The 70,345-nt window shown below is 36.3% G+C and overlaps 9 protein-coding genes and 1 pseudogene across 13 annotated transcripts in view; 4 read left to right on the top strand and 6 right to left on the bottom strand.

Annotated features, from left to right (window-relative positions):
* The window catches only part of LOC131357868 (uncharacterized), a 2,012-nt gene extending 1,037 nt beyond the window's left edge, over positions 1–975 (bottom strand). For all 4 annotated transcript variants that reach the window (XM_058397217.1, XM_058397220.1, XM_058397219.1 and 1 more), the window contains exons 1-3: positions 876–975; positions 336–716; positions 65–181 (exon numbers count right to left, since the gene is read on the bottom strand). In XM_058397217.1, the coding sequence (XP_058253200.1) occupies positions 65–181; positions 336–716; positions 876–930 (553 nt within the window). In that variant the 5' untranslated portion in view covers positions 931–975. The remainder of the gene's footprint in view (positions 1–64; positions 182–335; positions 717–875) is intronic.
* An 898-nt stretch (positions 976–1,873) lies between these two features.
* Positions 1,874–3,301, bottom strand: LOC131357881 (uncharacterized; annotated as a pseudogene).
* A 7,670-nt stretch (positions 3,302–10,971) lies between these two features.
* LOC131357883 (uncharacterized) lies at positions 10,972–13,538 on the top strand (the record flags this gene model as incomplete). Its single annotated transcript, XM_058397240.1, has 5 exons — positions 10,972–11,326; positions 12,018–12,353; positions 12,455–12,574; positions 12,803–12,843; positions 13,142–13,538. Coding segments are annotated over 5 exons (969 nt in total), but the record flags the coding sequence as incomplete, so codon positions are not given.
* Positions 13,539–20,051: 6,513 nt separating this feature from the next.
* Positions 20,052–24,907, top strand: LOC131357858 (uncharacterized). The gene is made up of 6 exons (XM_058397206.1): positions 20,052–20,142; positions 20,812–21,162; positions 21,854–22,204; positions 22,343–22,459; positions 22,706–22,755; positions 22,990–24,907. Exons 1-6 carry the CDS (start codon positions 20,100–20,102, stop codon positions 23,122–23,124), a joined length of 1,047 nt encoding a protein of 348 aa, XP_058253189.1. The 5' UTR covers positions 20,052–20,099; the 3' UTR covers positions 23,125–24,907.
* A 173-nt stretch (positions 24,908–25,080) lies between these two features.
* On the top strand, positions 25,081–28,491 carry LOC131358097 (uncharacterized). The gene is made up of 6 exons (XM_058397623.1): positions 25,081–25,335; positions 25,437–25,784; positions 26,748–27,083; positions 27,177–27,296; positions 27,518–27,558; positions 27,837–28,491. Exons 1-6 carry the CDS (start codon positions 25,293–25,295, stop codon positions 27,951–27,953), a joined length of 1,005 nt encoding a protein of 334 aa, XP_058253606.1. The 5' UTR covers positions 25,081–25,292; the 3' UTR covers positions 27,954–28,491.
* A 4,280-nt stretch (positions 28,492–32,771) lies between these two features.
* Positions 32,772–37,463, top strand: LOC131358091 (uncharacterized). Its single transcript, XM_058397616.1, has 6 exons — positions 32,772–33,056; positions 33,159–33,506; positions 34,456–34,800; positions 34,986–35,099; positions 36,740–36,783; positions 36,901–37,463. The coding sequence occupies exons 1-6, from the start codon at positions 32,936–32,938 to the stop codon at positions 37,024–37,026; spliced, it is 1,098 nt and encodes a 365-aa protein (XP_058253599.1). The 5' UTR covers positions 32,772–32,935; the 3' UTR covers positions 37,027–37,463.
* A 12,047-nt stretch (positions 37,464–49,510) lies between these two features.
* Positions 49,511–54,056, bottom strand: LOC131357950 (uncharacterized). Its single transcript, XM_058397373.1, has 7 exons — positions 54,015–54,056; positions 53,470–53,857; positions 53,198–53,311; positions 53,033–53,113; positions 52,903–52,937; positions 52,678–52,800; positions 49,511–49,621 (listed from the first exon to the last, which is right to left on the bottom strand). Exons 1-7 carry the CDS (start codon positions 54,054–54,056, stop codon positions 49,511–49,513), a joined length of 894 nt encoding a protein of 297 aa, XP_058253356.1.
* Positions 54,057–57,102: 3,046 nt separating this feature from the next.
* Positions 57,103–59,058, bottom strand: LOC131358345 (immunoglobulin kappa light chain-like). Of its 2 annotated transcripts, none has more exons than XM_058398052.1 (7): positions 58,947–59,058; positions 58,734–58,862; positions 58,237–58,581; positions 57,648–58,013; positions 57,443–57,556; positions 57,319–57,350; positions 57,103–57,229 (listed from the first exon to the last, which is right to left on the bottom strand). In XM_058398052.1, exons 2-7 carry the CDS (start codon positions 58,777–58,779, stop codon positions 57,188–57,190), a joined length of 945 nt encoding a protein of 314 aa, XP_058254035.1. In that variant the 5' UTR covers positions 58,780–58,862; positions 58,947–59,058; the 3' UTR covers positions 57,103–57,187. The 2 variants fall into 2 exon arrangements, with proteins under 2 accessions (XP_058254035.1, XP_058254036.1); XM_058398053.1 differs by having other exon boundaries at positions 58,734–58,795; positions 58,947–59,055.
* Positions 59,059–59,852: 794 nt separating this feature from the next.
* LOC131358344 (immunoglobulin kappa light chain-like) lies at positions 59,853–62,094 on the bottom strand. The gene is made up of 6 exons (XM_058398051.1): positions 61,799–62,094; positions 61,302–61,646; positions 60,676–61,041; positions 60,487–60,582; positions 60,221–60,252; positions 59,853–60,092 (listed from the first exon to the last, which is right to left on the bottom strand). The coding sequence occupies exons 1-6, from the start codon at positions 61,842–61,844 to the stop codon at positions 59,967–59,969; spliced, it is 1,011 nt and encodes a 336-aa protein (XP_058254034.1). The 5' UTR covers positions 61,845–62,094; the 3' UTR covers positions 59,853–59,966.
* A 7,287-nt stretch (positions 62,095–69,381) lies between these two features.
* The window catches only part of LOC131358351 (uncharacterized), a 2,526-nt gene continuing 1,562 nt past the window's right edge, over positions 69,382–70,345 (bottom strand). The window contains exons 5-6 of the mRNA XM_058398060.1: positions 70,132–70,166; positions 69,382–69,612 (exon numbers count right to left, since the gene is read on the bottom strand). Of these exons, the coding sequence (XP_058254043.1) occupies positions 69,502–69,612; positions 70,132–70,166 (146 nt within the window). The 3' untranslated portion in view covers positions 69,382–69,501. The remainder of the gene's footprint in view (positions 69,613–70,131; positions 70,167–70,345) is intronic.

Raw genomic sequence — 70,345 nt, 5'->3', positions numbered from 1 at the left:
TTATATTTATATTAGTACAAATGATTTTCTAGGCAAATTATGCATATAAATTAAGATATCTTACCTGTGTTCTCTTGTGTGTTCATGTTAGTGTTGTTTCCATGCAGTGTTGGTTCACACACCACTGAATTATCACTCAGAGTGGGTTTAGCTGTTTCTGATGTAATAGTAACATGCTCACCTATAAACATTTATCATGATTCACTTAGAAAAAGTCTGTATCTCAGTGTTGTTGAAGAAAACACAGTTCTATCATTTGTCTTCCAGGCTAAACATATTAATGGTAATAATAAAAATATCTCCAAAAGTTGAATCATTTTCAGTGGAAATCCTACCTTGGATTTTTAAATAAGTTCCATCCGCAAACACAACATAGGGCACTGTCACTGCACAGTAGTACATGGCTTCATCAGACTGAGTGATATTCAAAATGATTATATTGAAGCAGTTTGAAGATTTTTCTATTTGGACACCAGGAATTTGAAATTCAGTGGAAAATGTTCCTCTAGCACTTTTAAAGAGTTTGACTATTAGCTGAGGCCTTTGTCTGTTTGGTTGCTTAAACAAGGCAATCATGCCAACTACATTTTTAGCAACACAACACTGCAGACTAGCCGAGTCGCCGATATTCACTTTGAGCTCTTTTTCAGGCTGATCAATTGGTGGCTTTGTTGGGGATTGTGCAGTAACCCAGTGTCTACCTGGTTGGATTTTATCTAGAAAAACAAACAGATAATATAATCATTATTAAACATGACATTAAAGGAATAATATTGGACTTACTTCTGCACACAACTGCATACATGTTGTTTAACATAATAAGCTTTTTAAAGAAACATCAAACTAGATGGAAATTGTTTGCTCATATTACTTACACATGGTGCTGAAGATCAAAAGTAAAATCCAAAAGTAAAACTGGTCATTATTCATTTCTTAGAAATTCTACAGTGCTTGTATCTCATTTATCGACAGAATATGAAAGCACTTGAAGCATGGTTTGAATTTATATTTATACTACAGGCAGACTGTACTGAGCACGCCCAGAATATGGTATGTGATTGGTTAGGTATTAAAAAATGGTTTGATACACAAGCACGTGGTGTTCTGATCTGCCTACATCTACACCACAATTTTCCATATTTGTGTTTTGGTGTTGCACAGAGATATCATGATGTAGATGTTATGACAGAATGGAAAAATGTGGTTTACTCATACACGCACGTGTGTTTACACTAACATCTCACTGTTGTTAATGTTAACTGCTCTTTTAATTAAACTTGTATAAGTAAGTGCTTATAATGTTAATGTGTCTAAACAAATTTGGCCCTATACACAGTCAGTGTTGTGTTCTGATTGGACATGAAGCACAAATATAACCTAAACATTGTATTCTGTTGTACTGTGTGTTATTTTATACATTTAAGCACTATAGTTTTGTTGACTTATTATGACGTATATATCAGAAATATCAGAATTTTATTACTTTCTGAGCTGAATGTTATCAAAAGCAACTGTGTGTATGCAACTTTTATTTCATTCTAAAAACCCTTGATAATTTCATTAATAAAAAGGACCAAAGTATATTCAAGAAAGAACATTTATAATCTATCTAATTTCTATCTATCTATCTATCTATCTATCTATCTATCTATCTATCTATCTATCTATCTATCTATCTATCTATCTATCTATCTGTCTATCTATCTACAATATTAAATCATCACATAGACAAAGATTTTCTTTTCTTTTTTTTTTTATTTAATTGATTTGGAAGGTATAAGAACAACAAGTGAACACCACCAACAACAACAGTAATACTACTACTAATTATTATTATTATTATTATTATTAGTAGTAGTAGTAGTAGTAGTAGTAGTATAAGAAGTAGAAGAAGAAGAAGAAGAAGAAGAAGAAGAAGAAGAAGAAGAAGAAGAAATTATTTAATATATTACAGTTTCATATATATCACTTCAGAGTACATCAACTTGTCTGACAAGCAAACTTCACTTCCCTTCAAGGCTGCATAAGTGAAGGTGTCGAAGTGAGATTTCTGAGAAATTAAAAAATAAAAAGTTTCTTTAATAAAATAAAATGTATGTTTTAAATTGTACAGAGCAACAGATCATATAATGTGAGTTAATTTTAAGTATAGATTATAAGCATAACTGAAATTTCCTTATGACTATAATCCAAGACTTACCTTCCTCGTTTCTGGAGAATTCACTTTTAAGAAGTAAAAAAAAAAAAAAGGATTAGTCAATTTGATAGAACTGAATTGATGTAATAATTATCTGTGATCACAGGCACTTACTTGTATCACATTTTCTTCTCCTCAGTATGTAATAAGTGAGACAGAAAATCAGAAGTGCGCACAAACCCAAAGCCGTTCCCAAACCGATCACTGTCCAATGTAGAGATCTGATCATTTCTGATACTGTTATTTCACCACATTATATTTACATTATTACAAATTTATAGGGCAATTAATTAATACTGAATAATGAGACATCTTACTTGTTTGGTTTATTTCTTGTGTGTTCATGTTAGTGTTGTTTCCATGCAGTGTTGGTTCACACACCACTGAATTATCACTCACAACAGGTTTAGATGTTTCATTGTTAACACATTCACCTATAAACATTTATCACGATATGTGATTAAAACATAGAATAGAAGAATAAAACATTTCTACATTTAACCAGACACATCACTCATTTCAGTAGAAATCCTACCTTTAATTTTTAAAAGCGTTCCATCTGTAGACACGAGAGCGCAGTAATATGTGGCTTCATCAGACAGCGTGGTGTTAGAAATGGTCAAATTGAAGCAGTTTCCAAATTGTTTCATTTGAAAACGAGAATTCTGGAATTCGTTGTAAAACTTTTCTCCGTCAGTTTTAAAGAATCTGACCATAATATGGTTTTCCATACTGTTGCTTAAACCAGATAACTTCTCTGTCTTTTATTCCAAAATTACAACACTGCAGAGTAGCCGAGTCTCCGATATTCACACTGAGCTCTTTATCGGGTTGATAAACTTTTGGCACTGTGGGGGATTGTGCAGTAACCCAGCATCTACCAGGTTGAACTGTATCTAGAAAAGCAAATTCAATAATTAGGTGAAGAATGCAAATTAGGGGAAAAAAAAATAAACTTAAGATTGCTAAATTTTTTAAATCTATAGTTTGACAATCATCTTACAGAACCAATAAACAGAAGGAGAATTAAATTCTTACACATGGTGCTAAAGAGCAAAATTGAAATCCAGAATCCAGTCATTTTAAGTTTCCTTTAGATCCTTTATAATCAGATTATGAATCTACCTGATGCAAGCATTTCATTTATACTATAGCTGGTCTGTAGTAAACACGCCCCAAAATATACCATGTGATTTATTCTGTTGTTATTATAAATGGAAATAAAGCAGACACAAGAAACCACACAGAGGTTTCACAAAACCACATCTCATCACATTGGTTTATTTGTCTTCTCTCGTGTAACGGAAAACTTACTGAAGTTTATTTTAAGGCCCTGCCAATAACCTGGTTTCTAAAAAAATGAAAAAAAATAAATAAATAAATAAAAACATAGACCTGTCTATCTATCTATCTATCTATCTATCTATCTATCTATCTATCTATCTATCTATCTATCTATCTATCTATCTATCTATCTATCTATCTATCTATCTATCTATTATGCATGATGTTCAGTTTGGGTACTAATATGAGATGAATATAACAGGCAATGTTACAGGTAACAAAATGAATTTGTATGTGGTCAAAATGCAACATGTTTAAAACAATTAATTTGCTTTGTTACTGCACTTGAGTTTCAACACCATGGACAGTGACAATCTACTAACCAACTAATCTCAATTCTTTGCCCTAAAGGCTGTGATATAAAAGTCTAGACTCTGGGAGCCTAGTATATAAAGCAAACAAACAAACAAGCATGTAAATAAATAAATAAATAAATAAATAAATAAATAAATAAACAAATGCTACAACTACAACTATTATTATAATTATTATTATTATTATTACTACTATTACTACTACTACTACTACTACTACTAATAATAATAATAATAATAATAATAATATTTAATATCTTGTGCTATTTCTAGGTCCCTGTTTAAATCTAAACACTAAATCTAAATCTAAATTTAAATCACTTAAATTGTAGTCCATAATGAAATATGTTGTTTTACATGAGAAAGCGATGCAAAGAAGCATTTACATTCATGGTCTCTACTCGGCTTCACTCAACTTCACCCCAGGCCTCTTCATCATCCTCAATGTCAGTGTCTGATCTCACTAGGCCTCTTGTAGCTGAATGAACACAAATCCTCACAATCACACTCCAACATCTAGTGGAAAACCTTCCCAGAAGACTGGACATGACAATAAACAAAGATTTATTTATTTATTTATTTATTTATTCATTTGTTTGTTTGTTTGTTTGTTGACTGATTGCATTTTTTTTTTTCAAAACTGAAAGAGGCAAAACGACAAATTCTGTGTCACTAGATGGAGCTAGTGCGGAGAGACAGGACTCATAGAGTAAAACTCTGAGAAGCAAAAGGGTTAAAGAGTGTGATAACTGAAGATGAGGAATAATGCACTTTGAGAACCAATACCTCATAAGAAGAAAAAAAGCAGGATAGCAAGAAATAAATCAGCGTGAGAGCTTTAACCCACATAGACCTCATGATAAGAAATTTGGGGGTTTGGTCTGTGGTTACAGGGCGGTGCTTTGAGTCACATCAAGACCGGCTCTTTTTATGGTATATATATATATACCAAAGGACAAGGATATTTATATATATATATATATATATATATATATAAAAAGAAGGACAAATAGGACAAGCACAGCTCAGAACAGTACACAGTGATAAAGCAGAGTAACTGTTACCACATTGAAGTTGATTATTTTCCTTTAACAGCGCATCCTAAAGTGTTATGAGGTCAGGAGAAATGAAGACTGATCTTTGCTCTCCACAGTTCTCGGCAGTTGATGAGAGAAAACGTGAAAAGGTTTCAATCTGATGAACTGTATGAAGCTCCGCCCACACGCCTCTTCTCAGGAAGTTCAGTGCAGGGTGTGTTGAGCTGCTGCTGGATCTCGGCCTGACACGTGGACGAGGGTGAAGACTTTTAGTAGCTGTTTATCACTTAAACATGAACAGACGTGTCGGAAATATTGGCAGTGTATTTAGTATTTATACAGACTCTCAGCAATACAGCTGATTATGGCTGCTGGCTGTTGGGTGGGAATTTGAAAATGAACGCATTGAGTGATAAATAAATAAATAAATAAATAAATAAATAAATAAATAAATAAATAAATAATTATCATTATTATTAATAATTATTATTATTATTAATAATAATAATCCTGGACATCAGTTCAGAATTTGCATTTCCTCTCTAAAATACCTGATATGACCACCTTTTTTTCTCTCTCTCTAGTTTTCAAGCCAATTTGCTGTGTTTTTTTTTTTTTTTTTGCTGGATAGTTGTTCTGGTGTAGACTGAACCCACACTTCATTTTACATTTTTTATTTAGAATTTTATTAGTTTAATTTTAAAACAGAGGTGCCCTTTTTTTTGATAGGATATATAGTCTTTTGTGCACCTCTGTATACAAAAGCTGCCTGTGTGATTATTTTTCACACCTCCACTTTTTTTTCACAGCTCTCGGCGTCGGTCTCATAAGAAGCTTGTTAAGTGTCACTGCTGCTCGTCAGATGCAGAATTCACACACAGGTCTGACCTGGAAAGTTAAAGCTGAGAGCGGTGTGGAACATTTCAGTGTGGTTTTAGCTCGCTGTACCTTCCTGTTTACCCGAGCAGAGCGCTTTACACTGCAGAGCAAACCGACACAATTAGCAATAACAAAAAAAAAAAAGAAAAAAGCATTTGTCTACAACACAAATGCACACAAACTTTTAATATTTTGATATAATATTTAAATGTACATAAATCAATTTTTAAGAAAAAATATGTCTATGTTGGGCATCGACCACACAAGATAAATATATATAGATATATAGAAATGATAATGTATTAAAACAAGCACATTAATATAAACCTGTCATTTAGAGCTGCACTGCTGTCAGAGCCTCTGTTACAGAAAATTAATGAATTCTAAACAAATCTAGAATTAATGCTGTCATATAAATGTACGAATGTATAAATATGCTTACTTAATTAATCACACACACACACACACAGATAACTGACTGTATAACATCATATCTGATGGCTCACATAATAAAGGAACCTGCAGTTGTGTGTTTTGAGTAAGATTAAAGTGCAGGGTGAAATCTGGTGCATTAGAAGATAACAGATACAATATCACAAATCTTTATGAAGTCTGTAAATGTTTACATAAATATGTCTTCTGTGTGAAAAAGAAAAAAAAGTATCAGTGTGGCCTGAGACGAACAAGAATAGCCTCACATCCTGTGGAAAGTTTCAGAGGTGAGAAACTTCTGAGTAAAAGCAACTCAGTGGTCAGAGCGGCCTGCAGAGATGAAACACTCAGAGCTGCAGTGTGTGAAGGGGCAAAGAAACAAACAGAGATAGAAAACCACAATACAGACACACACACACACACACGCACGCACATGCACACACCTACACACACACACACACACACACATTGAATGCACACCCTACAAACTGAATCAAAGTCCATTTTGCTAATAATTATAGGAAAATTAAAGAGAGAGAGAGAGAGAGAGAGAGAGAAAGAGAGACAGAGAGAAAGAGAGAGAGAGACAGAGAGAGAGAGAGAAAAAGAGAGAGAGAGAGAGAGAGAGAGAGAGAGAGAGAGAGAGAGATGTGATTGGTTAGTGTCACAGTGGTGAAGGAGGAGTCGCATTAAGGCCTGAATAAAACTCCACCCACATGACACAGATGAAATAGATTTTTATAAAGTTTAAGTCATTTATGTTTACTTTATTTGCATATGCAGTTTATGATTATAATAATATAAATGAATAAATGTTACAGGAAATCTATATTTAACTCTGTATATACAGGTACATGATTATTTTCAAAACTGGCTTAAAAGTACAAAATGAAAAATGTAAAGTTTAGAGGAGAGGCACTTCTGAGTAAAAGCGACTCAGGGGTCAGAGCGGCCTGCAGAGATGAAACACAGAGCTGCAGTGTGTGTAGGGGCAAAGAGACAAACAGAGATGCAAAACCACCAAACACACACACACACACACACACAGTGTGAATGCACATCTACAAACCGAAATAAAGGCTATTTTGCTAATAATTGTATGGGAATTAGAGAGAGAGAGAGACAGAGGGAGAGAGAGAGAAAGATAGAGAGAGAGAAAGAGAGAGAGAGAGAGAGAGAGAGAGAGAGATGTGATTGGTTAGTGTCACACAGTGGTGAAGTCACATCAAGGCCTGAATAAAACTCCACCCACATCCACACAGACATTTTATGAAGCTCATTTATGTTTACTTTATTTGTATATGCAGATTATGATTATATTAATACAAATGAATAGAGGTTATAGAAAATGTATACTTAACTCTGTATTTTCACACTGGCTTAAAACCACAGAATATTTGTTCTGTAATCTACAACTACACAGTTTTGGTTCTTAAAGCTGATACTGATTACGTGTAGGTGGATCTGATGTACATATGAGTGTCAGAAATCAACAGCTGGTCCTGAAAAATTGTGGAAAATTCCTCCTGAGTCATTCTGTGTTTGTTCTCCTGCTTCACTGACTCTTAACTGAAGTGTCAAATCACTGATTATTTTCTTTTTTTATCTTATAAGTGTTTTTCAGATCTCCACTCAGAGTCTGATCAGACACATGACTGTGTTTCCCTTTTCAGAGCTTTGTGCCTCTGTCTGTTTTCTATACTGTAGTGTTGGACTACTGATTGGAAAGTTGTGAGTTTAAATCCCAGATCCACCAAGCTGCTACTACTGGGCCCTTGAGCAAGGCTCTTAACCCTTAATTGCTCAGTTGTATTAAATGATAGAAAATGTAAGTCACTCTGGAGAAGGGCGTCTGCCAAATGCCAAAAATGTAAACATAAATGTATTATATATAGTAACTTTCACTCATGCACTTTGACTTGAGAATTTAATAACCATTAAGTGTGAACACCAGTCTGTCAAATTCCTGGAAATATTAAAGCTGTAAAGATGCTGTCAGGTTTTTATTATCAGCAAATACTCCATAAAACTCAATGGAAATCCTAAAACCCCAAGTTGTTTAGTATCTTTATTAATGCCCCATTGATATTCATAATGCTAACCAAACCAAACTGTGCATCTTTATGAAATACACATTGACATTTTGTAAAAGTTCTTGCCCACTCACTACTGCACTGGATTTCCATTCCATATTCCCATATTGATGGTTAAGATGAGAGACTGGTCATAGTCAGCAATCAGTCAAGGAAACAGGAGATTTGTAAGGGCTTAACTGGAATGTCTCTTATTTTCCTAAAAAGGGTGCTAATAGGAAGCCATTCTAACAGAGAAACACTCACAGAGAAACTACACAGGAAAGGAGCACAAGCTTGTCCATGGCAGCATGGCAATTGCAAGATTGTGATGGGTGCAGAAGTTTATGGGCCTGAAGGTAATACACAATAAGCCCAAATGTTTGTAGACACTTGACCTTCACAACCATATGTTGGCATTCCTCAAACTGTTGCCACAAATTTGAAAGAACACAATTGTATTGAATGGAACACTGTTCCAGCCTGACAATGAAACTCCATGAAGACATGATGTGGAGGTTAAGGTTGGAGTAGAAGAACTTGAGTGTCCTGCACAGAGACCTTACTCTGATCACTCCACAAAACAACTTTGCGATGAACTGGTACTGTAGCCTTCTCAACATCCTGACATCAGCGTCTGAACTCACTTCTCACAGCTCTTCTAGCTGAATGAATACAGTCATGCTCCAACATCAAGCTTCCCACAGGAGAAGTGTGGAACTGATTATAACAGCAAAGAAGGTAATGCATCTAGAATGGGATTTTCATGAAGTGCATATGAAGTGTCCATATATTTTTGGCTCTAAGTAATTAGTGCAATTACTAGGATGTCATTTTAATATTCACTTTATAGATCTCATCCATTATTTAGGCATTAAGTGATACAACATCCTAGATCTAACCTTCCAAAAATGATCTGGAAACAAGTGTAAGGCATCTAACAAAATAAACAATTTACAAATAAACCCATCAACAGAACAATACACACCTACAAACAACCTACTGATGCAAACACACACAGTCCGAGATTAAAATGAGGGTTGCTGAAAGTTCTAGTTCTCATTAGTTCGCACTCACTTGTTATGGAGAATCGATCAAAATTACAAATAAATTTGTTTTAAACCTCCTATTAATATTATTGTACCAATTTATAGTAAAATAATTAAATCCATGCATGATTTCTTGATAATTTCATGACCTCTAACCTAAGAGAAAATCTATATAATGATTCACCAATTAATAATGTGACCTGCTTATTCAAATCATTTTTACTAACACACACAGATTGGAGTCCAAACATATGAGAGTATGAGTAAAAATGTGGCTCTACAGTATTTGGCATCATTTTTCAGTTTTATTACACGTTATCATTACAAATGATATCAGCAATAACTTAAGTGATGGAATTTGCTCTTATTTGTTATGTCCTAACCTCTATCTATCTATCTATCTATCTATCTATCTATCTATCTATCTATCTATCTATCTATCTATCTATCTATCTATCTATCTATTGTGAGAAACATATGAGTGCAGATCTGTAATGTTTAGAGTGTACCTTAAGTAAGGATATTGATTAGGGGAAATGCAGAACTGGCCTGAGTTCTCAATGAGACATGTGACAAGATCATGTGAGGGACTATGCAGGGACTGATAGGTAATGTATTATAGAGATTATTTTGGCAAAACCATGACAGAACCCCCCTTTAAGCAGCAACACAATTTTCAGAACAGACAACGCTAACCTTTCCTCTGGACAATCTAAGCTAAGCTTAGCAACAGCACTTGTAATCCCTCTACGAGCTTTTCGAACACCACAGAAGGTGGTGGTAATTCAATTGCTGCTTGCTCCTTGTTGCCCATATCAAGCTCCTCAGAGTTTGATGCAGACTACATTATATCCTCATCTAAGTCAGAAGTAATCACAAAGCAAGCCCTTGGGGCTGAAGCAGAGGTATTAGAATCAGCTGAGAAGATGACAGAAAGGGATTCACGAAGCCATGAATCCATTACCAAACCTGGCCCATACATATCTACCATTATATGTACCTCATGCCCATCAGGTAACTATTTAAAAAATAAATAAAACTTACACAACAACAGAAGCTGGTGAAGTCACAAGAGTAAATCAAATAGATACTCTATATCTCTTTAATCTACAATCTTTCTTCAAACTTTTATACATATTTTTATTTAGTGCTGATTTTGTTATATCTCTTTGGGTCCCCAGACCTAACACATACTTTTTTTCCTGTGATGTAACTGGTGACTTCAAGCAGCCAATGAGATGAACGTCTGAGGAACAAATATTCAGTGCTTTCATCATTTGACCACTTTTCAGCAGCTCAACCTGATATCTGAGGATGGCTCCACTGTGGATAATTGGCGTAACTCTATACATGATGTGTAAGTTTGAATTTTTAAAACAAAAAATCCCTATTATTTATGACATATAGCAAAGAAAGAAGTAATGACATACAGTAGATGATATTATAATCAACTATTTTCAAGTTATTTTTTTATAGATAATTTTTTTTCGTTTACGTTATAGTGTTTCAAATATTACTAGTTATGTCCTGAGACTCAATGTTGTGCTAAGTTCTTAGGCAGGCCTTGCTTAAAAAAAGATTTGTATCTCATTGTTAATTATTACTGAGATTAAACAATAAAAATACCTTTTTTTTTTCCTAAATTGTCTAGGGCCAGCTCGATCGGTGGATCTTTTCCATCCACCATTTCTCTCAGTGAAGTCTGGAGATTGTATTAGCCTTAAATGCCAATTTGGATACAATCATAGGACTGAAAGTGTGATTTGGTACAAACAAAGCACTGGAGAGATGCCTCGAAAAATCGGAGAAAAAATAGTGTATAAAGAGGTCAAATTTTCCAAAGAGTTCCAGAATTCAGGCTATAATATGCAGACGACTGATAATGCCATTTTTCTGACAATTCCAAATATTAAAAAAGATCATGAAGGACTTTACTACTGTGCGAAATCATTTTCCATGGAGAATGTTACACTGTCTAATGGAACGTTCTTGGCTGTGACAGGTAACTCACTTACATTAAATTTATAACTGAAAAAACTATATTTTAAATTGATTCATTAAGTTCAAGTTATTTTTAATTAAAAAATGTCACATTGTGTTGATATTGTACTATTTTGCTATACGAAGTGTTCTATATGAAACTTTACTCAAACCCTTAATTTATAACTATGGGTCATTAATAAAAAGGCTATAATAACTTGGACCAAGGTTCAGTTAGAAATAAACATTAAGGGGTTGGATTAAAACAGCTATACTGGTACCTTCTTGATACATTGACACCTAAAATTTAGGAAACCATTAATTTATTTCAGCAAAAAAATAATTTTCTTTCTAATCTCACCTAGACTGTTCCTCTGTAAAGATCAATGTGTAATTCAGCAGTTTAAAAATCCCAGCACTAGAAAAATGTAAAATCTTCATTAAGTTTAAAATCTCGCTATATAAATGTTTTTTCTCATTTTATGATTTTCATAGTGTGTCATACATAGACATAAGCCTCAAGTATTCTGAAATCTTCTAATCAAATAACAGAGACAAAAGGTCAGTGAATGGAAAAATGTAATAAGTAAATAAATTAATTGAAAAAACTAAATGGATGAGTAAAAGGAAAATCAGTGTCAGTGTGATTTCATTTATTTCCAAAGTAAGTTTGAATACATGACCATATTTAATTTCTATATCACACTGACAAGATGACAGAGATGTAAAAGTATCGGTGTGGCAGCACGGCATGTCGGACTCGGTTCCTGCAGGAGCCTCAGTGACTCTGCAGTGCTCAGTTCTCTCTGAGAGCAGAGCAGCAGAACTCCAAGTGCTCTGGTTCAGAGCTGCTCCACCACAATCCCATCCTCAAATCATTTACACTCATCACAACAGCAGCCATCAGTGTGAGAGCGGCTCTTCTACACACACCTGTGTGTACACCTTCACCAAGAACATCCTCAGCCTCAACGATACTGGAACTTACTACTGCGCTGTGGCCCTGTGTGGGAAGATCGTATTTGGGAACGGGACACCAGTGCAGCTGGGTAAGAAAACAATAAATATATAACTGTTTAATATTCAGCACATTTTTGGTTTATTGTTATTAATTTATATCTACATGTTGATATTTACTGATTATTTTTAGGTTCAGTAAGATCTGAGGATCCTGTAGTGATCAGCCTCGCTGTAGCTTTGGGAGTGTGTGTGGTTGTGATCTTTGCTCATATTGCAAGCTGTACATGGAGAAACTGTGAATATCTCACTGGTCAGTCTTCAATATGGTTGTGTATCTGAATATTTTGTATTACAAACAGCTCTCATATGATCTCAATCCAATTCCAGTGAAATACACCAACCCTCTGACTGTCTACAAGCTTAATAATCATTTAGTTTATACTTAATTCAACACAGTAATGTGATTAATAAAACAGAAGTAATCATTATAAAAAATTCAATCTGGATCTAAACATTAAGATAATCTTTCTCTTTGCAGTAAAATCTGAAGAAATGATAATAAAGAAAGCAGCAAATCAGGTAACCAGTGTTGGGCCTACACACTATTATTAGCATCTACAGTAACAGTGTTTTATATATTTCAGTTTATTTAATGCAATTACTAACAATCTCACTGAATATATCAGAAGCTTCATCATTCTGTTAAACACAAAACTTAGTCAGTAATAGGAGTTCTGTTTTTTTTGTTTGTTTTTGTCACATAAACCTTCCGAATTGATATTATAAGAAATGTCTAATCCAGCTTAAATAATGTTAAATGGTGCATTCATTCAGATATCTCTCATTTGAAATGACTCTCTCTTATCTGTTCTCACAGAGCCGTGGCACCGTGGAGCTGAGTTTTGCTGCCTCACACATCACTAAAAGACAAAGAAAGACAGAGCGAGCTCAAGATAACGTGTATACTGATGTGATTTACTCTTCTGTTTCCTAGATCTTATGTTCTCTTCATGACCTCCTGGTTTTCCTTCTTACCTTTCAAAAACATGGTAGTAGGTGAACTGGTGAAGATAAATTGTCTGTAGGTGTGTGTGAATGTCTAAATGTGTGTGTTCATGGTGTCCTATGAAGGACTGGTAAAATATCCAGGGTGCATTCCCATCATGATGTCTAGTATTCCTGGGATTGACTATGAATCTTCTGCATACTGATTACAGATAAAACGGTAAAGGAAAGTAAGTGATAAATAAATAAAAGCAAAAGCAAATGATGTAATGAAAATGCAATGATTTTTGACAAAAACACCAACCCTGGATCACACAGCCCATGTTTTAAAGATCATCTTGTTGCATGAAGACATTAAAGTATTTTTATCTGATTTCTGTGATCTTTGTGTCGTATACACCCTATGGTCATGACTAAATGTAAATGTATCCTGGAAACATGTTTGCTACAGTATTTAGATCTGATTTGACATTTAACAACATATCCTTGTGACTATGAAGGAAACCAAGCTAAACATTTGTAAATCTGGTAGAAATGTTTAGTTCGGTTTGACCAGTGAAAATAATTATACACTTTACTCTCTCTGTTAAAAGATAAATGAGGACCACTGACTGTTTTGTGGTTTATTGTGATGCTGCATTACTGTGAATTGTCAGTGCTAGCATCTGGTGTCCAGTGTAACGCTGTTCTAGGAAACTAGAAGACACCAAAAATAGCCGCAAGTTAACCACAAGGTGTTGTGAAAATGCAGGTGTGTTGTGTGAAGTTATGAGTGCTGTGTAACTGCAAGGCCAGTGCAGTTAAACACACACACACACACACACACGTGACAGAGGGGAGGAGCCGTTCTTCAATCCGCAGACCACGGCGTCGCAGAGCGAGGATCAGAGGACAAGTGTGTTTGTGTGTGTGTGTGTGTGTGAGATCAGGAAGAGTCGTATTTGGCTTGTTCAGTACTCAAATGTTTACCATCCTACCCTGTTAGTCAAACCTTTATTTTAATTAATTAATTAATTTATTTTTACTATTTACCCTCATTGGGGGCTGAGCCCCCCTTAAATGAAAATCCTAGAATCGCCCCTGGCAAAGAGTTAAATGGCTTCGACTTGGGGCGTAAATATATTCTAATGTAGCGGGCGTCAGTATTTAGGAACACATATCATCTGAAATATATGATCGATATGGAACAGAATAATACACGAGACCATTCAGCAACGGGTTAATGTTTATAATTGCACTACCACCGGTCAGTGACGTCATGTTCCGGGAAAACTGAAGTTGTGTGGTCGGTGTCGGTCACAGCGGCGAGAGACTGCTGGTTTTGTTCCGGAAATTATTCATTTACAAATTAAGCACTGTTTGGGGTCAATAGGGCCGATTGCAATATTTGAAGGGATAATGGACCGGTCTTTCTTCGAGGAAGCTATCATAAAAGTAATCACTCAATAAAAACCTTAAACTAATAAAAACGTGGTCTGATTGATAGCATTAAATAAAAAAATAAACATTATGCAGACTCTTCAGCTTGCTCATCATTTTGGTTAGAAAGTATTAAACCGATTAAACTAACTAAAGACTACGTTGTGACATACAAAGGTGAGTTATTGTACAGTTTTATCCCCGAATTCGGCACCGTGTTCTGACAATCTAACTCAAGAGTAAACCCTCCCCAACCCTAAAAGTCAGTATGGGGGAAGCATCGTGGGGGAAGATCTCTCAGATCATCTGAACACCGCTCGAACCGGGTTTTACATGGGAATTACATTTAGCACCTCTTTGGGGAAAAAAGGCGAAGAGATCGCTTCAAAAACATCCTAAAACTTCCCCTATTTTAATCCACTAACAAACAGCTGTCTGGGTTAGTCTATGTATATTAATGTATATTTAAGCTGGGAAACAATTAACGAACAATATTAAATCAGATAGTATATCAAAACTACTGTAGTAGGCGGAGGCTCATGTAAAGCTTTTTTATATGCCATTTAATGTCAAAGAAATGCGCTTCATAAACTCGGGTGAATGTGGGAAGGAAGATTCAGAGCGCACGAGTTTACAGTACTGTACATAGCAGGGAGATGCCACAGTGATTATTAAGCAGAGACCATGGTCAGATAGATAGATATATTTCATATTTAGAAGTGTTTTAGAGAATATATAAACGTTACATAAGATAATATATAAGTGCTACAATAACGATCAAACGCGTATGATGTAAAAACTATTAATAACTGAGCCATAAAAATGTTAGAGCCATTTGACCAGTCCATAAACAAATTTTTACATATTGCTATAATATTATAACAGTGGCTTAAAATAGCTTTTAGGCACAATATGTTTTATCCATTACACTCAAAACAAGTGCGTAAGTAGAAGAAGGGCGCATTTGTAGAATCTTAAGATTTTTCTTAAACGTATCCTGATGGATGCTCGCGCTCCGTGTTCAGCAACGCGCTCTTCCCGCTTCCATCACACGCAATAAAACCTCACACCATGAAGTTATGACATTGAAAACTCACAGCTGAAAATGTTAAATATGAATTCCACACGTTTACTTTCTTTGTTGCTTGCTTTAATCTGCTTCTGAGAGAAATTCCGTGGCCAAGCACATCATTTAATGTGTTTGACTTCATGCAGCGCTTCGCAGACCGATCGGTTTATGACATCAGAGTAGCTACTGCAAGAACAGACTGCTCCGTAAGCTTTTAAATAGCTTTTGTGCTACTTTGATATCATACGACAATTGCTCTCCGCAGCGCCACGTTATGTTGATCGATTTCAATGTACATGAAACACGACTGCCGCCTACTGGTCTCATCTTTCCTGCGCGAGAGCGTCACTCGCAATGCCGCACAATGCCGCACAATGCCGCGAGTCATCGCGGGGTACCTGTCCCTCTGACGCGCATTCTTAAATGGCACATCTGTACATACGTAACCTGGTGTAGTCTAAAGACTAGACTAAACTAAACATAGACTAAAGACTTATCTCTTTAGCCTGGCATACATTTAACACATCCCATAACCTTGTGCTCCAGTACATCTGATTAAATGCACATTATCATCTAGTGCTGCTAATATTATGAACAGCAGCTACGCTAATTCTGTTCCACTGTTTCCCTTCTTCTACCCATCCCGAGGCATACAGAGACTGTGCCGGCTCCAGTGGCACCCAGAGATGGACCAGCTCCAGCCGGGTTCTGCTTTGTGAGGACTGGGATATTCAAAGTAATGCTGTCAACCTCATGTGGTTGACAACAACCTCCTTATTAATTTACACAACATTCTACACATGCTGTATCGGCACCACACAATTGACTACACATGAATGCACAGTATAATCACACTCTCTGCTCTCACCCAAATGAGGATGGGTTCCCTTTTGAGTCTGGTTCCTCTCAAGGTTTCTTCTTCATACCATCTAAGAGAGTTTTTCCTTGCCACAGTCACCTCAGTCACCTCAGGCTTGATCACTTGGGATAACATCTAGAATTGTTTGTCTGTTTATATGTTTATATGTTTACATGGTCACTCACTCGCCACTCTGAACAATAACAAACAACTTCACTTTCCTGTTGTTACGTTAACGCCCACAGCTCGGACTGATATACTACACATTACTACCTCATACTGTGAACATTTGCACTGGTTCACTCTGTATATCCTACACTATTGTACAGTTATTGTCCCAATTTCACGGTATGTAGCATTTGCACTGGTCTTTTTGCACATCCTGCACTAATATACTGTTAGTGTTGTTATTCTTTTTTTTAATTTTCTTGTTTTCTAAACTGTTGCTATATCTCGATGTTTATACATAGTCTTATAGCTTCTAGTCTGTGTGTAAAATTATGCTTCTTCTTCCTTATTACTTATTTATTTACTATGCACCAGCACACTAAGACAAATTCCTTGTATATGTAAATCCTACAGTACTTGGCAATAAAATGTGATTCTGATTCTGATTGTTGTTTTCTTATGTTGTTTCTTATGTAAAGCTACTTTGAGACAATGCTCTATGTTAAAAGCGCTATACAAATAAAATTGAATTGAATTGAATTGAAATTGAATTGAGGGAACTCAATGCTACATCATGGCTGATGCTATGGGAATGCCAATATCAATATAGTTGTTGCGGAGGTCATAAAAGGACATGAACGAGTCTGGAGCACAGCACCATTAGCCCTGTGAGACCCTGGAACCAGGAGTTGTAGTTAAAGAACCTGATAAGGGTGTGCAGAGAGGATCAGCCTGCCACAGCAGAAATATCCTGGAGGGGAATGACCCTAGACAGAGTGCTGGACAAGTTGATACATCTAGAGCACGCCTCAAAGGCCTAGGACATAGCCACCACTACCCAGCACAAGGTGATGTTTTGAAACTGGACTGGTTTTATTGCAGACATCAAAGCAGATGGAAAGGAAGAGATACTTACACCACATGCTCAAGTAATGAGCGTAAGTGCTCTGATCCTGAACTCGTGGGGCGGAGGGCAGAAGGTCTGCAATAAGACCGGACGACCAGCTAATAGCAGAGCCATATCCAGGGTCATAAACTCCCTAGACGCTGACTTTATTAGCTCAAAGGGGGACCACTGAGAGGTCCCAGGAGGGGAGGCACAGTCTACAGGTAAGCCTCAGCCACCTGGCACCAGAGAAGAAAGCAAGAAACCAGAATGCCATATACATTCCACCACCGAAGAAATGCAGCTGAAGAAATGCCATTCCCCAGGCCTCAGCCAGAAGCCTGCTTCCCAATCATGAGCTCTGGTGTGTAATTTGTTTAATTTTAGTAAATCATGTGGGCTGACCCCCAAAGCACAGGAGGTGGCAAGGTAGGCAGCAGTGGAGAAGGCAATAAAGGAACATCCCTATAAATACTAGCCTTCGTGAGTTAGGATTCCTTTCTGGTCCACCTGGTTCACCTGAGATGATCGCCTAGCATGTTGGCCCGCAAGCACTGACCGGCCACCCAAATTTTAAGCAGTGTGGCTCAGGCTGCAGTGCTAGCCTTTTTTTTTCAGGTCTCAGCAGGCTTGACTGGGGCCGATGGCTACTGGTTGCTAGCCCTAACTCCTTGCTGTAGCGAGGTAGGAACAGGCCTTTTGGAGAAATCAGTGCATCTAAAAGGAAGGTTTTGTCCTTTTCTTTAACTTTCATTAGATTGCATCTTTATGGCAACCAATACAGCCATGGAATGGCTGATGTTGTGGGCCATCTGCTTTGTGGCATGGAGTGCTAAATCTGTGGCTTGGTAGAGTTCAGACCTTATTGGTGACCCCCTTACCACAGATGAGCTCCTTTAGCAGGCCACCTGCAAAACCATCATTGTGTGCATCAGCACACCCATGTAGGCCTTCCCTATAAGGACCTTGGCCTGACGGGGTTTCCATGGGACTGAAGATTTTCTCCATGCAGCCAATGAAACAGAGAGATTGTTGCAAGCGTCTCTTCAACCCTAGGCATCACCACATACCCATGTCCATCTAGGCCCACAATGGCTGAATCCTCAACACCTCAGTGTGGAGGTCTGGGAAACCATGGGAGACAACTGCAGGTGGAAGGCAGTGTGACGTAGCAGTCATCAAGCTCAGAGCGGACAAGCCTAACCTTTCGGCAGGAAATAAAGGCCAAGCGAGTGCAGAATGAGCTTAGCAACAGCGTGCAAAACAGCCTTCAACAGCACAAACACCTCTGTTTTTTTTTCCTGTTTTTTCTCAGGAAGCAATTCAGTGTCATACCCCTCATCATCATCCGCATCCAGCTCCACAGAGTCTGATGAAGACAATAATAATTCCCCGTTCGGGTCGGGAGAAACCACAATGTGAGTTCCCGGAGTTGAAGTGGGGAAATCTGAGTCGAGAGAGAGTACAAGTAAAAGGGGATCACCTGCCTCTTGTTTTGCCTCCACTTAACTTGACATTCAAGACCCATGATCTAAGTTGCCGCACTGTGTCAGCCATGAGTCGCAGGTCCTTGGCTGGAGAAAACATAACGTTTACATAAAGCATACATAGAGAAAAAGCCGGCATGCACAGTTTCTATTTTTAATAAATTTGCAAAGATTTTAAACAAACCTCTTTCATGTTATCATTATGGGGTATTGTTTGTAGACTTTTGAGGAAAACAATGAATCTAATCCATTTAGGAATAAGGCTGTAACATAGCAAAATGTGGAAAAAGTGAAGCGCTGTGAATGCTTTCCGGATGCACTGTAGTATAGTATAGTACAGTATAATATAGCATAGCATAGACAAGTCTTCAGGAGACTTGGCTTAGACATTCTATCAGTCAGTTTAATTAATGTCATAACCTGAGGATACATTAATGTCAAGCTTCAACTGCATCCAAATTATTCTCATCCCCATGGGGTAACTTCCCAGTCTGACACAGTACCCTTCCTAGAAAATGATTTCTGTGGTTTTCATGTGTGTGGATGAGCTTGGAGAAATGCATCCATGAGTGTGGGGGGCTTGAAGAATAGAGACAAAATAATGTTGTATAAAGAAACACAACATTTTTAGACTGGCAAATAAAATAACATCTGATTAATCATAGACTGCAATAGCAGAAGCTGGTAAGGTCATGTGAGCAATATGAACAGATGCTGTATATGTATTTAACCTACAATCTTTCTTCAAACTTATACATATTTTTATTTAGTCCTGAATTTCTTTGGGCTCCCAGATCTAATACCTACTTTTTTTTTCCTGTAATGTAACTGGTGACTTCAAGCAGCCAATAAGATGAAAGTCTGAGGAACAAAACACTCAGTGCTTTCATCATTTGACCACGTTTCAGCAGCACAACCTGAGTGTTCACTTCATTTCTGAAGATGGCTTCACTGTGGATAATTGCCATAACTCTCTACATGATGTGTAAGTTTAAATTTTTTAAAATCACTCTTATTTGGGAAATAAATATGTAGTATATTTTATACAAAAATACTCTTACTAATATTGTTTCTTTTTGCATTAGTTTAATGTTTAATTAATTTAGATTGGTTGTGTTTTAGACAATGAGTTCATTCCTCTTCATCTCTCAAATTGAGCAAATAACAAAACATTAGATTTAATTGTTTTGCCCACCATTAAAAAAAGGCATAAAATAAAAAAAATATTATAAAAAGTAAAATATAAAATAGTAAATAATTACTGAATTTCTTCATAAACTTCCTTTCATCACTACAGTTGCAAAGGAAGAAAAAATTACATATAGCCAATGCTATTACATTCATATTTATTTTAAAGTTCTACTTTTATAAATTAATTTTTCAGTTTGATTAAGTTATAGCTCTCCATCATCTTGGAATAACTTGTAGAATTTTCTAAAAACAGTGCAAATAATTCCTTACTGAGAAGTTTATAAAATTTATAAAAGAATTGCTTCCATATAAGTTTTTCAATGTTTTAAAATGTTTTAAATGTCCTGAGACTGAATGTTAATTTCTAAGTCAGGCCTTGCTTAAAAAAGATTTGTATCTCAATGTGATTTATTACTGAGATTAAACAATAAAAATACCTTTTTTTTTTCCCTAAATTGTCTAGGGCCAGCTCGATCGGTGGATCTTTTCCATCCACCATTTCTCTCAGTGAAGTCTGGAGATTGTATTAGCCTTAAATGCCAATTTGGATACAATCATAGGACTGAAAGTGTGATTTGGTACAAACAAAGCACTGGAGAGATGCCTCGAAAAATCGGAGAAAAAATAGTGTATAAAGAGGTCAAATTTTCCAAAGAGTTCCAGAATTCAGGCTATAATATGCAGACGACTGATAATGCCATTTTTCTGACAATTCCAAATATTAAAAAAGATCATGAAGGACTTTACTACTGTGCGAAATCATTTTCCATGGAGAATGTTACACTGTCTAATGGAACGTTCTTGGCTGTGACAGGTAACTCACTTACATTAAATTTATAACTGAAAAAACTATATTTTAAATTGATTCATTAAGTTCAAGTTATTTTTAATTAAAAAATGTCACATTGTGTTGATATTGTACTATTTTGCTATATGAAGTGTTCTATATGAAACTTTACTCAAACCCTTAATTTATAACTATGGGTCATTAATAAAAAGGCTATAATAACTTGGACCAAGGTTCAGTTAGAAATAAACATTAAGGGGTTGGATTAAAACAGCTATACTGGTACCTTCTTGATACATTGACACCTAAAATTTAGGAAACCATTAATTTATTTCAGCAAAAAAATAATTTTCTTTCTAATCTCACCTAGACTGTTCCTCTGTAAAGATCAATGTGTAATTCAGCAGTTTAAAAATCCCAGCACTAGAAAAATGTAAAATCTGCATTAAGTTTAAAATCTCGCTATATAAATGTTTTTTCTCATTTTATGATTTTCATAGTGTGTCATACATAGACATAAGCCTCAAGTATTCTGAAATCTTCTAATCAAATAACAGAGACAAAAGATCAGTGAATGGAAAAATGTAATAAGTAAATAAATTAATTGAAAAAACTAAATGGATGAGTAAAAGGAAAATCAGTGTCAGTGTGATTTCATTTATTTCCAAAGTAAGTTTGAATACATGACCATATTTAATTTCTATATCACACTGACCAGATGACAGAGATGTAAAAGTATCGGTGTGGCAGCACGGGATGTCGGACTCGGTTCCTGCAGGAGCCTCAGTGACTCTGCAGTGCTCGGTTCTCTCTGAGAGCAGAGCAGCAGAACTCCAAGTGCTCTGGTTCAGAGCTGCTCCACCACAATCCCATCCTCAAATCATTTACACTCATCACAACAGCAGCCATCAGTGTGAGAGCGGCTCTTCTACACACACCTGTGTGTACAACTTCACCAAGAACATCCTCAGCCTCAGTGATACTGGAACTTACTACTGCGCTGTGGTCCTGTGTGGGAAGATCATATTTGGGAATGGAACACAAATACAGCTGGAGAACTCTGGTTCTGGTGAACAATTTGTTTATATATATATATATATGGGGGGTTTACAGGTAGAGAAAACCTAAAAAATATAGATTTGTTATTGTTATTTGTTATTACATGTTCATATGCAGACAGTAACTTGGTTCTTTTTGTCTCTTAAAGCAACGTCTTATAATCCTGTAGTGGTCAGTTTGGCAACAGCATTGGTAATGTGCGGGATTCTGACTTCTGTTCAAACTGTTTTACTCTGTAAAAGGAAAAACTGTCAACAATGCAAAGGTGAGTGTTTAATATGGTAATTAGAATGTATATTCAATGCACAAAAATGTCCTCAGCAATTATTCAGATTCAGTTAATATTATTATATGTTTTGGGTCTAACATGTTAAATAATAAGGGTAATGAAAAATAATAATAATGAAGGATCGTAAGGAAAATGCTAGCAGTGTCAGATCTTTGAGCAAAATGAATCAGACTCTTTAAAGAAAAAATATTCATTATGTTTTGTTTTGTTTTTTCTTTCCAGAGAGAAGTTTGCATGGTGCTGTGATAAACACTGAGAAGACGAACACTCAGGTACTTGTTCACTTCCTACAGGAAATGATTCAGTGTCTCAATGTCTCTTTAAAGTTTTTGTTTTGTTTTGTTTTTTTTACATTTTGTTAAATACATGCATTATAATTAAACATAGTTTGTTTATTCAGCAATTTCAACAATGTATCTTATCATAGTTCATATGAATTGTGTGAGATAATAAAGAATAATTCATATTTTTATAATTTATTTCTTATTTCATGTTCATTTTAACAGGATCCTGATGGCATGGAGCTGAATTACGCTGCATTACATTTTAATGAAAGGAAAACTAAAAGAGTGAGAGGAAACCGAGGTCGATCTCAAGAAAGTGTGTACTCAGAAGTGAAAACTTCCACCATTACTCACTAAAATAATCTTCAACATTATGGTGCCTGAAATTGTTTGTATTTTTTATCTGCTTTATTGTTTTAGTTCATAAGTCTGTAAACAAACATTTATTTGTTTGGTTTGGCTCCATTTATCTTAATATAAAGTTAATATAAAGAACTTTTTTCTCATGACCTTTTAACCTATACTGGAAGGTTTCTGTCCTGGTGGGCGTGGTGTCTTTCTGGGTAACTCCACCTCCATCCATAGGGCACAGAGGCTTATTGAATAACTTGATGAGGATGAAAGAGATCTAAAATCATATGTTATGGCCTTCACACTCACCATATCTTAACCTAAAATAGTGATGTGTTAATCAGCATTCTCCATCATCATCATCATCATCATCATCGTAAGATAATCTAAGGAAAATCTTTTAGAAGAACGGCACTTCTCGCTGTAGTCCAGATCTCTTCTGGAGATTTATCATGGCTTAACACCTTAGCAATCTACGTTTATTTACGTTTTTTTCAATTTGTCAGCCATTTGTAGGTTTGCTTACCTGTATTCTGAAATTCACTGATCAGGCATAACATTCTGAGCCTTGACAAGTGAAGTGAATAAGACTGAGTATCTCCTCATCATGGCACCTGTTAGTGTGTGGGATATATTAGGCAGCAAGTCAACATTTTGTCCTCAAAGTTGATGTGTTAGAAGCAGGAAAAATGGACAAGCGTAAGGATTTGAGTGAGTTTGACCAAAAGGGCCAGATTGTGATGGCTAGACCACTGGATCAGAGCATCTCCAAAACTGCAGCTCCTGTGAGGTGTTCTCGGTCTGCAGTGGTCAGTATCTATCAAAAGTTAGAGCATCTCCAAAACTGCAGCTCTTGTGGGGTGTTCCTGGTCTGCAGTGGTCAGTGTCTATCAAAAGTGGTCCAAGGAAGGAACAGTGGTGAACCGGCGACAGGATCACTGGTGGCCAAGGCTCATTCATGCACGTAGGGAGCGAAGGCAGGCTCGTGTGATCCGATCCAACAGATGAGCTACTGTTGCTCAAACTGCTGAAGATGATAATGCTGGTTCTGATAGAAAGGTGTCAGAATAGACTGTGAATCACAGTTTGCTGCATATAAAGCTGCATAGCCATCAGGGTGCCCAGGCTGACCCCTGTGCACCACCGAAAGGACTGGACCACAGAGCAATGGAAGAAGGTGGCCTGGTCTGAAGAATCGTGTTTTCTTTTACATAACGTCAATGGCCAGGTGCATGCGTGTTGCTTATCTGGTGAACACATGGCACCAGGATGCACTATGGGAAGGAAGCAAGTCAGTGTAGGCAGTGTCATGCTTTGGGCAATGTTCTGCTGGGAAACCTTGGGTCCCGATATCCATGTAGATGTTAATTTGACATATACCACCTACCTAAGCATTGATATACACCATGTACACTCTTTCATGGAAACAGAATTCCTGATGGACGGGCCCTCTTTCAGCATGATAATGGTTCAGGAATGGTTTGATGAGCACAACAATGAGTTTGAGCTGTTGACTTGGCCTCCAAATTCCCCAGATCTCAATCCAATCCAGCATCTGTGGGATGTGCTGGACAAACATGTCCGATCCACAGAGGCCTCACCTCACAATTTACAGGACTTAAAGGATCTGCTGCTAACATCTTGGTGCCAGATACCACAGCACACCTTCAAGGATCTCAGCAAAGGCTTCCATCAGATAAGAAACAAACATACAAACAAAAACAGTAACATTGTCTGTCTGGAAAACAGTAAGATATATCACTTACTGAAAACAAACAGATGAATAAACTTTTTTTTACAGATACTTATATACTTATTAAAGTGAAATGACAACCTTTCAAAATATGTGTCACTCCTCCATTTAGTTTAAATTCTTTCATGATTTTACTTGAATAACATAAATAAAAACAAATTTTTCTGACCTTTAAAGAAAAGATGACAAGATGGAAAGTAACACCACTTCTACCTGAATAGGTTTTGTATTTTTTTGCCACCACAAACGTCTGGTGCTCAAAACAGGTTCCAAAAATAGAAACGTAAATAGAAAGGAAATAGAAAGAGGACTGGTGACTTGTAGCCAATCAGATGAAATTCTCCAGTATAAATTCTCCAGTTCTCCAGTGCTTTGCTCATTTGATTATTTTTTCGACCTGTGTATCATTTCAGCTCTGAGGATGACTTCAATCTGGACAATTATTTTATTTCTCAACACAATATGTAAGTGTTAAAGACACCAAATTTAAACAGATTATAAATACATGTGTTAAATCTACTATTTCATATATTTTTGCATTACTTAAAATTTATTAATTTTCTAGCTCCAGCTCAAACTTTGGATTTTTCCAGACCATCGTTTCTCTCATTGAAATCCAGAGAACCTGTTACTCTTAAATGCCCATTTGGAGACAATCCTAAGACTGAACATGTGGTTTGGTTCAAGCAAATATTTGGAGAAATGCCTCAAAAAGTGGGAGTAAGGTCAATCTATAATGATTTCAAACTGTTTACCAATTTTAAGAAGTCAGGATTTCAACTGGAGGAGACTGATAACAGCATTTCTCTAACAATTCCACATATAAAAAAAGAAGACAGAGGATTTTACTTCTGTGGAAAATTTAGCTGGGAGAATTTTATATTATCAAGTGGAACGTTCTTGGCTGTAGAAGGTAATTCAACAAATCAAATCTTTACAAAAACAGGGATATATATTTAGAACTAATTTAGGCTCATCTTAGAATTTCTAAATATCTAAAGTGTTGTTTTGCAAATTAAACATACATTACATTTAACTGACAAACACTATTGCGGTTAGCAAACAAATTTATAATGAGGAATATATCTATATAATCCATTTGTGTACAAAGTGTTATTTTGCAGTTTGTCCATACACTATGCTTAATTGACAAACAGTATTGGAATTGATATTTGGAAATAATTAAATATTAGTGGATGTTACTGAAGAAAAAATACACTTTTATGGAACTATAGTCTGTATTTCTTTTTAGTAAAAAAAGATAATATTAATATTAATTTTTTTGTTACGTTTATAAACCAAATTTAGGTTAAAAAAAATGGGGCAACTTTGCATTCTACTTTTTTATTTCTTTTTTCTATTTATTTATTTATTTATTTATTTATTTATTTATTTATTTATTTATTTATTTATTTAAATATTTGTAAGTAAGTAATAAATTAATTCAAGGTCAGTTTTCATGCAGTTTATGATGACTTTTTTTTTTAATATTCTTATGTTCACTTTACACATGTAGGTCATGTACTGTAGCTTCCCACATAATGCTCACATGTACATGTACAGTATATATTTGTATTCAAGTGTAGTTGTAGGGCATAACATGGTGAAATGCCCCTTTATCATAAAAACATAGAATTACAATGGCAAATGTATGTAATTAAAAGAAATAACAGAATCTTGCCTTGGTTAGGATAAATTAACTGAAGTCGCAATCAATATTAACAATATCAAATAAAAATAATTTACCAAAAAACAAACGTTAGTTATTTGATAGTGTTTAGGCCTTGTAATGATAAATTGTATTCTCCTAAATGCTAACTAGTGGAAATATATAAAGCGAGCCAAGATCTCACTCTGTCTGTTTCACACTGACCAGATGACAGAGATGTAACTTTCACGGTGTCACAGCGCAGCGTGTCGGACTCGGTTCCTGCAGGAGCCTCAGTGACTCTGCAGTGCTCGGTTCTCTCTGAGAGCAGAGCAGCAGAACTCCAAGTGCTCTGGTTCAGAGCTGCTCCACCACAATCCCATCCTCAAATCATTTACACTCATCACAACAGCAGCCATCAGTGTGAGAGCGGCTCCTCTACACACACCTGTGTGTACAACTTCACCAAGAACATCCTCAGCCTCAGTGATACTGGAACTTACTACTGCGCTGTGGCCCTGTGTGGGAAGATCGTATCTGGGAATGGGACACAAGTACAGCTGGGTAAGAAAACAATAAATATATAACTGTTTAATATTCAACACATGTTTTTGGTTTATTTTGATTAATTTATATCTACATGTTGATTATTTTTAGTTTCAGTAAGATCTGAGGATCCTGTAGTGATCAGCCTCGCTGTAGCTTTGGGAATGTGTGTGGTTGTGATTTTTGCTCATATTGCAAGCTGTACATGGAGAAAATGTGAATATCTCACTGGTGAGTCTTTAATACGGTTGTTTATCTGGATATTTTGTATTACAAACAGCTCTTATATGATCTCAATCCAATTCCAGTGAACTCTCTGATTGTCTACAAGCTTTATATTAATTTAATTTGTACTTAATTTAATATAATAATGTGATTAATAAAACATAGAAGTAATAATCATAAAAAATTCAATCTGCATCTAAAAATTAAAAAAATCTTTATCTTTGCAGTGAAATCTGAAGAAATGATAATAAAGAAAGCTGCAAATCAGGTAACTAGTATTGGGCCTACACACTATTAGAGTCCACAGTAACATAGTTGTATTTATTTCACCATATTTATATAATTTCAAACAAACTCACTGAATACATCTGAAGCCTCATCATTTTTTTAAACACAGAGTTCTGTTTTGTTTGTTTTTTTAACCTAAATCTTGTAATATTCTGAAAAAAGATTCTGAAATATCTAATACAGCTCAAATAAGGCTAAAGGTTGCATTCATTTAAATATCTTTTATTCAAAATGACTCCCTCATATCCATTCACACAGAACCGTGATGCCATGGAGCTGAGTTTTGTTGCCACACATATCAGTAAAAGACAAAGAAGGACAGAGCGAGCTCAAGATAATGTGTATACTGAAGTGATTTACTCTTCTGTTTCTTAGAGCTTATGTTATCTTCATGTCCTTTTGAGTTTCCTCCAAGTTCCTTGGATTTCTCTGACCTTTCAAAAACATTGTAGTAGGTGAACTGGTGAAGATAAATTGTCCATAGGTGTGTGTGGGTGTTCCTGATGTCCATGTTTTAAAGAGCATCTTGTTGCATGAAGACATTAAAGTTCTATTCGTCTGATTTCTGTGATTTTTCCCTTTTATACACCCTATGGTCATGACTAAATGTAAATGTATCGTGAAAACATGTTTGCTACAGCATTTTGGTCTGATTTGACATTTAACAACATATCCTTATGATTAAAAAGGAAAACTAGCCAAATGTTTGGAAATTTGGTAGAAATTTTTAGTTCAGTGTGACTAATGAAAAGAGTTATACACTTTACTCTCTCTGTTAAAAGATAACTGAGGCCCACTGACTGTTTTGTGGTTTATTGTGATGCTGCATTACTGTGAATTTTCAATACTAGCATCTGGTGTCCAGTGTAACGCTGTTCTAGGAAACTAGAAGACACCAAAAATAGCAGCAAGTTAACCACAAGGTGTTGCAAAACATGAAAATCATTCTCTCTGAACGAATGTGACGTCTGCAGGTGTGTGGTGTGAGTTTATGAGCTTTGTGTAATAGCAAGGCCGAAAAAAATTACAATTGTAAATGCACCTATCTCTCTATCTATCTATCTATCTATCTATCTATCTATCTATCTATCTATCTAGAGTAGAGACTGAAATGAGTGCAGACCTTTAATGTTCAGGGTGTCTTAAGTAAGGATACCGATTGGGGAAATACAGAACATTGTGATTGCTCAGTGAGTAGTGTAGGAAGTCCTCAGGAGACTCCATATTTCTTGGCTTAGACGTTCTACCAGTAACTTGAATTAGCCTCATAACCTGAAGATAGATTAATGTCAAGATTCAAATGCTTCCAAAATTCTTATCATACCCATGAAGTAACTTCCCATTCTAAAATAACATCTCCTAGAATTCCACAATATATAAACCTAGAACTGAGCACTTCGTAGAAAATGACTTCTGTGCTTTTCATGGCTATGGAGAGCTTGGGTAAATGAGCTTGGGATCTTGAAGAACAGAGACTCAATAGTGTTCTGTAAAGGAACACAACATTTCTAGATGCTCATCGTTTTAAGGTTTTGAGTTTTACTGCTTGTAAGCACATACTGTATATGACATACTTCCTGGTAAGAAAATAATAACATCTGATTAAACATGGACCACTAAAATGTTATAGTCTGTGGCTGAGTTGAGGCCATGGCACAGTTGTAGCAGCTGTGCAGACACATCCTTCCCACCTAGTCAAAGACTTTGCATATGAGCTTGAAAAAATAGCTATATGAGGTGATCTGCGGATCTGACTCCCCATGAGTGAATACAACATAAACGCACATTTGCTAGAGTTGGTACCATTGGCCTCTGGTTGATGTGTAAAAGATTTCTCATTGATAAAGGGTCCCCCAGACTTGGTCTGCTGAGCAGTCCAATTTTTTTGGAAGGGCCATTTTGCCTGGTTCAGGCTGTGGTGCAGGAGAATCCTGAAGAAATTGTACCAGGTAAGTGTTGATAGCTTGTAGACTGCTAGATGTTCCTGGTAGGCCACGAGTTCCTCTCCTTGATGTGTAATGCGAAGTTTTAGATAAAACGTGTTTTTGAACAGTTCACAAAACGACACAGCATTGAAAGCATCTTTGGGGAAGGACTCAACCCCCAACTACAGCAAGAACTAGCCTGCAAGGACAAGGACATCAACCTCGGAAGGTACATAACCCTAACTGTCCATCTTGACAAACTCCTGAGGAATTCTCCCTGCCACCGCCTAATCAGCCCTTTCCTTACTCCCACCCCTGACATAATCCACTAATGAGCTGCCTGTTTAAATCTGTCTTCCTGTCCTTACATCCTACAGCTACTGGTTCCAGGCTCCACGGGCACAAAACCCATTGGTCTGCTCTGGTGGACTATGGTTCAGCAATCTATGTTATCCACCTACAGCTGGTCAAGGAGCTCCACTTGCCAACAGTACCATGCATCATGCCCCTAAGGGTCATGGCTATAGATGACCACCAATTGAGGATGGATTTATCACCCAAAAGACCATTCTTTTCAATATCCAGATTGCATTATACCATGTGGAAGAACTTGTGTTTTATGTGGTCACCTCCCTGGGTGACCCCATTATATTGGGGTTCCTGTGGCTCAGTGCCCATGACCTGCTGATCTCATGGCAGCATAAGGAGCTCATCAGCTAGTTATGTCACTGCCTCTACATGAGCCAAGCCTTACCTTTCCATACAACAAAGATCCAAATTCACTCACTACCAGGGGCCACTAAGAGTATTAATCATGACATATGGGCTAACTAATGTGGCAGCAGTTTTTGGACCCTTTGTAAATTAAATTGTCCAGGACTTATTGAACCATTTCATGATTGTCTACAAAGACAACATACTCATTTGTTCCAAAGACTTTGAAATCCATGTCTAGAATGTTTGCCAGGTACTTAGTCACCTAATAAAAAAGGGTGAATTTCACCAGATCACTATAACCTTCCTTGGGTATGTTATTAGGTACCACATGGTAGAAATAGAATCAAGCAACATAAAAGTGGTGAGAAAACGACCAAACCCCACAAATATCAAAGAACTGAAATGGTTCCTCAGGTATACAAACTTCTACAGGTGGTTCACCCACAATTATAGCTCAGTGACCTCCCCTTTCACCACCCTGCACCTCAGAAAGCCCAAGAGGCTCCAGTGGACTGAGATGGCACCAAGGGCCTTTGAGCAACTAAAACAGAGCTTCACCATGGCTCCCATCCTGTGTCATCCAGACCCAACCTCTCCTATATAGTGAAGGTGGATGCCTTTTACAGTGGTATACTGTAGGGGCAGTATTTTCTTAGTGGCATGGTACACCTAGGAAACTCTACCCCTGCACATTCCTTTCCTGAAAACTCTCCCTGGCCAAAGCTAACTATGACATAAGCAATTGGGAGCAAAAAGGACCTTGAAAAGTAGAGGGAACATGCTGTTCATTCCAAGTCATAACAGACTATAAAAATTTAGAGAATTAAATGTGCCAAAAGACTGAACCCAGCCAAGCCTGATGGGCACTGCACTACCATGTAGGAAAGTCTCAGATATGTCCTTTCAAGGTTCCGAGGCAAATCAACCCAGTGACCTACCGCCTGCAACTGCCACCCAGCTATTGCATATCCCCCACATTCCATTCTTCCCTCCTTAAGCTGTCTCCTGTCAAACCCCAACACTAACAATGCCGATGCTATGACTTTTCCACCCCTTTAAGTGGATGGTTCCCATGCTTACATTGTAAATACAAACTTGAATTCTGAAAGGGGGGGGGTGCCTCCAGTTCCTTGTTGACTGGGAGGGTTACAGCCCTGACCTGACATCCTGGGTTAATGCAGGTGATATAGAAGGCCCTTTGCTCATGGCTGAGATCCAGCACACACACCTGAACAGACTAGCTCCAAGGGCAACCATGGTGAAGAACATCATCTTGGGGAATGGCGACACCTGCACCACCACACACTCCCAGTGGGAGCCCTCGTGGGAAGTATGCAAAGTACCATGCAAAGTATTGTTGGACTTTTCTGCAAACCAAGCTTTTTTTTTGTTTCCACTGTTAGCCAGTGTGTTTTGACCCTGCTATGCTTATCTGGTTATTCTTTTGGAGCCAATCAGGACAGATGATGCAGTGAAAGGCCCAAGAGCACATCTTCCCAAGAAGACAAGTACTTATGAGTTTCCTCCTTGAGAAACAGATAGCTCACTGCTACTGAATTGGCTGCATCATTGAATAAAACAAGAGAGAAAATAGTCTGCACAGACAGTCTGTGTAGGAAACTCAGGTTAGCTGGCCTCATGGGCATAGTTGCCAAGAAAAAGTTGGCAAGTTGGAAGAAAGTTTAGTGGGGCAAGATGCACAAATAGTGGACTAGATCACTGGAACTAAATTCTGTCATTTAATATGTTATTATGTTTTTTTACACTAATCAGAAATATATCTAAATATAACTCCTCGTTAGTATAATGGACAGTAGTTCCACCTGTCACTCATAAGACTGGGGTTCGATTCTTCAACTCTGTACTGTAGGTGGTGGTGGCTCAAGTGGTTAAGGCTCTGGGTTGTTAACCAGAAGATCGGGATTCAAGCCCCAGCACCACCAAACTGCCACCACTGAGCCCTTGAGCAAGCCCCCAACTCACCCTGCTCCAGGGGTGCTGCATCATGGCTGACCCTGTGCTCTGACCCCAACCCCCAATGATGGGGTTTTTCTTTGCATGTGTAGTTGCATGAGTCTGTGGTTTAATCATGAGAAGGTGTCTCAAGTAACTTTGTACTTCTGGAAGACCAAATACTAGAAGAACTTAGATATAAAATAAACCACATGTAGAGTCCTCGGCTCTCAGAGTTTTTTTTTTTTTTTTGGTCAGAACTAAGCAGATTGGAAAATGCAACTTTTCATGTGACCAAGAAACAAACAAACAAATAAAAAATGTAATATTGTCTGTCCTGAAAACTTGTTGAAAAATGTAAACATTTTACCTCAAGATAAAGTACTTAGTCAAAACAAACAGAGGAATAAACTTTTTTTACAGATTTTTTTACTAAAATACTTTTGTAATTATCAAAGTAAAATGCCAACATTTCAAAATAGATGGTTTTACTTTATCTTATTTTTAATATAAACTTTTTTGAGCGTTTCTACAATCACTCCTCCATTTAGTTTAAGTTAATGCATACATGTGATTTTACCTGAATAAAAAGAAAAGATGACACAAAAGTTCTGTGAAAAGTAACACCACTTCTACCTGAATAGGTTTTGTAGTTTTTTTCCACCACAGACGTCTGGTGTTCAAAATGTGTTCCAAAAATAGAAACATGCAAATAGAAAGGAAATAGAAAGAGGACTGGTGACTTGTAGCTCAGCCAATCAGATGAAATTCTCTAGTATAAAACATGTGCTTTCCTCATTTGACTATTTTTTCAACCTGTGTATCATTTCACCTCTGAGGATGACTTCAATCTGGACAATTATTTTATTTCTCAACACAATATGTAAGTGTTAAAGACACCAAATTTAAACAGATTATAAATACATGTGTTAAATCTACTATTTCATATATTTTTGCATTACTTATAATTTTATTCATTTTCTAGCTCCAGCTAAAGCTATGGATTTTTCCAGACCATCGTTTCTCTCATTGAAATCCAGAGAACCTGTTACTCTTAAATGCCCATTTGGAGACAATCCTAAGACTGAACATGTGGTTTGGTTCAAGCAAATATTTGGAGAAATGCCTCAAAAAGTGGGAGTAAGGTCAATCTATAATGATTTCAAAATGTTTCCCAATTTTGAGAAGTCAGGATTTCAACTGGAGGAGACTGATAACAGCATTTCTCTGACAATTCCACATATTAAAAAAGAAGACAGAGGATTTTACTTCTGTGGAAAATTTAGCTGGGAGAATTTTATATTATCAAGTGGAACGTTCTTGGCTGTAGAAGGTAATTCAACAAATCAAATCTTTACAAAAACAGGGATATATATTTAGAACTAATTTAGGCTCATCTTAGAATTTCTAAATATCTAAAGTGTTGTTTTGCAAATTAAACATACATTACATTTAACTGACAAACACTATTGCGGTTAGCAAACAAATTTATAATGAGGAATATATCTATATAATCCATTTGTGCACAAAGTGTTATTTTGCAGTTTGTCCATACACTATGCTTAATTGACAAACAGTATTGGAATTGATATTTGGAAATAATTAAATATTAGTGGATGTTACTGAAGAAAAAATACACTTTTATGGAACTATAGTCTGTATTTCTTTTTAGTAAAAAAAGATAATATTAATACTGATTTTTTTTTGTTACGTTTATAAACCAAATTTAGGTTAAAACAAAATGGGGAAACATTGCATTCTACTTTTTTCTATTTATTTATTTATTTATTTATTTATTTATTTATTTATTTATTTATTTATTCATTTATTAAGTAAGTAAGTAATAAATTAATTCAAGGTCAGTTTTCATGCAGTTCATGATGACTTTTTTTTAATATTCTTATGTTCACTTTACACATGTAGGTCATGTACTGTAGCTTCCCACATAATGCTCACATGTACATGTACAGTATATATTTGTATTCAAGTGTAATTGTAGGGCATAACATGGTGAAATGCCCCTTTATCATAAAAACATAGAATTACAAGTAAAATGTATGCAATTAAAAGAAATAACAGAATCTTGCCTTGGTTAGGATAAATTAACTGAAGTCGCAATCAATATTAACAATATCAAATAAAAATAATTTACCAAATAACAAACGTTAGTTATTTGATAGTGTTTAGGCCTTGTAATGATAAATTGTATTCTCCTAAATGCTAACTAGTGGAAATATATAAAGCGAGCCAAGATCTCACTCTGTCTGTTTCACACTGACCAGAAGACAGAGATGTAACTTTCACGGTGTCACAGCGCAGCGTGTCGGACTCGGTTCCTGCAGGAGCCTCAGTGACTCTGCAGTGCTCGGTTCTCTCTGAGAGCAGAGCAGCAGAACTCCAAGTGCTCTGGTTCAGAGCTGCTCCACCACAATCCCATCCTCAAATCATTTACACTCATCACAACAGCAGCCATCAGTGTGAGAGCGGCTCTTCTACACACACCTGTGTGTACAACTTCACCAAGAACATCCTCAGCCTCAATGATACTGGAACTTACTACTGCGCTGTGGTCCTGTGTGGGAAGATCATATTTGGAAATGGGACACGAATACAGCTGGAGAACTCTGGTTAGTGAAAAAAATCTCTTTTTTTGCATTCTGTAATTTCATCTTCAAAAGTTTGAGATTTAAGAACATGTTCAGCAGTTTTAAATGCTTAGACTCTTACAATGTTATATTTTATGTCTACATTAATAGCTGTTATATCACTTGTAATGTACATATTCATTATTATGATATTTATTGAACTGCAGGGAGATCGTTAGGTCCTGAAGTCATCTACGTCACTGTGGTGGCCGTGTGTGTGGTTGTGATCTTTACTCAAGCTTTTATAATCTATAAATTGAGAAACTGTGACAAATCCAGAGGTGAGTCTATAAAATATTTAAATAACATATGGAAATATTTTTTTTTCTATTAACTTCAGTATTATTAGTTTATCTTTTGTTCAGATTCATGACAAATAATGTGCCCTAAAAAGTGGGGTGAATATTTATGCAAAACTATTTATCAAATGTTCAGAGCTATAGCAAAAGTGGCATAAACGTAGCACCCTTTCATTAAAGCAATACTTGTTCTAGCAGAAGCCTGTACTTTACATAATGCAGTTCTTGATCTTTTCTTTATATCTCTGAACATTATACATTAAATTTGCTGAGACACCCACTCCTGGCACGAATGGGAACTGTCCTAAAGGCTCTTGAATTGCAAACAATTCTTCTTACTGCAGAATGGTGAATTTTAAATTGTTTGAAGATTATAACCCTTATATCCCATCTAAGATCGGTAAAAAGCAACGATTGCTTCTCTGGGGTAATGACATGTCCTTTCTATTATTTCTACCCACACCTCCAGAACACCAAACTGCCCAAGGTTATGTGTTTAGAGAGGTAGTCACACTTTCTGGTGATTAATCTTGTGCATTTCATTAGTAAAACCTGGCTGCTAATTATTCTCTTAATGATTGTACAGGAATACAGCATTGTACAGCCTGTACTTATTTTTTTCGAGGAAAAAAATTGTCACCGTATTGAAATCTGTTGTGTTTTTTTTTTATTTTATTTTTTTTATGTGTATGCTGTTGTGATTGTGGACCAAATTGTGGACCTTCTTGCTGTGATGCAACAGTGATAACTACTAAGCCACCATGCTGCCCAAAGGACAGTCTAATAAAATGTAAAATATAATTAAAATAGCTTTGTTTTCATCTATGGCATTTGGCAGATACCCTTACCCAGGGCAACTCACAATTTCTTTTATTTTATACTGGGCAACTGAGGGTTAAGGGCCTTGCTCAAGGGTCCAGCAGTGGCAGCTTGTGGGACCTAGGATTCGAGCAACCTGCCAATCAGTATTCCAAAGTCTTATTCACTAAGCTAACACAATCCCCATGTCAGGTATGCAGACAAGGAGGCAAGTGAAGGCTAAAAGTTAAATAATAATCTTTGCCCTCAAATGAAAGATGAGATTTAATGACAGGGTCAAGATTCAGGCAGGTCAGGAGATCAACAAACAGCATAAACCAGGTCAGGCAAGATCAAGTCGAGGGGGAAAAAAAATCCAGGAAACTGTCACAACTCTACCAGTCACTTCCCCTCCCAGCTGCCAATTAGAAAACAAAATCAAAATAATAAAGACAAGAAAATAATAATAATATACAATGGCTTAATAATACCTGGTGGAAGCAAACACAGAGCATATACCTCTGTGTGAGTGTAAACTGAAAGTCATTTTTATACTGTGAGTGTGGCTGTGATGTAATTGAGTCCAGGTGATCAGTAATCAGGTGAATGTGACCATGAGAGAGTCTGTAATGGATGTGTGCTGTAGTACTTTACAGCTATTTTTGTAGTCCGTGCTGTACTCTGGGAGCTGTAGTTTGACTGTGATTCCAGCATTCACATGACAGTTTTCATCAAATTTATACATTTATTTTTGAACTCAGAGAATAAAAGAGTGACAAAAATGTGACCAAAGACAACAAGTATATTTGTTTCTCTCTCTACAGTGAAACCTCAACAAGATTCTGTGGTAGAAAAACCCAGCAATCTGGTAATTAATTATAAATTGTACCCAAATTATCTTATTATTTAAGCAAACCTCTAATTTTCTCTCTCATAATTCAGATCTCTGTGATTTAAAATGAAGTTTTTTTGTTTGTTCCCACAGGGTGCTGATACAGAGGAGCTGACTTACACTTCTTTACATTTCAGTAAGAAGAATACCAAAAGAGTGACCAAAAAGAGAGAAAAACCTCAAGAGTGTGTTTATTCTGAAGTCTCGACTGCCCCCTAGATTATATTTCTAATATAATTTATTCATTAGATTCATTTTTCAGAAGCAAAGTTTGTGTGTTTTAATCTGTATGACTATTTTTGTGTAATTCTATGTGTAAAATTCAGCACAGCCATCAAACATTCTCTTTGTGTGGTGTCTATGTGTCAAAACACCAACACACTTGTACTCACAGCACACTTTTTATGCACATTAAATCATTTTCAAGGTCACATAGTAAGGCATTAATATTAAAATTAGCGTAATGCGTATTCAGAACTAAGTCTAGCTTAACAGATTTTCAGACAGTTGTGTAAAACAGTGAGTAACTTTACACTTACAAAGTGAACTATGTGGTAGATGGACTGATAAACTGACCTGATGGTAATGAGTGAGTAGAATGAGAGTAAACAAGAGGTGTAGGGACAAAAGTTTCATTTCCTGATCTTGTGGCTAACAATGCACAACATGTAGTTTTATATATATAAAGTTTAGTTTATATATGTAAATATATGTAAATATATAAAACATGTAGTTTTATATTTTTAAAGCATTCTTTTAAAGATTTATTTATTCGCAAGATTATCTTTTCTCTCAAGAGAACACCGGAAAGATGTTTCTGATTACCATCAATAAAGACATGCATTCACTTTTAATTAAGCACACATTTAGAGACTCATTACCGTCTAAAAATAGATAGATAGATAGATAGATAGATAGATAGATAGATAGATAGATAGATAGATAGATAGATAGATAGATAGATAGATAGATAAAAACTGATTAAAACCTTACTTTTTGATTTTTGCCTGCTAAAATGTTTGGCTTATTTATTTTCTGCTAGCAGTTAAATTTTAATGAAAACTTTTTTGTGTGTCTTTTTTTTCTCCTTTTGACAGTTTTATGTCCCTACTATCCTGTAACCCTCTCTATTTTTCATTTCATTTCATTTTATTGTCTGTACCGCTTATTCGGTCTATCCTCAGGTGATGGGGAGCCTGTACTGTACCTATCTCAGGCGTCTTCGTGCATTAAGGCAGGATACACCCTGGACAGAGTGCCAACCCATTGCAGGGCACACACACACACTACGGCCAATTTAGAGACTCCAATCAGCCTAGAAGCATGTCTTTGGACTGTGGGAGGAAACCGGAGCACCTGGAGGAAACCCACTAAGCAGGGGGAGAACATGCAAACTCCACACACACTGTGAGCGGGAGTGAGACTCAAAACCAGGACACTGGAGGTGTATATAACTTTAAATTTAGGATCAGCAAAACAGAGTTTATTGAAGCAGTGTAAACAAAATAAATAAAACAGACAATGGTAGGCACATACAAATATATTTTTGTTTTATCATTGATCATTATTCATTTTTTAAACATTGAACACTTAAAAAACAAGTGCTCTAACGTGTACAGAATTAAAACATCATTACTGTTACCTAAAAACATACAGGTTTATCTCACATTAGAGTATACACAATCTTCTGATAAGCCAGGTTTTAGCTTTCTTCTTGGTGAATTGCAAAGCTGCATAATTCAGCGTTTCAGCATCAGATCTCTGAATCTGAAAGGAAATCAAATTTAAATAAAAAAATTAAAATAAAATAAATTATACAAACCTGAGAATACTAGCTATATAAATGACAATTATAGTGTAAGTAACAGCATATTAATGTAACATACTCATGATATACATAAGAAGTGAACAGTAATCAGTAGCAAGTCTCATGCATGAGTAATGTAGACATTTTAATGTCTACAGAAAATACTGAATTAATCAAATATGTATATATTGGTATAAAATAAATACTTTATTGTCTTGCACACATACCTGCATCATTCCTAAAGAATCTTCAATAGACGTTTTCCCTATTAATATAGGAATACATTTATTTAGATGGTTTAACAAAACTAAAGGAATTTTATCTGAACATAAAAGCACTTACTTTTATCACATTTTCTGCTACTCAGTATGTAATAAGTGAGGCAGAAAATCAGAAGTGTGCACAAACCCAAAGCAGATAAGATTGGGTACCTGTGGAGTAGATGCCTATACCACCAAATTTGTTCTTATCAGATAGACATAAACATAAAGAACACCTCATGAATTCCACTGCTGCCTCAGGATACTTCCTTCAATAGTCTAAATATCTCTCACTGCACTGAATAGAATAGAATAGACTTTATTGTCATTGAACAAGAGTACAACGAAACTGTGGTTACTCTTCTCAAAACCAGTGCATTGAATGAAATGGATAAGATGCAAATAAATAGTTAATCTAATAAACAATTAAAAAGAGCATACCAAATTTACAATACAATACATACATTTAATGAGGTAGGGTGTGTAAAATGTGTGTGTGTGAGTGTTCAGTGATTAGTGATTATTTGCAGTCCGGATGGCCCAGGGAAAGAAGCTGTTTGTTAGTCTGGTGGTGCGAGACTTTATTGACCTGAAACACCGTCCTGACGGCAACAGGTCAAACAGGTGATGAGCAGGATGTGAGGAGTCTCCTGCGATGGCCTTGATTTTCCTGAGGCAGCGGGACCTGGATATGTCATCTAGGGGGGGCAGAGGGCAGCCGATGATTTTTTGAGCTGTGTTTATCACCCTCTGCACAGTTTTCCTGTCCTCAGATGTGGAGCCTGCATACCACACACCCAAACAGTATGTCAGTGTGCTCTCCACGGAGGCGTGATAGAAAGCCATCAGCAGCTTTTTGTCCACGTTGTCCTTCCTGAGGACCCGCAGGAAATGCACCCGCTGCTGAGCTTTCTTCACCAAGGCCTTGATGTTGGGAGTCCAGGAGAGGTCAGCCGAGATGTGGGTGCCCAGGAATCTGATTTTGGAGACAGTTTCCACACGTTCTCCATTGATGAGAAGGGGGGCATGGTCCTGTCTGTTTTTCCTGAAGTCCATAATTAGTTCTTTAGTTTTATGTACATTCAGTGTCAGATTATTCCATGAGCACCAAGCGGACAGGTTCTCTACTTCAGCCCTGTATGCCGTCTCATCCCCTCCGGAGATGAGCCCAACCACGGTGGTATCATCCGCAAACTTGATGATAGTGTTGTTTAGGTGGGATGGAGTACAGTCATAGGTGTACAGGGCATATAATAGAGGGCTCAGCACACAGCCCTGAGGGGATCCAGTGCTGAGTGTGAGCATGGTGGAGGGGTAGGGGCTGAGTCAGACAGACTGTGGTCTGTTTGTGAGGAAGTGTTTAATCCAGGTGCAGGTGGGGGAGGGGACCTGAAGAGTGGACAATTTGGCGACCAGTATGTCTGGGATGATGGTATTGAACGCTGAGCTGTAGTCCACGAGAAGCATCCTCACATAGCTCTTTTGGGTTTCTAGATGACACAGCGCTGTATGAATTGTAATGGCGACAGCGTCCTCCGTGGATCGGTTTGCTCTATAAGCAAACTGGTGGTAGTCAAAAGAGGGCGGAAGACAGTCTCTGATGTGCTGAGAGATTAGTCACTCAAAACACTTCATGATGACGGATGTAAGGGCTATGGGTCTGTAATCATTGAGACTGTCTATGTTTGTTTTTTTTTTTTGCGATGGGGATAATGGTGGCAGCCTTCAGGCGATGCAGGACAATGGCATGTGTCAGGGAGAGATTAAACAACTTGGTGAGTATCCCTGCCAACTGATCTGCGCACACTTTAACCACTGCACCCGGGATGCCGTCAGGTCCAGCAGCTTTCCTGGGGTTTACTGCTCTCAGCATCCTCCTCACCTCATATTCATGGAAAGAGAGAGGTGTGGAGTTGGAGTCGGAGTCGGAGTCGTTGTGGTGCAGTGTGTGCAGGTGCCGGTGTCTGGTGGTCTCAAAGCGAGCAAAGTAGCTGTTAAGCTCCTCTGCCAGCGTGCTGCTGCTGGCCATGTTTGTTGGGCCCTGGCCTTTGTAGTTGGTCAGGGCCTGTAAGCCCCTCCACATCAGCCCTGGGTCGTTGTCTGTGAGGTAGCCCTCCATCCTCCTCCTATACGACTCCTTGGCGCATTTGATGCCTCCCCTGACTGGAAGGCCACGTTACGAGCTCTGATCAGCATCTGGACTTCGCTTGTCATCCAGGGTTTCCTGTTTGAGAAAATCCGGATGCGTTTGTCCACTGTGACATTTCCTACACATGTGCTTATGTAGCAAAGTACAGTCTCTGTATATGTCTCCAAGTCCTGTTGTTTGAATATGCTCCAATCCGTACAGGCAAAACAGTCTTGAAGCTGTGAGAGAGCATTGTCAGGCCAGCTTCTGATGGTTTGACTGGTTGGTTTTGATCTCTTCCTAAGGGATGTGTAGGTTGGGATGAGAAACAGGGAGAGATGGTTGGATTTTCCTAGGTGAGGAAGGGGTTTAGCTTTGTAGGCATGGTTAATGTTAGAGTAGACATGGTCAAGTGTGTTTCCCCCCCTAGTTGGACACTTGACATGTTGATAGAATTTGGGGAGCACAGTCTTTAAGCATGCTTGGTTAAAATCCCCGGCAATGATGTGTACACCATCAGGATGTGCCATCTGTTGTGACAGCTGTAACAATGACCACCGTTAGCTCTTGTGGCAGATAAAACGGTCTGCACTGGACAGACATGGCCTCTAAGTCCGGTGAACAGTGGCTGTCTATTATTTTGCTATGCGAGCACCAGTTCTCAAACACATACACACAGAGCCCCCTCCTCTGCTCTTACCGGAGGCTTTGTTGCGGTCCTGGCAATGTATACTCCGGACTGCTAGCTCCACCGTAGCGTTGGGGATTTGCGGGTGTAGCCAGGATTCCGTCACAATCAGCAGACAGCACTCACGGACGAGGTGGTTCTAGATGACTCTAGGTGACGAGGTGGCGATCTGTGACTGTAACTCATCAATTTTGTTTGCGAGGGATCTGGTGTTAGTGAGGAAGATAGAAGAAGGTAGCGGAGGTTTGCGTGGTTGCTTCCTCAGCTGAGCTAGTGAGCCTGCTCTGCATCCCCGCTTTTGTTTTCTCTCTCTGCGCCGCCTCCGTCGCCTTCTTGACCCAAAAACAATCCACGGTGCTCCCGGTGGTCTCGCTATTTCCCGTGGGATATTGTGAGTCCTTGTATAGGCCCAGGTTATTTCCATTTTTGACTGTAATCCTATACCTATCAAGTCTTGTTTGCTGTAGACATAGCCATGGCAAAAAGGGACAAAAAACAACTGAAAATACAAATAAAAACACAAGAAAGTGCACGGTTGTGGAGAGCCTCTAGCCGCTGCGTCCATGCGTGCCCCCATGTAGACAAATTGCTACCTAATTTGGAAATTTATTGCCATTACAATTACAGCTATTTACATCCGTCTGAGACACTGCAGACATTGAAGATTCTAACTACTAATCTCGTCATTTGATTAATAAAATACAAACAGCTCAGTAAAAGTTCTCATCATCACCAAAAGAGATCTCAGGAGACAGGGAACAGAACATGTTCCATGAACCATCATCGGATCATCTGACTTTAAATCCTGACTGTAGCTCCTGGTCATGCACATTGCTGAAAGCCTCAAATGAACCTTCAACACATCTTTCCTTGTCAAGAAAGTTCAACAATCCCTATACTGACTCCAGCATGCATCTCTTCTGCCTACTAGCATCTGGTAAGAGTAACTGCAGCATTTAAACAACTACCAGCAGATTCTAACAGCTTCTTTAACCAGGATTTACAGCCCCACTAGAGTGAGCCCTTGCCTGAATATTGAACTGCACTCGGGTCAAAAACGATGAGTCAGCATACAGAGAAGAGCTGCAACAGCTAGCAGCTTGGTGTAAAGTCAACAATCTGTTTCTGAATGTCGACAAAACTAAAGAGATCTTTGTTGAATTTAGAAGAGCACAAAGTGGCCATTCTCTGTTGTACATTGAAGGATCCTCTGTGGAGATCATGAAGAGCACCAAATTCCTTGGTGTTCATCTGGCAGAGAACTTCACCTGGTTACTCAACACCAGCTCCATCGCCAAGAAAGCCCAGCAACATCTGCTTCCTACAGAGACTCCCTCCCTATCCCCATCCTGACCATGTTCTACAGAGGAACCATCGAGAGCATCCTGAGCAGCTGCATCACTGCCTGTTTTGGGAATCTCGGATCGCAAGACCCTGCAGCGTATAGTGAGGACAGCTGGGAAGTTCACTGGAGTCTCTCTCCCCTCTATTATAGACATTTACACCACACCTCACTGTTTGCACCTGGTTGCACGCGTTGCACTTTATGTAGCTAGAGCAAACGTTCTGTCCTTAGCTCTGTGTTGTTGCACTATGTACTGCATCAGCTATATGTGGTTGAAATGACAATAAAGCTTCTTGACTTGACTTGACTTGACATAAGGGATACAGTACAGAAGAAAGAACATGGGTCCCTTAGAATTATATTCCAAACCCCTTCCTCATTACTGACTTCCAGTAGGCACAAAGAAGAAGAAAACAAGGAGGTGTTCCTGGTGTTTATGGTGTATTGTGACAAGTCTGCCTGTGGTTTTTCCTCCACCCCACTGGAAGGAGCCATTGCCCGAATATTGAACTGCACTTGGGTCAAAGTTGACTTCCAGGTTATTAGTTTATAAAGACTTTAGAGCTAATTTTAGCTTAGCTAATTTTCAGATGATTGTGCAAAACAGTCAGTTAGAAGTGTTCACTATTAGTTTAGGAATACTAATGGAACTACTTATTTAGTTATTTTAACAAAATGTAACTTAAATGTAATTATTATCTGATGATAAAAGCACTTACTTTTATCAGGGTTTTTTCTCCTCAGTATGAAATAAGCGAGACAGAAAACCAGAAGTGTGCACAAACTCAAAGCCGTTCCCAAACCGATCACTGTCCAATGTAGAAATCTAATTCAAATTATTTATTTATTTATTTATTTATTTATTTATTTATTTTTTTTTTTAGCAAATTATTCTTTATTAATTCAGAATAATTATTTATTGGTTAATTATGCTGCATCTTACCTGTCTTGTGTGTTCATGTTAGTGTTGTTTCCATGCAGTGTTGGTTCACACACCCCTGAATTATCACTTAGAGCTGGTTTAGAAGCAGTAGTAACATGATCACCTATAAACATTTACCATCATTCACTTAATAAAAGTCTGTAATGGCATTCTTGAAAGAAAAAAAAAAAACATTTTAAATAGCATTTCATGTAAAATAACATAAATAACATCGTGTCTTCTAGGATGAACATGCTAATGGTAATAAGGGAAAATATCACTATATTAAACCAGTTATCACAATCAAACTTTCAGAAAGTTTTATTGGTTTTAGTTTTAATCAGTTCTATTGGAAATCGTACCTTTAATTTTTAAATAAGTCCCCAATCAAATGCTCAGGTTTTATCACTACACAGTAGTACATGGCTTCATCAGACTGAGTGGTGTTTACAATAATCATATTGAAGCAGTTTGACAATCTTTCTATTTGGAAACGAGACTTTGGGAATCCATTGTGAAATGTTTCTCCAGAAGTTTTAAAGAACGTGACAATAATCTGAGGTTTTTTTCTGTTTGGTTGCTTAAACAAGCCCATCAACCTGAATTCATTTTCACCAAATTCCTTGGTGTTCATCTGGCAGAGAACTTCACCTGGTTACTCAACACCAGCTCCATCGCCAAGAAAGCCCAGCAACGTCTGCTTCCTACAGAGACACCCTCCCTATCCCCATCCTGACCATGTTCTACAGAGGAACCATCGAGAGCATCCTGAGCAGCTGCATCACTGCCTGTTTTGGGAATCTCGGATCACAAGACCCTGCAGCGTATAGTGAGGACAGCTGGGAAGTTCACTGGAGTCTCTCTCCCCTCTATTATAGACATTTACACCACACCTCACTGTTTGCACCTGGTTGCATGCGTTGCACTTTATGTAGCTAGAGCAAACGTTCTGTCCTTAGCTCTGTGTTGTTGCACTATGTACTGCATCAGCTATATGTGGTTGAAATGACAATAAAGCTTCTTGACTTGACTTGACTTGACATAAGGGATACAGTACAGAAGAAAGAACATGGGTCCCTTAGAATTATATTCCAAACCCCTTCCTCATTACTGACTTCCAGTAGGCACAAAGAAGAAGAAAACAAGGAGGTGTTCCTGGTGTTTATGGTGTATTGTGACAAGTCTGCCTGTGGTTTTTCCTCCACCCCACTGGAAGGAGCCATTGCCCGAATATTGAACTGCACTTGGGTCAAAGTTGACTTCCAGGTTATTAGTTTATAAAGACTTTAGAGCTAATTTTAGCTTAGCTAATTTTCAGATGATTGTGCAAAACAGTCAGTTATTCTCCACTTACAAAGTGAACTATGTGGTAGATGGACTGATAAAATGACCTGATGGTAATGAGTGAGTAGAATGAGAGTAAACATGGTGTAGGGACAAAAGTTTCATTTCCTGATCTTGTGGCTAACTGCTCTAACGATGTACAAAACACATGCTATAACATTTAGCTTTGTGCAAAAATATTCTTTTGGTATTTTTAGCATTCAAAGGTTTTTGAGTAACTGTATGAACAATTCCAAGATTCAAGAAATTCAAGAAATATACTTCTAGAATTAGAGAGTAAAAGTGAACTGAGAAATAGTTAAAGTCCGACAGTAAATGCATCACTGAAGACATGCAGTCACTTTTAATGAAGCACACATTTAGAGTCTATTGTATAGTCACTGCTAAAATTTTGAAAATAAAAACTTGCTTGCTAAAGTTTTGGGCTTATTTAATTCCTGCAAGTATGTGAGCTTTAATAAAATCTATTTTAGTAGTTTCTATCTACCTCAATAGAAAACCAACAACTAAAACAAACCACTGGAAACAACACAACATTTTAATAATCCAGTATAGTCACAAATTTAGGATAAGTAGAAAATAGAGTTCATATAAGATGTATAAAAACATACACACAAACAATAATAATAAAAACAATAAAAAATAAAGTGCTTTAAAATATGTAGAAAAGGCAAAGCTGTGATCATTAATGTCAAATAAAAACATTTTATTTCACACTAGAGTACACGCAATCCTCCCATAAGCCAGGTTTTGTTTTCTCAGCGTTTGCTTTCCTCTTGGTGAACTGTACAGCTGCATAAATCACTGTTTCAGCTTCAAATTCCTGAAAATTTAAATAAATAAATAAATAAATAAATAAATAAATAAATAAATAAATAAATAAATAAAGCTAAGTGAACTGTTTAAAGTAATATACTATAAATTATATTGTAAATAGCAGTATACATGTACCTGCCTCATTCCTGGAATCTTCCATAGAAGTGTTCACTATTAGTTTAGGAATACTAATGGAACTACTTATTTAGTTATTTTAACAAAATGTAACTTAAATGTAATTATTATCTGATGATAAAAGCACTTACTTTTATCAGGGTTTTTTCTCCTCAGTATGAAATAAGCGAGACAGAAAACCAGAAGTGTGCACAAACTCAAAGCCGTTCCCAAACCGATCACTGTCCAATGTAGAAATCTAATTCAAATTATTTATTTATTTATTTATTTTTTTTTTTTTTTTTTTTTTAGCAAATTATTCTTTATTAATTCAGAATAATTATTTATTGGTTAATTATGCTGCATCTTACCTGTCTTGTGTGTTCATGTTAGTGTTGTTTCCATGCAGTGTTGGTTCACACACCCCTGAATTATCACTTAGAGCTGGTTTAGAAGCAGTAGTAACATGATCACCTATAAACATTTAGCATCATTCACTTAATAAAAGTCTGTAACGGCATTCTTGAAAGAAAAAAAAAACATTTTAAATAGCATTTCATGTAAAATAACATAAATAACATTGTGTCTTCTAGGATGAACATGCTAATGGTAATAAGGGAAAATATCACTATATTAAACCAGTTATCACAATCAAACTTTCAGAAAGTTTTATTGGTTTTAGTTTTAATCAGTTCTATTGGAAATCGTACCTTTAATTTTTAAATAAGTCCCCAATCAAATGCTCAGGTTTTATCACTACACAGTAGTACATGGCTTCATCAGACTGAGTGGTGTTTACAATAATCATATTGAAGCAGTTTGACAATCTTTCTATTTGGAAACGAGACTTTGGGAATCCATTGTGAAATGTTTCTCCAGAAGTTTTAAAGAACGTGACAATAATCTGAGGTTTTTTTCTGTTTGGTTGCTTAAACAAGCCCATCAACCTGAATTCATTTTTTAAAATACAACACTGCAGAGTAGCCGAGTCTCCAATATTCACACTGAGCTCTTCATCAGGCTGATAAACTGGTGGCTCTTTGAGGGTTTGTGCAGTAACCCATCGTCTACCAGCTTGGACTATAAATTAAAATAAACACATTAATGGGTTAATAATATTATAATGTTATTATTAAACACAAACTTAAACAAATAAAAATGTGAAGTTACTTTTACTTCTAAATTTTGTTCACAATTCAAAATATGCCAGAATCTAGATGAAAATGAATGAAGATTGGAGATACTACTTACACACAGTGCTGAAGATCAAAACTATATTCCAAAAACCAGTCATTTTTTATAGTCTCAGAAATTATAATGTTTGTACATGAGTTGTCAACGGAGTATAAATCTGCTTGAAGCCTTGTTTGAATTTGTATATTTATAATACAGGTGGGCTGTACTGAGCATGCCCCAGAAAATAAGTGTGATTGGATGTTGAAAACAGACATGAAAACAAGCACATGGTATCTATATCTACACCACATTTTGGTTTTGCATCAAGCAAAGATTGAATGTCAGAATGGAAAATGTGGTTTACTTGTACAGTCACACATGCCTACACTAACATCTCACTGTTGTTTATTTAAACTGCTCTCTTAATCCATCTTATTTGTATAAAATCAGAACAAATAGCAGGAAGTGACCTTTATGACCTGGGTAAGTTATGTACATTAATCAGAACATTGCTGCATTGCTCCTCTGTCCTTTTTTCCATTAAAAAGAAGATACTCTATGATGAAGTGTGATTTGAACTTTATAACTAAACAGAAGCTGCACCTTAGAGTCTATAGAAATGGAATCAGGACTTGGTTCTGCTAGATTGAAATAAAAACCTACATCTAAGCTAGGCATTTGCAGATAAGATCAGGCACATGTGGAATAGATGCCTATATCAGATAAACTCATGAATTCCACTGGTGCTTCAGGATACTTCCTTCATTCTAAATATTTCTCACTGCAATGTCAGCTATGCTACCTAATTTGGATATTTATTGCCATTACAATTAAAGCTGTTTACATCCCTCCGAGTGCATATGTTGAAGAGTATTTGATTAATGAAATACAAACAGCTCAGTAAAAGTTCTCATCATCATCAAAGGAGACCTCAGGAGCCCGGAAACAGAACATGTTCCATGAACCATCTGCAGATCCACTGACCTTTAATCCTGACTGAACCTCCTGGTTATGCACATTGCTGGAGGCCTCAGATGAACTGCAGACACATCTTTCCTTGTCAAGAAAGTTCAGCACTGACTCGAGCATGCAGAATAACCTAGTTAATATTCATAACAAAACCACAGTCTCTTCTGCCTACTAGCATCTGGTAAGAGTAACTGCAACATTTGAACAATCACCAACAGCAGATTCTAACAGCTTCTTTAACCAGGATATAAAAGTCATGAATGTGGACTGCAATTAAGCAAATAAATCATGTGAACACTTTACATTATGAATTGTGGTTACAAATATTATTACACTGATACTCTTTAACTTATTATTATTTTATTTTTGAACAATTATTGCTCATGCACAAGTTTGTAGTGACCTTAATTAAGTCATTGAAGCAATTTAACCAGAACCATTTAAATGAATGGAGTGCAGCAAAAAAAAGGCTGGACCACACAATAAATGATATGGATGCATTTCTGGAAGGCTTTTTTTGTTGTTTGATGATTCATTTTAATTAATGTAAAATCCATTAGAACATTTAGAATGAATTTTTACTCAACACTTTTTTTAATTTTATATTTTGCTGTACAATACTACATCCAAGTTACAGGCACCACATTCACAAGGCATGATTTTTCATGTCCTTTCAGTAACGACACAAACACAAGCTCAGAGATGGATGAATGAATAAAACAAACTCTGCCCAGAGTTAATGGAAAAGTCACATTAAATTACTTAAATATTCAGAATATTACTCATTATTCAGAAAAAAAAAACACATTTAAGACAAGGGTTTTGTTACATTTTTAATCAACTATTTACATTTATTGTGTGTTCAGTAAAACTCTGAGTTATACAAATGACACCACAAAATCTCCACAGACTGCAAATTGTAAATAAACTAAATGAAATTAGGGACAACTCATGTCCATAGAAGTTACTTTAAACATTGATACTGAATAAAACCTGTAGCATTGTAGTTTATCTACACTGCAAAAATATCTTGAATATATGGGAAATTTATTTAATATTTCTTATAATGAGATATGTATCTATTAGCATATTATTTGAATAAAAACATCTAGAAATAACAGAATTCTAGGCCCCTCAAAGCCCTTTCAGGCCACGTTGGCCCTTATATGGAAGGCCTACGTGGCCATAGGTCAAGCCGATGCGGTGCTGCACACAATGGCGGTTTTGCAGGCATCCCAGGCTTGCCTGAGGCAGGAAAAGAAGACTAGCATTGCAAGGCCAAGATCCCCATCCCCACCCCCCAAAAACACCCCCCCACCATAGGCTCAGGGGTGGCTTCTGCTTGGTTGACATGAAAACCTGCACCCACAAAGGCCCTTTTTGGATAAGATTGTACACCCCCGCCCTAGTCTTATTGCTCACTCTCACAAACTATATGGAGGCTGCTCTGGCATCATTGTACCATAGGTAGTCAATTATCCAGACAACTCTTGGCTCAGGTAAGGGAGGTGGCAGCCAGGCATGGAGATGTCATGCTTGCCCACATGAGTTCCCTAGGCCAGGTAAATGTGTGATTTCTCCATCTTGGAGAACCACCTTTTTGGGGATAGTTTGGGATTCAGCCATGACGCAAGAATGTCTGTCTCTGGCTTGGGGGGATTCCATACTTTCTGCTGTAACAGACATCTGTCTAGGCCAATGCATCTCTGCCCTTCATACCCTTCTTATGTGGACAGACCCCAGTTTCTCACCTTGGGTCCCACTCTGTCATGTCATCATCACAAGACTCTTTAGACTGACACCTCCCTCTTGGGTTGCTGAGCTGTCCTAGATGGCTGCTTTTGGGAGGGCTCTCAGGGCAAACAGATTGGCTAAAGACGGGGGCTGTGTTTCTAGTGCTAAAAACACTTCTTCCCAAAACTCAGGGGCTACCTTTGGTGGTCCCCTTCATCAATCATTAGGGTGGTCTGTGTTTGTGCCCTCTGTTCAGGTTGGTTCACCAGATCTTGCTCAAGGCAGAGGCCAGATTTATCATGCTGAGAGTGATTTACACTCCAGAGCAAATGATTGGGGGCTAGATGCCATGGTGTAAACGTAGTAAAAGCTTGTTGACCCACCTTAGTCTGGCTTGCAGACCTAATTTACCTCTCTCTCTGGCTCTCTGGTCTCCACCCCTACCTAGAGATTTGGAACCTCTTGGTCTGGCCCTTGAAGGGGACCAGCTCCTAGACTGTGGTCTCCCAACTGAGGTTGTGGAGACTACATTGAACTTTTGCCTTTGGTGTAAATACCATTGTCAGGATCTAGTTCACTGACCTATTATTACAGTGCCAGAGTTCCTGCAGACATGCTTCTTTGAGGGCTTGTCACCCTCTACATTGAGGTATACATGGCAATCATGTGCCTGTTCTGTGGTCTCTCATTTTCTGCGTGGTGTCAGGCTTTCTTGCAGACCACATCTACCCTCCTGGTACCTCTGAGTGGTCCTGGAGGGGCTGCTTTAAGCCCCATTTGAACCAATGGAGTCAGCTTCGTAGTTTCTGACCCTGGAAATGGTTCTGTTATTAGCTTTGGCCTCCCTAATTATGGTTGGAGTTCTGCAGGCCCTGCCAGCTGCCCCCTTCCTGCCTAGAGACATGGTCAAGTCTGCCCTGTATCTCAGGGTGGGATACGTTCCTGAAAAGCCCCATTACTGGCAGAGCAGGAGAGGCTGCCCCTGCTGTGCCCAGTTTAGGTTAGGCAGTTTAAGAGGAAAACAGTGTGACTACACCTTGAAGGATTAAGGTCCACTCAGTTAGGTGTATCGCCTTGTCCAGAACTCTGGCTAGGTGCATTCCCCTTCAGGATATTTTTGTGCTGCACTGGAGTTGGTCCTATCCACACACCCATATCAGGTTCTATAAACTGGACCTGGAATCCACTCCTGGGGCTTACAGGGCTAATGATGCTGTGTTTCTGGCTAATGGCTTCTGGTTGTGCCCTTTCACAACCTCTGGGACAGAGATCTCCAGATGTGTCGTGGCATTGGTAATGATGTTCCCATAGTATCAGCTATCGAATTCAGTATTGAATTCCCTCAAAATAGAACTACACCAGTTTATGTATGTAACTTGGTTCCCTGAGAAGGAAATGAGAAGCTGTGTCACTTGCCACACTCCTGCCATCCAAAGCTCTTTCTTCAGACAAGTAAAAGCTGGACAAGTAATGCGTTATAGATGCCCTTTTATGGTCCGGCTGTCACACTCCACTTTGTCACATCTTCAGGCACAACTTCTTCAAAGAAGTGTTCCTATAGCATCAGCCATAATGCAGCATCTCAGCCCCTTCTCAGGAAACCGGGTTACATAAATAAGCATTATAACCAGTGCCCCAGGTCCTTTAAAGTCAGAAAGTAAGCAAAAAAAGGGAAAAAAAATCTGGCCTGCATGATAAATAATTACGCCTACATTTCTGGAAAGATTTATTTTCCTCATTTAATGCTTCACTTTGTTTAATGGAAAAATATGTTTGAAGAACTTTTAGTCAAAACCCAACACTCTGGGTTTGGAGCCGCACGTACTGTACATACTGTGTAATTGATTGATTGATTGATTGATTGATTGATTGATGAGGCAGATGCAAATGCAAATTAGGTCAGAGTTCTTTAATAAAAACTGGTCACAGTGCAGGTGATCAGCAAAACACAGGAAGTAGTCAAACTGTGATACCAGAACAATGAACAATGGCTTGGTGATGTCAGAAATGGAGCATAAACTGAAGAAATACTTGAATTAATGAAAAGTCTTACACAGTCCAGAAAGGCCACGTTTGTAAGCCACAATTTACATTAAGGCCAAACCAAAATCATTTTGTTTTAGCTGAAACTCAGATATCTTTATATTTATTGTGTCTTCAAGAAGAATCACAGTCATATGATAGAGGACAAAACCTCACTGTAGCCGCATTTTATGTTTGAATTGTTATGTCACTGTTAGTTTAAGTTTAAAATAATACAGTTAAAAAAATAGAGATGTGAAAAATTATTTAATATTTAAATATTTTATTATTTTTATGAGATAAGTTCACACAGAAATAATTATTTCTAGGCTTTTCCTTTTTTTGGTATACAATATTTCATTTTAAAATAAATGTCTATCTATTTACAACATAAGTCAAGCTCAAAATGAGCAAAATACATTTTCAAAATACAGAAATACATTTTCCTAGAGTCAGGATGGACTTGATGAAATTGCTGAAATATTGTTTTACAGTATTTGCAGTGTAATAGAACCGTGTGTAAACAATCATTTATTACATCTTACAGATTTCTTCACATCAGAGTACACACACCCATCTGATGAGCCAGGTTTCCTTTTTTCTTCAGCTTTGGCTTTTCTCTTTGAGAACTGCAAAGCTGCATAATTCAGTGTTTCAGCTTCAGGTTCCTATAAATTAGTAGAGAGATTTAGGTGTAAAGAAAACATTTAAAAAATTATCTATACCGTATAATAGTATAAAATCAGCAATATCATTTCATGCACACCTACCTGCCATGTTCCTGGAGAATCTCTAAAGTTGTTCACTATTATTACAGAAATACACATATTAATCATTTTAATAGAAATAAATTATTATCTATAATTCTTATCTGATAACAAAAGCACTTACATTTATCACATTTTCTTCTCCTCAGTATGAAATATGTGAGAAAGAAAATCAGAAGTGCGCACAAACCCAAAGCCGTTCCTAAAGCGACCACTGTCCAATGTAGAGGAATGATTTACTACTCAAATTATGATGAATGATTTATAAATAATTATTTGATTGTGAATTACACTTTACCTGTTTTCTCTTGTGTGTTCATGTTAGTGTTGTTTCTATGCAGTGTTGGTACACTCACCACTGAATTATCACATAGGGCAGGTTTAGATGTTTCTGATGAAATAACATAATAACATGAAATACACTTGATTCACTTACTAAATGTCTCTGTCACTGTTAGCATTTTCATTCATAATTCAATATTTTTTTTGTCCAGCTTGAACATGTTAATGGTAATAAGGGAAAATATAACTAAATTAAATCAGCAGCTTAATCAATTTTACTGAAAATCCTACCGTTAATGTTTAAGTAAGTTCCATCTCCAAACACGGGGTTGTGTGTCATCAATACTGCACAGTAGTACATGGCTTCATCAGACTGAATGATGTTTAAAATGGTCATATTAATGCAGTTAGAAGATCTTTCCATTTTAATACGAGCCGTTTCGATTTCATTATAAAACATTTCTTTAGACGTCAGAAAGAACTTGATCATAAGTTGAGGTGGTTTTCTGTCTTTTTGCTTAAACCAGGCTGTCATCCCAAATTCATCTTCAGAAATACAACACCGCAAAGTAGCCGAGTCTCCGATATTCACACTGAGCTCTTTATCAGGCTGGGAAACTGGTGGCTCTGTGAGGGATTGTGCAGTGACCCAGCGTCTACCAGTTTGGACTGTAAAAAAAAAAAAAAAATACTTAATTGAATATATTTCAAAAATTCAAAAATTAACGAAAAGTTATAATACAGGATTTTGTTCTACAGCTTACACATAGTTTAGAACAATATTATTTTTAGTAACACATTAAACAAGAAACAATTTGCTCAGATTACTTACACATGGTGCTGAAAATCAAAATGAAAATCCTAAAAACAGTCATTTTTCATTCCTTATAAATTCGACAGTATCCCATTTATGAACAGAATATGAATGTACCTGAAGCATGGTTTGACATTACATTTATACTACAGGCGGTCTGTATTGAGCACACCCAGAATATGATGTAATAAGCCTGCATACTGTTTTCTGACCTACATCTAGACCACATTTTCCATATTTGCACAAAAAGATAAAAAGGACATTATGACAGAATGGAAAACAATGCTGAAGGCGGCTGAAATCCACAATAATGTCCTTTGAACAGTTGATATTGAGATATGTCTGCTACTGATGCTCTGTAAAGCCTTCATAACGCCTCTAATCTGAGGTGCTGTTCATTGGTGATTTCTGAGGCTGGTGACTCTAAATGAACTTCTCCTCTGCAGCAGAGGTCAGTTTTGGTCTTGCTTTACTGGGATGGTCTTCATGTGAGCCAGTTTCATCATGGTGCTTGATGGGTTTTGCAAATGCACTTGACAATACTGTTCTTGCAAGAACTATTCCAGAACACCTGACCTTCGTGTCTTAAAATAACCACTGACTGTTTTTTGTTGTCGTTACATATGGATTACTGAAGTCCATGTGTGTTATTTCATAGTTTTGAAATCTCCAGGATTGTTCTAGAATGTAGAAAATAAATCCCTAAACAAAAAACATTGAATTAAAAGGTGTGTCCAAACTTTTCACTGGTAGTGTACATTAAACAACACCATCGCTGAACTAATCATTTTATATTCAAATATCTGCAGTTCTTTTAACAATTACAGGAACACCATTATATATACATTACAAAACCTGTATCCCTGTGCATTCAAACATCTTGAGGATCAACAGGCTGCATTACATTCCACTCCTGTCAGCCAAGTACAGGTCATGGCACAGCCAAATACACACCATGGCACAGACTAACCCAAACTGGACAAATCAGAGATCATATTTTTTCTAACATTAGATGTGAACTCTTTACTTGAATTTGCATGATTTGTCTCAATGTAATAAAATAACTGCATGAAAGAGCAGGAGTTCCTAATTTAGTGGACAGTCAGTGTAACTACACATAATATCCGTAATGCACATCACTGTATTTGTCAGAAATATGAAAGTCATCACCTAATAAAACACAGTACAAGGCAAATTACCACCAGGTAAAAAATAAAGAGGTCAGTGTGGTCAAAAATAAATGTGAAAATGATGTATCTTTCAATTTTCTATAAAAGAAATGAAAGTTTCATCATCACCTCAAAATGTTACAATACACTGGAGACTCCTTCCTTTAATATTAAATCAAATCTGAGTGTCTGTCTTTTTCTAATAAAGTCAAGGCCTGTTCTTTGACCTGATACAAATCAGTTACTAAAGAGACTGAAGACTGATGTTTTATTATAAAGCCAATAATTGAGGTATAAATATTTCAAAATATATAATAGATATTAGTAAATATGTACAGTATATTGACTTAAATAAATACATAACATTTTTCAGCTGTCTGATGGAATTGAATTTCACTATCAAAGCTGGATACTGTCACCTAGTGGTTAAAACTGGTGTGTATTTATTTTTTTTATTTTTTTTAAATTTGTGTAAACCGGTTGTTTTTGTAGCTATTGGTACAGGAAGTTGTATAATGTAACTTAATCCAAAATCCGGTACTGTTTTCTGGTGACCCAAAGTATATCCAGGCTGCACTGCCTTCAAAACTCTCATAAGTGTCCAAATGTCACTTAAAAATAATGTTTACATTAATTAATTCAGTTATTCATCAAATAAAGTTGCTGATGTGATTGACACTGCAGTTGTAGTTGATATGTTGTTTCGTTACTGTTGCTATTGCAAGCAAATGGTACTGTATTGTTACATCACAATAGTTTCAACACCACGGACAGCGACAATCTGTCATTCCTCATTGTGCTTCTGATCCAATCTGAATAAATGATTTAAACAAAAAGGAAAAAAAATCCCAAATCCTAAAACAGCAGTCTTTATATATATCAGGTTCTACTCTATCTATCCAACTATCAACAACCAACCAATCAATCAATCAATCTATCTATCTATCTATCTATCTATCTATCTATCTATCTATCTATCTATCTATCTATCTATCTATCTATCTATTTCTTAATTATTTCACTCAGTTGTTTATCAGAAAGGTTACTGAGGTCAATAACATTTCTTGTTGACTTCTATAAGATCTGTATGTTTAATGTGTCATCACAACACTTTCAACACCATGGACAGCGACATTATGAAGCAATTCTTCTCTACAAAATCAAATATTAAAAAAATATTTTTAAAGGATAAAAAAAACAGCTAAAACTCTTTATATTCATTGCATCATATGTCAGATCTATCTATCTATCTATCTATCTATCTATCTATCTATCTATCTATCTATCTATCTATCTATCTATCTATCTATCTATCTATCTATCTATCTAATACATAGTTATAGTAATACACAATTATAATAAAATAAAAATTATTTAACTAATTAATCAACCAATTAATTCATTAATTCATTAATTCAATCTGTCTTTAATTTGATGAGTAAATCCAAATTATTGGCTCTTTAATATTTTTTGTCATACATCATAACTTTACCATGACACTGAGAGACTAACACGTTTTATAAAATTTCTATAAATTTTTTATAAAAGTGTAGATTAGGCTTTTTCAACAATCTTATGGAGTGCTACAACTTCACAAAGTAAGAAAATATTTTAATGAGTTAATAAATAAACAGACCACAGCAGTAGATAAAGTTTATAAAAGTATGCGTTGGTAAAAAAAAAAAAAAAAAAAAAAAAACACAGGTTCAAAAGTGCATTCATACATAACAATAATAATAATAATAATAATAATAATAATAATAATAATAATAATAATAACAACAACAGCAACAACAAAATGTAGTAGTATTGTTATTTTTGTTTATTATTTCTCAGTCAAATATTGTTTACATCTTCACAGCGAGCAGACATACAGCATGTATCTGTTATAATAATAAGATAATAAAAAGAATAATAGGTAACAGGATAATAATAAGTAACAGGAATATGTAGCACTTGAGAATAAACATGATCATGTAGTTCATCTCTTGGCTCTTTCACTTTTGGTTTTCATTAATTTATTTTAATTTATGGCAGTATAATTCACCTCCACTGTATCATCGTCCTGAATGAAGGAATATAAAGGATTAATCACAAAAATGATGATTGTGGTATTTTTTGGGGGTTATGTGTATACAGTGCCTGAATTTTTACCTGATTGTGCATTGTGTCTTGTGAAACTTTCACTTAAGAGGAAAGAAACAGAACATTAAATGTGTGCTGACATCCTAATAACAATTACGTTAATTTATACTCCTTGTCTAAAATTAATATTTACCCATGTGATAGTCAAAGTTTTGGTTTTTGCAGTTTAAACTAACTTGAACAGAGATCACCACAACACACAGTACCAAAGCTACAGCAAGGCAGATCATTACAGCATCAGATCCCTCTGTAGATAAATAAATTCAAACTAACATAAACATGGCAATATTCTAAATATTTATAGCTCAAAACAGATAGAAATTGCAGTTTGTTCTTACTGAAGCACTGATCAGTGAGTGTCTTCTTACCCAGCTGAATTTGTGTCCCATTTCCAAATACGATCTTCCCACACAGGGCCACAGCACAGTAGTAAGTTCCAGTATCATTGAGGCTGAGGATGTTCTTGGTGAAGTTGTACACACAGGTGTGTGTAGAAGAGCCGCTCTCACACTGATGGCTGCTGTTGTGATGAGTGTAAATGATTTGAGGATGGGATTGTGGTGGAGCAGCTCTGAACCAGAGCACTTGGAGTTCTGCTGCTCTGCTCTCAGAGAGAACCGAGCACTGCAGAGTCACTGAGGCTCCTGCAGGAACCGAGTCCGACATCCCGTGCTGCCACACTGACACTTTTACATCTCTGTCATCTGTTCAGAGTGATATAGACAGTGAAGTAACTGCATGTACTGAGAAACAATGACTGACAGAGGAACATGTCTAACATGGCACTTAAAGTATGCAATACATATTTTCAAAAAACATTTTTTAGGTAATCAAATGTACGTCGATGCAATTTACAGTATATTGCTAAACACATCATATTTAATTATCATAGTTAATACTACTAAATATGTATGCTAATATTTGTACCTTTTACTGTTAAAAATGTTCCTTTTCCGAAGACCGGTGAAAATTTCATGAGGCTGCAGTAATACATGGCTTCATCTGATGGTTCTAGGTTAGCAATATTTAAATGGAAGCCCCTTTTTTCTTTCTTGATACAGAATCTTGGTGACTTGAACTGATTTTCCCAAATAGGTTCATAATTAACTGTGACCATAGCTCGAGGCTCATGTCCTACTTTTTGCTTGTACCAAATGATGCTTCCACTGGTTTCCTCTTCTGGTCGAAAGCAGCGCAGAGTCACGCTATCACCAACATCGGCAATAACCATTGAGTCTGGCTGAATAATAGATTGGTTTTCTTGGGCAGAATCTAATGTAAAGGGTTAAACAATGCAATGTTAAACCCAAAACTTTGCAACAGGTGTAATAGAAATATTTTTCCCACACTTAATATTAATTGTCATAACTATTATCATAGTGACCTGTTTATTATCAGAAACATAAATGACCATCCACACTTACCAGTTTTATGAAAAATCAATGCTGTAATCCACATCAACATCAGCATCTTCAGTCTGACTGAACTTTGGCAACAGAAGCAGAAATATTTATTCTCATCTATTCTTGTAGCACATGCGCTGGGCAACTAATCTGTAGCCGACGAATCACAAGTTCCTCATTATGTAAGAGATATATTATACTTAAAAAAGGTAATATCAACAAAAAATGCCTTACCTTTCTACGGCTAGAAGAATTTGTGGTTTGCCTCACTGAATTATCTCCATTGTGCAGCAGTGCAAAGCACTGGAACACACTCCAACTGTGTACTCTGTGTGTGTAGTGTGTGTGGAGTGTTTTGTGGTTTCTTCTTTAGGTGGGTGTGAAATAATTTGTGTTTTTTTCCTGCATGTGTATATGTACATGCGTGTGTGTGTGTTGGAGAAAGTTTAGTCTTAGAGTGATTTGCATCACGGATTCTTTATATTAGTTCCATCATACACCAGGTTCTTATCTATCTATCTATCTATCTATCTATCTATCTATCTATCTATCTATCTATCTATCTATCTATCTATCTATCTATCTATCTATCTATCTGTCTGTCTGTCTGTCTGTCTGTCTGTCTATCTATCTATCTATCTATCTATCTATCTAGCTATCTATCGATCCCTAATAAATCTCACATGTAATACATGGTTATAGTAATAAACATTATAAAAATATAAATAATAATAATAATAATAATAATAATAATAATAATAAATGTTCATTATTGCTATCGTTGCCTTGAGTAAATTAAATCTGTTTTTAATTTAATGAATGAATCCAAATTGTTGTCTCTTGGACCTCTAATATTTTTTGTCATATGTCATTTAATACAGTTTTTATAAAGTTTGTATAGATTGAACTTTTTCGGCATTCTTATAGAGCGCTACAACTTCAGCAGAATATATACTACAAAAACATTAAAATATTTTTATGAGTTAATAAACAAACAGACCACACCACTTGATAAAGTTTATAAAACTATACACTGGGGGGAAAACAATCAAATTCAAAAGTGCATTCATATAATAATAATAATAATAATAATAATAATAATAATAATAATAATAACAACAACAACAAAATGTAGTAGTATTGTTATTTTTTTTTTATTGTTTCTCAGTCAAATATTGTTCACATCTTCACAGCGAGCAGACATACAGCATGTATCTGTTATAATAATAAGATAATAAAAAGAATAACAGTGTACTAAGTAACAGGAATATGTAGCACTTGAGAATAAACAGGATCATGTAGTTCATCTCTTTTGGCTCTTTTGATTTTCTTTTTACTGAAATTTATAGCAGCATAATTCACCTCCACTGTATCACAGTCCTGAAGGAAGGGATGTAAAGGATTAATCACAAAAATGATGATTGTAGTATTTTTTTAGGTGTGTATTTGTGTGTGTGTGTGGGTGGGGGGGTGGGGTATGTGGTTATACACAGTGCCTGAATTGTTACCTGATTGTGCATTGTGTCTTGTGAAAGCTTCACTTAAGAGGAAAGAAACAGATTTCAACATTAGATGTGTGCTAAAAAAAATTAGGTTCACTTTTGCTCCTCAACTAAAATAAATCTTTACCCTTGTTATGGTCAAAGTTTTGTTTTTTACAGCTTAAAATAACTTAAAAGAACAAAGATCACCACAACACACTATCTCACTGAAAAATGATTAAATGCTTAATATTTCAGGTCAATTTTTACTCCAGATGTCAATAAAGACTTACCTGTGCATCGTTTTTTACAGTATAAAACAGCTTGAGCGCAATTTATTACCAGACACACTGCCAACACTACAGCAAGGCAGATCACTACAGATCCCTCTAAAGATAAACAAACATTCACTGTAAATTCCACAGCAATATTCTAAGTGTCTCAAACCAAGGAAACAGATAGAAATTGCAGTTTGTTCTTACTGAAGCACTGATCAGTGAGTGTCTTCACATCCAGCTGTACTTGTGTCCCGTTTCCAATTATGATCTTCCCACACAGGGCCACAGCGCAGTAGTAAGTTCCAGTATCACTGAGGCTGAGGATGTTCTTGGTGAAGTTGTACACACAGGTGTGTGTAGAAGAGCCGCTCTCACACTGATGGCTGCTGTTGTGATGAGTGTAAATGATTTGAGGATGGGATTGTGGTGCAGCAGCTCTGAACCAGAGCACTTGGAGTTCTGCTGCTCTGCTCTCAGAGAGAACCGAGCACTGCAGAGTCACTGAGGCTCCTGCAGGAACCGAGTCCGACATGCCGTGCTGCAACACCGACACTTTTACATCTCTGTCATCTGTTCAGAGTGATATAGACAGTGAAGAAACTGCATGTACTAAGAAACAATGACTGACAGTCATGACATGTCCAACATGGTACTTACTGTAAAGTATGCAATAAATATTTTTAAAAACCTTTTGACTTTATTAACACATACTGCAAATGTATCTACTGTTTTTCACAGGTAATCAAATGTACAACAATGCCATTTATATTGCTAAACATATTATATTTATCATAATTAATACTACTAAATATGTATGCTAATATTTGTACCTTTTACTGTTAAAAATGTTCCTTTTCCGAAGACCGGTGAAAATTTCATGAGGCTGCAGTAATACATGGCTTCATCTGATGGTTCTAGGTTAGCAATATTTAAATGGAAGCCCCTTTTTTCTTTCTTGATACAGAATCTTGGTGACTTGAACTGATTTTCCCAAATAGGTTCATAATTAACTGTGACCATAGCTCGAGGCTCATGTCCTACTTTTTGCTTGTACCAAATGATGTTTCCACTGGTTTCCTCTTCTGGTCGAAAGCAGCGCAGAGTCACGCTATCACCAACATCGGCAATAACCATTGAGTCTGGCTGAATAATAGATTGGTTTTCTTGGGCAGAATCTAATGTAAAGGGTTAAACAATGCAATGTTAAACCCAAAACTTTGCAACAGGTGTAATAGAAATATTTTTCCCACACTTAATATTAATTGTCATAACTATTATCATAGTGACCTGTTTATTATCAGAAACATAAATGACCATCCACACTTACCAGTTTTATGAAAAATCAATGCTGTAATCCACATCAACATCAGCATCTTCAGTCTGACTGAACTTTGGTAACAGAAGCAGAAATATTTATTCTCATCTGTTTAAGTTATCTGTAGCCGATGGATCACATGTTCCAAGAGACATATTCCACCCAAAAAAAAGAAAGAAAAACAACAAATAGTTGCTCTGCCTTTTTAGGGCTAGTCAAATTTGTAGTTTGCCTCACTGAATTATCGTCAGTGTATAGCAGTGCACTGGAACACACTCCAACTGTGTACTCTGTGTGTGTAGAGTGTGTTGTGGTTCCTTCTTTATGTGGGTGTGAAATAATTTGTGTTTTTTTGCAGGTGTACATCCGTGCATTTGTTCTTGTGTGTGTGTGTGTGTGTGTGTTTTAATGCTTATGTCTGTTCCATTGGAGGAGGCTTAGTCTACTCTTATTTTTAATAAAACAATTCTGTCATTATGTTGAGGAGAAAAATGAGTTTATTGATAGAAGCCAGAAATGTGGTAAAACATGAAGGCTGCTGACCTTTAGATCATCATTATGCCCAAACTTTATTAATAGCATTATAACTTTATTAACATTTTTAATTTTCATTTCCTTTCTTTCTTTCTTTCTTTCTTTCTTTCTTTCTTTCTTTCTTTCTTTCTTTCTTTCTTTCTTTTAAACTTTTGTCTAGTATATTACTTCATACTAATTGTACACCTGTCAGACCTGACACAGAGGTCACCATAAGACCTACCAGCGTTCCAATTTTTGTTGTTTTCTTTAGATTTTTCTTTTTTTTTGGCCACACTTGTTACCTTTGTAAAATTCCCAGTAAGATAAAATTCTGTTATTTAAGGTTAGGAATCAAGGATAAACAATTAGTTCTGCAGTCTCCTAATAGCTAAAAATGCAGGTTGAGATTGCTGAAAAGTATCAAAAATATGAAAAATATCAAGAAAATCGGAGACCACATTGAAAATGTGGGATTTTATTAACTTAAAATGTGAAGTTTTAAAGTTAAAGAATTTAAAAAGATATGATGGAAAAAATAGAATAGGACTTTCAGAATGTCAGGTTTATTCAAACAAAACCATGGTCAAAAAACATTGTAGATCAAACACAGAGTTCAAAAGACATAGGGTAGTAAACTAGATAATCAGAGACGGTGCTGAAGATGTTGGACTACTGACAGAATGGTTATGAGTTCAAATCCCAGACTGTCAAGCTGCCACTGTTGGGCCCTTTACATGAAAGTCACTTGGGATAAGGGTGTCTGCTGAATGTAAATGTAAATATAAATGTAAATGCTACAGATGAACTTCAGATAATTAAACAAAGACATGACAGTCTAAGGCGGGATCATTCTCAGAATAACTGTCCAGAATAAACGTCTCAGCAATGGCAACCAACTGCTGCAAATCAGTTCACCAGATAAATGCAAATCCACAAACAGCAGACAATCACCGTTGTTTAACATGCTATACAAATAAAATTGAACTGAACTGAACTGAATTGAATGTTCTTTCTAGTAGCACCCTTTATATATCAACACTTGAAGATGGCAGAGGATGACATAACTTCCTTTTGTGACTAATGAGGTGATAATGTAGCTCCTCCTTCACCAACATGTGACACTAACCAATCACATTCTCTCTCTCTCTCTCTCTCTCTCTCTCTCTCTCTCTCTCTTTCTCTCACTTTCACTCTGATATGACACCACACACACACACACACACAGAAAACAAAGCTACACTGTAATATTCACTACATTCGTCGTCATGAGATATGGTACAATCTTTTTTAGGTACATGATCAAGGTCATTTATCATGGACAATTTTGAAGAAAAAAGTTGAAGAAAATGATACACACTGAACTATCAGCTATATTCAAAAAAGTGTTTTGTATTTTTTCTTTTGAATTTGGTTAAATGTATTGTTTCGTGTGTGTGTGTGTGTGTGTGTGTGTGTGTGGTGTGTTTGGTGGTTTTGTATCTCTGTTTGTCTCTTTGCCCCTTCACACACTGCAGCTCTGAGCGTTTCATCTCTGCAGGTCGCTCTGACCACCGAGACGCTTTTCTCAAAAAACATTGTCAGTTTCTCACCTCTCAAACGTTCCACAGGATGTGACTAATTTTGTTTGTCTCAGGGCATATTGTCGTTGTTGTAGTTGCCGTCTCCAGATTTCAAAATGTGTAATATTGCTAATATTTTAATAATAAAATAATAAATAATAAAAATTTAATTTTAATATTAAAATATTTATATTTCTAAGCAGGTTCATTTAAACTGTACATTTATACCACAGCACTGTAAGTGTGTGTGTGTGTGTGTGTATGTGTGTGTGTGTGTATGTGTGTGCGTGTGTGTGTGTGTGTGTGTGTGTATGTGTGTGCGTGTGTGTGTGTGTGTGTGTATGTGTGTGCGTGTGTGTGTGTGTGTGTATGTGTGTGTGTGTGTGTGTATGTGTGTGTGTGTGTGTGTGTGTGTGTGTGTGTGCGTGTGTGTGTGTATGTGTGTGTGTGTGTGTGTGTGTGTGTGTGTGCGTGTGTGTGTGTATGTGTGTGTGTGTGTGTGTGTGTGCGTGTGTGTGTGTGTGTGTATGTGTGTGCGTGTGTATGTGTGTGCGTGTGTGTGTATGTGTGTGCGTGTGTGTATGTGTGTGTGTGTGTGTGTGTGTGTGTGTGCGTGTGTGTGTGTGTGTGTATGTGTGTGCGTGTGTATGTGTGTGCGTGTGTGTGTGTGTGTGTGTGTGTGTGTGTGTGTGTGTATGTGTGTGTTTGTGTGTGTGTATGTGTGTGTGTGTGTGTGTGTGTGCGTGTGTGTGTATGTGTGTGTGTGTGTGCGCGTGTGTGTGTGTGCGTGTGTGTGTGTGTGTGTGTGTGTGTGTGTGTGTGTATGTGTGTGTGTGTGTGTGTGTGCGTGTGTGTGTGTGTGTGTGTGTTTGTGTGTGTGTGTTGGTTTGCTCTGCAGTGTAAAGTTCACTGATCAGGTGTACAGGATGATACAGTGAGCAAAAACCACCCTGACATGTCTCACATAACTGGTGCATACAGCGGAATGCAAAAGATTACACCCCCCTTGTTTATTATACGTGGAAAAATTGTGTTGTACCATTTTGTATACAACAAAAAAATAAATAAGTAAAATAAATAAATAAAACAAAATAAAAATATACAAATAAATAAATAAATAAAAAATCAATAAATAAAATAAAATAAATTCCACAAACTTAAAACATAAATAACAAGTAAGACTCTGACTTACTGTTTAGATTATGTATAAGAGGTTATAGATGCAAAAGGTGGCCATATTGTTACATTTTTTTTTTCACTTTTTTATATTTTATTTTCCACAGTTTGGTCACTAAGCAATTCCCACCCACTAGCCCACAGAAATAAATAGTTGTAGTGCCAAGAGGCAGTGCCAATATTAAATACACTGCTGCTGTCAAAGTGTATTTCATCAATCTTCAAGTACCATTTCTCAGGTCAGATGTTTTTATTTATTTTTTCCCCCATAGTCTTGTTCTTGAGCTTAGGATAGAGATAAGGCAGCTTTAATGAACACACAACAACAAATCCAAAATGGCAGGCGAGGTCATGGTGAAAAAACAGGCACAGGTCAGGTGAATAGCAAACAACCTGCTGTGTGACAGAAGAAGGTAAAACCAGGTAATCAAACAGTAGTAACAAGTCGTGAACTGGGCGTGTACTTTGTGGTGAATTGTGTGTGTTTGTGGGAGTCTTTTAAAGAACTGTGTGTGGCTGACCACAATTGTGTTAAATCACTAGCTCAACATCACTGCCACACAGCACTGGCTCCATCTACTGACTTCTACTGAGTTATTTCCTGACAAATTTAGTTTGCTAATTCACAATCAAAATCATGCAGCTAACTGTACTAGGTTTAGTGAATACATACAGGTCAGTTTCAGGTATTTTTGTCTGAGAAAAACTGACACTTTTCCCAGTCAGCACAGGAAGATGTTCTGCCATACTACCAAGTATTGTAAGGTAGTTATGTTATAAGATTGTTCTTCACTTTAGCTATAATATGTTTTACGCTGCAAAAATGTACAAAACATGAGGAAAGCAAATCCTGTGCTCCACTCTAGGAAGAGACCTGGCATTTCCAAACTTCTTTCATTTATGGATCATGAAGGCCACTGTGCTCATTGGGACCTTCATTGCTGCAGAAATTTTTCTGTACCCTTCCTCAGATCTGTGCCTTAATACAATCCTGTCTCAGAGGTCTACAGGCAATTCCTTGGACTTCATGGCTTGGTTTGTGCTCTGACATGCACTGTTAACTGTGGGACCTTATATAAACACGTGTGCCTTTCCAAATCAACTGAATTTACCACAGGTGGACTCAATTTGTAGAAACATCTCAAGGATGATCAGTGAAAACAGGATGCACCTAAGCTCAATATTGTGTCATGGCAAAGGCTGTGATACTTATGTACATGTGATTTTTTCTTTTTTTGTTGTTTTTTTGTTTTTTTTACAGCCTTATTCTTATTGTTTTTTTATACAGCCAAATTTTGCAAAGATTTCAAACAAACTTCTTTCATGTTGTCATTATGGGGTATTGTTTGTAGAATTTTAGAAAATAATACACAGGAAAATAATGAATTTCTATTTTGGAATAAGGCTGTAACATAAAATGTGGTAAAAGTGAAGCACTGTGAACACTTTCTGGATGCACTGTACATTCTATTTTTCCCACAATGAAGCCAAATGAAATTTCAGCATGAAGCCTTAGCAGGACATGCAGGGAAGAGACATGTTGCTCTTCCACTCTAGGTTTGGAAAATCTAAACAGATTACTACTGAAAGCCTGGATGATATCTAATTTAATCAACCAAAATTGTTGCCCTGATGCTTTATAAATGCCTACCAGACCAGTCCTGGATATGAGACAATGTCCTGAGAAATACTGACAGATTTTGTTTGATCTCTGTGAGAGGGATCAGACAGGAGGTTTTAGATTATGCTTTTAGATTCCAGTATGGTGGTCTAACCTTCTCTCAACTCAGAAAGTCTGAAACCTGAGAGGAGAGCACAAGACCAGTGGACTACTGGAAGTACTGAGCCTGCCCAGAATATGGCATGTGATTGGTTGTTTAAAAAAGCATGATAAGCAAGTACAGGATATTCTGATCTACTTACATTTACTCCACATTTTTTCTTCCATAATTGCATTTGGCTTTTGCACCAAACACAGTTATGATAGATAGGAAGATGTGGTTTACATTTGCCTACACTTACAGTACATTTCTTTGTTTATTTAAATTGCTTTCCTAATTCAGAATGAGAAAATCAGAGATATATTGTTGTAATTATAAGGTGTTGTATTTACTTGTTTCAGTACCTGCAGTGAACTAAAAATCACATCTTAAGCTGCTCATACTGGTCACTGCTGACAATGCTGAATGTGTTTTCTTGCCCTTATGCTTAAAAGCAACAACAGAATTCAAATTCTTAATACAACTGTGCATTTTAAAGCCCAAACCACCACAATATCATAAAGTAAAGCTCTGAACGTACATTTTTTTATTACATCATTTATTATAACACATTAAATCTGGACAAATCCTGGTACTGTGGTCTTGTTCATTCTGCTTCCATACCCTCTAGGATGGTTGGATTTCTTTGTTTCTTGGCCACTGAACAGATTGTTGATATTTATCACGAGGGATGTCAGACTTTATTGAGCCCAATAACTTAATATCCAAAACCTGAATGTTCACCGGTGAGAAGTGTGATGTTTTCCTTCTGAAAACATCAGACTTACAGTAGGAAGCAAGTGCAGGTGAACAATATTTAGTAACATGAATAATAATAAAGAAGATAAAAGGGATAAAAATGTAAGACAAAAGTGTAATCCAGGAAGAGGCAGAGGTTCCAGAGATTACATGACATTAAAACTCAAAACAGGTGAGACTAGGAATGACGTGTGGCTCGGCATGCAGCGCTTGGTTCGAGGGGGAGATCCGTGACAGAATGCCACTATTACTAAATGATTCTGGACCACAGAGGTTTAATATTTGTCACTGCATTCCTGTCACTCATTGTGCCTACTAGAAAGTGTATTATATTTCAAACCATTTACCATTGACCTTTTTTAACAAAAAGTCTACCAACTGACTGCATAATTTGGTCAAACTGAAAGTGCTCATTATTATTGCAAGAGACATTACAGGGGACATAATCTTTCTTTATTTCCCAAATTTTAGCAGTTCTAAAAATGTTCGTCCAATCACTGTCCAATTAGGACTATCATTACAACAGCCACTTTTTATTTCTTAACATTAAAGCATTAAACTGTTTATTACTAACTGGTTATAACAGAATATGTACATATTTGGCACTGGGTTTGAATTTATACTGATAATATTTAACACATCTACACTTCATTTCTTCATTTATGTGATTTGGTGTAGCTCAGAGATATCATTATGACACTTATTATTCATGTGCCTACACTAACACCAGTCAACACATAATAACACACAGCACATTCAAGGCATGTTACCATCAGTCATGTGACTTCTGACGGAAACATTGTGGTCAACCAGGAAGTGTGTAAATGTATGCAGCTTTCAGTGCACTATAACCTGATATGTAGTGTGGTGTGTTTTGACAAAAGGGGCAAAAGTACTAGAGAAAAGCACGAAAAAATATATTTATTGTAAGAAAAAAAAGTATTTTTTTAAGGTTGCTTTTTTATTAATTTATGAAAAGGAATGGATAGAAGAATGAATTAAAGGTTTGATGTCTCTCCAATTCTCAGTGTGAGGTTAAGCTAATTACCCACAAATATATATTTTGTTGCCCCCTTTCCCCAACATAAATAAGGGTGCCAATAATTCTAGAGCGGACTGTATTTCTGTCAGTCAGTTCAACTAACTCTTCAGTGTGTGAGTTGTTTGACATTTAATTTTCACATTTATTACAAGGAAAATATTTAAGTTTACTGTTATTACATAATAATAATAATAATAATAATATTAATAATAATAATAATAATAATAATAATAATAATAATAATAATAATAATAATAATAATAATAATAATAATAATAATAATAATGATAAAAATAATGCACACTTGATAGGACATCTATCACTAACATGTCTACTGCATTAAAACATCCCAGCAGTTTAGCTATTAATAATGATTGATTCTGAGTGATTTGGTCAGTATCTGTTTTACTGTATTTTACTCTCTTATTGTTTCATATACATCACATCAGTGTACATGAAATTATCCATTCCTCCAGGTTGGACTTTCCTCCTGAAGAACTGCAAAGTTTCATAAGAAAATCTGTCTGCTGATTCCTGGGGGAAAAAAAACAATAATAACAACAACACCAATAATAATAATAATAATAATAATAATAATAATAATAACAATAATAATAATAATAATAATAATAATAATAATAATAATAATAATAATAACAATAATAATAATAATAATAATAATAATAATAATAATAATAATAATAATAATAATAATAGTAATAATAATAATAATAATAATAATAATAATAATAATAATAATAATAATAATAAAAATAATGCACACTTGATAGGACATCTATCACTAACATGTCTACTGCATTAAAACATCCCAGCAGTTTAGCTATTAATAATGATTGATTCTGAGTGATTTGGTCAGTATCTGTTTTACTGTATTTTACTCTCTTATTGTTTCATATACATCACATCAGTGTACATGAAATTATCCATTCCTCCAGGTTGGACTTTCCTCCTGAAGAACTGCAAAGTTTCATAAGAAAATCTGTCTGCTGATTCCTGGGGGAAAAAAAACAATAATAACAACAACACCAATAATAATAATAATAATAATAATAATAATAATAATAATAATAATAATAATAATAATAATAATAATAATAATAATAATAATAATAAAAATAATAATAACAATAATAATAATAGTAATAATAATAATAATAATAATAATAATAATAATAATAATAATAATAATAATAATAATTATTATTATTATTATTATTATTATTATTATTATTATTATAAAATGATTTCATTAAAATGAAATTCCAAAAAGTAATCAATCAAAATGTAATTAAACTAGAACTTTAAAAGCTGTAATATATAAATGCAGCATCATATAGCATGTTGAGTATGCATAAAATGTATTAAAATATGAGTAGTATTTCTCCATGATTATTGAAGTTTTATTTGTATAAATGAAATAAAATCTATAGAGCAGGTAAAATATATATTTTAATTATTTTTTTAAGCTAGTATATTCTCTAGTAGAATGTATTTACTTCTCTGCACACATACCCGCTTGATTCCTGAAGATTGTTCTAGAGTGTTCACTGTTAATACACAAACACAAACACACTTATTAATCATTGTTAAATAAGTAAAAGTAACTTTAACCCTGTCATGCATATTGTTATCCACGTTCATGGACAGTCAAATCAAGGCTTGTTTCTTAAAAAAAAATATTTTAGAAAAATATAAGATGTAAACCACTCCAAATCATTTAAGAGCA

This window comes from Hemibagrus wyckioides, linkage group LG08 (assembly GCF_019097595.1).
Source record: "Hemibagrus wyckioides isolate EC202008001 linkage group LG08, SWU_Hwy_1.0, whole genome shotgun sequence".
Taxonomy (NCBI): domain Eukaryota; kingdom Metazoa; phylum Chordata; class Actinopteri; order Siluriformes; family Bagridae; genus Hemibagrus; species Hemibagrus wyckioides.
Note: the sequence above shows the minus strand (reverse complement) of the source record. Positions and strands in the feature narration are given on the sequence as shown.

Coding starts and splice junctions, on each gene's coding strand:
- LOC131358344 (XM_058398051.1), bottom strand. CDS start 61,844: ATGCTGATGTTGATGTGGATTACAGCATTGATTTTTCATAAAACTG. Junction 61,042..61,301: donor AACATTTTTAACAGTAAAAG/GTACAAATATTA, acceptor CACTCTGAACAG/ATGACAGAGATGTAAAAGTG. Junction 60,583..60,675: donor ACTCACTGATCAGTGCTTCA/GTAAGAACAAAC, acceptor GTTTATCTTTAG/AGGGATCTGTAGTGATCTGC.
- LOC131357950 (XM_058397373.1), bottom strand. CDS start 54,056: ATGACTGTTTTTAGGATTTTCATTTTGATTTTCAGCACCATG. Junction 53,858..54,014: donor TTTTGATTTTCAGCACCATG/TGTAAGTAATCT, acceptor TTTTTTTTTTTT/TTTACAGTCCAAACTGGTAG. Junction 53,312..53,469: donor TTACTTAAACATTAACGGTA/GGATTTTCAGTA, acceptor AGTGTATTTCAT/GTTATTATGTTATTTCATCA.
- LOC131358097 (XM_058397623.1), top strand. CDS start 25,293: ATGACTTCAATCTGGACAATTATTTTATTTCTCAACACAATAT. Junction 25,785..26,747: donor AACGTTCTTGGCTGTAGAAG/GTAATTCAACAA, acceptor CACACTGACCAG/ATGACAGAGATGTAACTTTC. Junction 27,084..27,176: donor TGGGACACAAGTACAGCTGG/GTAAGAAAACAA, acceptor GATTATTTTTAG/TTTCAGTAAGATCTGAGGAT.
- LOC131358345 (XM_058398052.1), bottom strand. CDS start 58,779: ATGCTGATGTTGATGTGGATTACAGCATTGATTTTTCATAAAACTG. Junction 58,582..58,733: donor ATTGATTTTTCATAAAACTG/GTAAGTGTGGAT, acceptor CCTTTACATTAG/ATTCTGCCCAAGAAAACCAA. Junction 57,557..57,647: donor ACTCACTGATCAGTGCTTCA/GTAAGAACAAAC, acceptor ATTTATCTACAG/AGGGATCTGATGCTGTAATG.
- LOC131357858 (XM_058397206.1), top strand. CDS start 20,100: ATGGCTTCACTGTGGATAATTGCCATAACTCTCTACATGATGT. Junction 20,143..20,811: donor CATAACTCTCTACATGATGT/GTAAGTTTAAAT, acceptor TAAATTGTCTAG/GGCCAGCTCGATCGGTGGAT. Junction 22,205..22,342: donor GCTGGAGAACTCTGGTTCTG/GTGAACAATTTG, acceptor TGTCTCTTAAAG/CAACGTCTTATAATCCTGTA.
- LOC131358091 (XM_058397616.1), top strand. CDS start 32,936: ATGAAATTCTCTAGTATAAAACATGTGCTTTCCTCATTTGACTATTTT. Junction 33,507..34,455: donor AACGTTCTTGGCTGTAGAAG/GTAATTCAACAA, acceptor CACACTGACCAG/AAGACAGAGATGTAACTTTC. Junction 35,100..36,739: donor AAACTGTGACAAATCCAGAG/GTGAGTCTATAA, acceptor CTCTCTCTACAG/TGAAACCTCAACAAGATTCT.